The 72,089-nt window shown below is 41.9% G+C and overlaps 1 long non-coding RNA gene across 1 annotated transcript; it reads left to right on the forward strand.

Moving 5' to 3' along the window:
• The first annotated feature begins 5,680 nt into the window (after window positions 1-5,680).
• LOC121358271 lies at window positions 5,681-54,008 on the forward strand. The gene is made up of 3 exons (XR_005955849.1): window positions 5,681-5,878; window positions 14,395-14,480; window positions 53,801-54,008. It is a non-coding gene; the product is annotated as an uncharacterized LOC121358271 (long non-coding RNA).
• The last annotated feature ends 18,081 nt before the right edge of the window (window positions 54,009-72,089 follow it).

The raw sequence follows: 72,089 nt of genomic DNA on the forward strand, positions 1-72,089 counted from the left end.
TGAGACCCACTTTGTCTGACCTGAGTGTACTCCCAAGAGTTCTATCTGGACCAGTATATTTCTCACTGCAAGTGCTACATCAGCAGCTTAGCACATTGGAGAGCTTCTTTCTAAATTCAAAATTGCCCTTGTACTTGGAGGCGTATAGAATGTACTTGAGAGCATCACAGGCACATCGGTTTTCTCTCCATGTATCCAAGGATGACGTTGCAGGGTACCATCTAAATCATCCCACTTGCAATGTAAATAGTCCAGCACTGCTTGCTTTCTATGCACATTGAGGACATCCCTAAGACATGCAGTCACTGCAAACCTTTCTGCTGGTGAAGATGAAATGCTGACCCTACAGCTATATGGGATCATGCCCAGTCAAAACCTGGTATTTCTGCAGCACAAATACACCTTGTGTGCTTATACCATGCTTGGAGCATTTTGATATAGTTCTGCATCATTTTGCAAAGTTGTAAAGTCCTCCAGGACCGCATAAAGCCTCTGGAGAAATGAGGGGAAAAGGCAGGAATGGGAGGTTAAAAAATTAAGAAATTACTAGCAGTAGTCTGTGTACTTCATGAACCTAATACAGAAACCCCAGATGCAAAATGCAGTATAGAGCTAAATTCCAGCACCCATTACTCACCCTACTTTTGAAACATGAGTAAGTCATGTGTGGAATAAGATACTGCTCTGCATGAGACATCCGTGGTTCAGTATAACCTGGACCACACTGCATGAGGGATTTTCTGTCCCAAAAGCAAAGAAGCAAATTGAGTGAAAAAGAAAGTAAAAAATATGGCAGTGTGAAAGTTCCAGGTAAATAATATGAGAAGGACAAAATATGAGTTGCAGTTACATATATATACCCTAAACTCTGATTTCTGAGTAGATACACATACCATGTTGTTGTCAGGCATTTGCCATGGGGTAGATGATTTTGTTGGACCTTCTGGAGGGAGGAGGGAGAAAGAATGGTCAGATATTTTTTATCATCTTTAAAATTACTGGAATTTACTTCCAACTTTGTTCCAGCTGCAGCTTATTTTTTCTTCCAAGATTCTAAGCATACCCTACCCGATGTGTGGGCTAGGCAGGCTTTAGAAATGCAAAAGAAACAAATTAGGGAATTGTCTCTTGCTTTTTCATTCTGTCTTTACTTTCTCAATCTTTCACCATTTCACACAGATTCCAAGCTGTATCCCCACTGAGAAATGCAGGGCATGTTAAATAAGGAGTAGTTTGATCAAATAACAAACTCTGAACACAGCTGTCTCCACAGTCAGTGGTCCGGTCTCCTCCTCTCCCATCCCATCATCAGTCCTTCCAATGCAAGCCTCACATTTCCCATCTTCCTTCTGTGCCCTCCAAACTCCCTCTTCTTTCCCTTTTCCTCTTTCACTTGCTTCTGTGCCTCCTGTATACATGAGGACCCACCTCCACACTATCATACTCAGTCTCTCAATTAAAAAGGTGGCATTTTGTATCAAAAATAAAAAGCTAAGCAATTGTGAGCAATGACAAAGGAGGTAAGACTTCAAGAACAATTCACCAAGGAAGCAAAAAATGTCTCTATTGCGCTAGTGTAATCTCTCTGTCATGGCCTAATGAAAAAAAAAAAAAAAAAAACCAAACTGAAAATACTGTTTGGAACCTAACCTGTTAAGTTCTCAAAAGTGCCATCAGTTAGTGGTTTGGGAATTTCCTGTGTGGCAGCTGGCACCCAAACTACCATGCTTCATATCCATACATAAATTTCCTCAATTAATTTTTCAATGCCTTCTCATTTTGTATTTGAGAGAAACAGTAATTAATTGTCACATGAATCTTTTCACAGAACTAATTCACAATGCTTCCATTAGTACCCTGTATGACTGCTGACATACCACATCCAACCCAATCCATATAGCCATAAAGTTTTGTTTCACATCCAGTCAGTAGTCACAAGCTGACATTATCTTCCACAATAAAGCCAAAATAACTATCATTATATCACGTCTCTCTTCTAGCTTCAAGCAAGTGTACACGGGCAGCTTTGAAAAATATTCTCAAAATACCTTTTCCAATTGGTATTTCCTTGGCACTCTGTAGTGCCAAGGGTCACGTAGTGCAAATTAACTTGTATGTTTTTGGATTTAAGCCTGACAGTGAATATCAACCACAGCCCAGACTATACACATTCACAAATCACTGCAATGCATATAATAATGCTTTGTTGAATTCAAGTTTTAAAAGAGGGTTAATGTTGCCTTAAGTAGATCAGATGAACAAGGTAGTGACTGTAGCAGTTTTAGCCTACTTTTTAAGTTACTGGACAACATGTGATGTATCTATATGCAGAACACCACTTGTATTTGGAAACGTGACTTTCAAGACTTTTCAAGTTTTGTTTTTCAAGAATTTGTGTTGTTTCTGCAGCTGCATATCATAGGGTTTTCAAAATGGGTTGACTCAGACACACCCAAGTATTCTTGTAGGGCTCTGTTATTTACAAGCCACTCTGTTCAAATGGCAGTTATGATTTGGCTATACTCATTACTCTGTTTTCATTGTCTTCACATACAGTCATATGTCTTTGTCTTGATACTACTAGGCTTCCTAGCAACACGGAGAAACTTAAGATTTGCTCCTTCAGACAATTCATGGCCCCAACCCAAAGAGTCCCACTGACCACAGTGAATTTTGGTTAAGGTTAAACAGGTAGAACACCGTCAAGAGCAACAGCAAAATCTAAACCTGAATTAGGGGTATAATATGGTCTATCCTTGCAATTTTCTGCAACAACAAAACCTTCACAGTGGCTGAAATTCTGACCTCACTAACAACACTGACTAACCCTCTCTGGAAGATATGGTTCCACTGGTACATGCACCTTACAAGTTAATTCACTTCTGCTTTTATTTGTAATTTGACAGCCAGATGCCTATAAAATTATCAGAATGTTTACTCCTTAAAAACAAGTATTAAAGACAGATATGAGGGATGGAGAATCCTGACTATATAAACTCAAAAGCTTAAGCAGTCAATTCCAATTTTTCATATATCTGACACAATTTTCTTAATTGTTCCATCACAATTTACTAACAAGGAATTTGTCTTCTTCATTTATTTTCTTTCCCTTTTTTTCCTTTAAATTCACAGCCGCAAATCAATGCAAACTCATTCAGCGATTACCCAGGAGAAAAATTCTATTTTGTAAAGTGAACACTGTGCTTTCAGGACCTCTCACTTTTAACAATGTTACACCCTTAGGCCTTTCTGTCTTCCAATTCCTAGCTTGAAAGCTTGCATTCTCACTAGCTGTCCCTTTTTAAGTATGCTTTTGTAAAACTGCACTGAAGTGAAAAATGTTCATGAAGAACTTTGGTTTATTATTTTAAATAGGAAAGGTAGCTCTCCTGCCTCAATCCTGGCATCTTATTGATTTTTCTTACATTTTGGCCAAAAATATCAATAAAATATAGTAATTCCCAGTTTCCTATGTAACAGCCAACAAACTGATTACATTATTACTGGATAACATCACCTCTCTGGAATTAGGCTGCTAGCTGAGGTTTTATTATAGTAGTGAATTCACACTGCCATGGTTAGCAATGTCAGCATTTCAATTAAAATAGTCTCTTCCTCCTCCTCCTCCTCTTCCACTGCCTATCTTTTCTCAAAGGGCTGAAATTTGGACTTAAAAATGAACTTTAGGTAGAAGGACTGACAGCATAATCCATGCCACTAAATCCATGGCTTATCATTTTAGCACATTTCTGACAAGTAGCTTTAGAGTATTTTTAAGTACAGGCCTGATTTCATGCCTTCATCCTCTATCCAAAACTTGAGCGTGTATGCAGAGTATGTAACACTCATTACCATTACCTTTGTGGTTTGAGCTTCTTAATAAATAAGCTTTTAATAATCTCCTCATTTCAGGGAGCCACTGCTTTTAAAACTGTGCATCCAGCAGAAAGCTTGGACTGAAAGATGTGTGTTGCTACAGCTTCACTTCAAAACTCTGTTTCAAAACAGGGATGTCATGCACGAAGCATGTTTCTCAAAAGCACTGCGGTGCTGAGCCACGCAGTGTAAAGGATCTGAAAACACTCCACCTGGGAGCTCTGAGAAAAAGTGGGAGACCCGCTGCAGGCTCGCCGTGAAGACATCCGCCATACGTTTTTGCTGGGACGTGCCAGGAGGGCTCCATGGAAACCGCAGGCAGCTAAAACTCTGCTGCGTGTTTGCCGAACGGAGCAGAGCACAACGGTGATGACACCGCTGCCCGTCACTCGGACTCCGAATCCCCGTCCCTGGCTGTGCCCCCGTCCCCTCCCCGCCCCGCGTTAAGGTTCTGTGTTTGCCTTTGTCCGTGGGCGGCTGTCCCCTGGGCACACGCCGGGCGCACCTCGGGGACAGCGCGGGGCACACGGCCGGGGCTGCGCTCGGGGCACACGGCCGGGGCTCGGCCCGGCCCCGGCCCGCCCGCCCGCTCAAGCCCTGGCGCCGGAGCGCGGCCCCTTCGGGCACGGGGCGCGAGGGACGGCCACCCCCTCCCGGCCCCGACGGTCACTTACGTTGGGGGCGGGTGCCGCCGGGAGCGCTGCCGGCCGCGGGGACGGACCCCGGCCCGCCTCCGACAGGGGTGCCGGCCGGGAGGGGGGCGGCCTCCCGTTCGGTGTCGGAAGGGTGAATATTTGCCGGAAACCCGGGCGTTTATTCCACTTGGCAGAAGCGCAGGGGGTCGGGGAGGGGGCATGGGTGCTACGGATGGCACGCGGTGCCCGGGGAAGGGGGCGAAGAGCGGGGCCCGATGTGCCCGCTCGCCGCTCGACTGTCGGATCCGCTACCCGGCGGCTGCCGCCGTGAGTCACCCCCGGCCGCGGCAGCGTCAGCCTCGCCGCGGCGTTGGCAGCCAGACGAGCCGCGGCGCGGAGCCGCCGCTGTCCTCGCATGAACCCGGCGGGGCTGCCAGCGCCAGCCGAGTGCGCGCAAGGCGAGAGCCGAGGCTGTGCCGGCGCGGCGGCGTGCGACACCCCTGCGGCGGGGATGGCGGAGCCGGGGCGGGGGGCGGGAGCGGGGGGGGAGCCCCTCGGCGGCCGGGCCGGAAAGGTAAGCCTGGGACAGGGAAGGTGCGGCGGGGGCACGGTCACGCAAAGGGCACGGTGCGTGGGGAGGCGCTGCCCCCAGGGCCCCGCGTCCCCGAGGACGTGGCTGTGGCGGCCCAGGGCGAGGGGAGGAGGCGGAGGGGGGCGTGGGGGGCGAAAGCCCCTCCGCTCCAGGCACGGGTCATGTGGTTTCCGACAGCGGGGATGCTCGTCGGTGCGAATGGCAAACCTCACCCGGGCCCTGTCCTGTTAAAAAAAGAAAAAGACAGCATCCTCTGCCCCGCGGCGCAAAGATCCGGCTTCTCTTGGGCGAAAGGTGCCCCGTTGTCCGACAGCCTTATCTCCCTTCTCCTGGCCGCGAGGAGCGGCAGGAAATCGGGGCAGCTGCCGGCAGCTGCTGGCGATGTCTCGAAAGCCGCAAGCAGGGTCACGGCCGCTGCCGCGCTCCCACCGCCGTGTCCCGAGGTGGCGTAACCCGGGGAGGGGGGTTCATGGGCTTATCCACAGCCTCTTCCTTTGCTCCCACTTGTCATCTCTAGTTTTTCTTCATTTCTTTGCTGTCCGCCCACCCCATCCCCTACAGCTGGAGCGACCGAGTCCCTAAGGACAAGGCAGGTTGCCCACGCGAAAACACGTAGAGTGTGAACCCCGGGAGGACATCTTCTGCCCTCTGCCCCTGATCCGGGCGTTCCCAGCGCCGCGCTTTCCGCGGGGCTTTCGACGAGCACCGGGCACCGGACTGGGCTCCGCCGGGGGCGGTGGGGCACCGCGCTCCCCGCAAGGAGCCGCGCTGGGAGGTAGGATGCGCCGGGGAAGAGCTCGAAATCAGCGAGACGAGAGCCGGGAAAAGGGCTTTTAAGGAAATTCTCCCTCGGTGATGTGAGGTCGAGTGGGAGGGACGGAGCCCCTCTTTGCTCCGGGAGGGAGAGACCTATCCGCACACGCAGATCAGGTCATCGCAGTGCAGCAGGTGCCTCCGAGCCCCTTCCCTTCTTCCCCGCTCCATCTATGAGAACAGTGCCCGAGGGAGCCCACAGACACCACCTTAATAGCCGTAATAATTAAAAACAACAACAACAACAACAACAAAAACCCCCTTCTGCCTGGCCTTAATGAACCTTTACACACATTCCCCAGCCTCTCCCTCCCCCGTCCCCCCAGTGAAGGGCACTGATTATTCGCACTCCTCTGTTTGCCGAGAGCGCAGCCTGATGAAAGGACTTTATCCTCGAGTGACTCCATCGCTTGCTCCTCCTCCTCTCTCCAGCCTCGCTTCGCTCTCAGCCCTAATTGGGCTCTTGCTAATATGATTAAAGCCCAGTTAAATGTTTCTTGATAAATCTTGTCAAGAGAGGATCCCCCTCCGTCCCCTCCCCTCTCTGTCGGTTGTCAGAAGCCCGGTTATAGACAGGACATGCCCGGCTCCTGCTGTTCATACGCTGGTGGGAAGTTGGCATTTCACAATTGTTCCTTTAACAGGGTTGTTTTGGAGCCGGTCCTGGGGATTGTTCCTCTTTAGGCCGGGCTTGCTGATAAGAACCGCCCGTGGCTTTTATGTAACACGTTAGGATTTGGTCCTGGTCCCACAATCGTACTGTTTCTTTAGCCTTTTATTTCATACCCACCCTCCCCCTCCTGCTCTCGCTGCTCTTAGTAGCCTGTTCCCGGAAAGGCTCTTGCTCGATGTGAGCCGGCCAGGCGCGATCGCCCGTGTAAAAGCCTTGCAGGTCCCCGCGGAGCTGCGCGGGGGCGGAAGGTGCGCACCGGGGGCTGGTCCCGCACAGCCAGCCGCTCCCGTCCCGCTTCCAGGGAAAAGCCCGCTTTCTTCGGCTCCTCTCTCCGCGCTCGGAGCCTTCTCTCCCTTTACTGCCCGTCGTTGTGTGGGGCGCCCCGATCCCCCTCAAGTTTTGCGGCAGCAACGCGGCAGCGAGCGCGCTCTGCCCTTCACCTGCGCCTGTTTCCTTGCGGTTTCACTGCAATTGTACTCGGGGTTTAAACCCCATCCCGCCCCCGTTATCCCTGGGGGAATGTGGTTGAATTCGTAGGAATTAGGAACCAGCAGTCGGCGTTGGAGGGTGAGGGTGGTCCCCCGGGCGCCGGGCCCCCTGCGGCTAGCCACGGGCTGGCAGCGCTGCGGTTGTGCTGGCGGTGCCGACCGGCTCCCCCACAATTCGGGGGGGCTCGTTGGTGCTCCTGTTGGCTCGTTTCCACTTTGGTGTTCGGTTTTCTTTGGGTTTTCAGAGGTCCGGCAGGCTCTTTTCGAGGGTGTTTGGTGGCTGCTGCTTCAGCCTTACTGGGTTTGGATGGAGGCTGCGGGGGCTGTGGTTGTCGAAGGGGGGATGGGGACGGGCTGTTTGCTCCCCTGTCGAGCCGTGCAGCCATGGCCTGGAAGCTCTTCGATCCGCGGCTGGAGGTGGTATTTCCCGATGGCACACCTGGCCCTGGCTCCAGCCCGTGCCCCGCGTGCCGGCAGAGCTGCTGTCGCACCGCATTTCCACGGGGGCACACACTGCCTTCACCATGGGAAGCAGGGACAGGGGTGGCCGAGGGACAAGGACCGCTGCCTCTGTCCCACACCCCGGCGAAGTGCTCCCGATCCCTCCCGCTCGCCGCCGTTTCAGCCCCACAGGCTGCTCCTCTCCGTGCCCGAGGCTCTCCCAGGGACAGGCGGCGGCGCGCTGCCCCGTCCGCCCTCGGGGCCGCCGCTGCGGGGACGGGCCTGCGGGAGGCAGCGGAGGAGAAAGGTCAAAACCACAAAACGAAAAACCACCCGCAGCCCTGGGGAGCGCAGCTCCAACAAAGGCGCTTGTTCCCTGGGCAGGGGAAAACCCGAGACAAAGGGCAAAACAGCGATCTCCCGCCCCGGCGAGCCCCGCTGCCTCCTCCGGGCGGCGGAGCCCGGGGCCCGGGGCCGAGCCCGGCGGGGCGGGCGGGGGGCGCGGGGCCGAGCCCGGGCGGGGACCTGAGTCCCGCGGAGGCTTCTCCTCCTTCGTTCGACCCAGCGGAGCGTCGGCCCTCCTCAGGCGAAGTTTCAGCCGCGGTTTGAGGATGGTTGCCTCTCCCTACTCGTTCCTTCCCTTCTCCTCTGTGTGTTCCCCACCGAGGGGGGTCTGGGCTAGTGCGAGACCACAAGAGCTGCGGCCCCTCTGGCCCGGGACTGTGGATTTACCCGAGAAGAGTCCTAAATAAGCAGCTGTTTGTGCTCTAGCTGGAACGCTGGAGACTTTCTAAGAATGGCGCTTTTCTTACACGAGGGTTGGGGGATTTTTTAATTTAATTTTATTTTTATTGGTACATCGAACCAGCCTACAGCATTGCTGGCATCTTTCCACCAGGTGTCTGGGGCTAGAGAAAAATTCAAATGAATCTGAAAATTGTGAGACAGTTTCCCTCCACTTCTCCCAAATAAAATATGGGAAAGAATTGGTACAAACTGTCCAGGAAGGGATTCAAGATGGAAAAAGAAAAGCACCTTCACTCTACCAGAGCGGTGAGGACCCAAAAAGGCCTTCCGCAGTCAGGAAGGAATCAAAGCACCTGAAAGATGGAATTTGACTGGTTTGAGAACCAGCTTCTGAGATGTGGTTACCACCCACAGCAAGGAACTTGACCCCATGATCCAAAATATCCCTTCTAATACCCTCCCAAAAAAAAAAAAATTTTTCTTTTTTAAAAAAAAAAAAAAAAAAAAAAAAAAAAAAAAAAAAAAAAAAATTCAAGTACATTGCACACATAAAACTACTCTGCTTCACAGCACTCTTGTAGGTATGAGTCCCTATTCCCCTTCTACAGAGGAGTGAACTGGTTTGCTCCAGGGGTCACACTTGGAGCTGGGGGCACTTGCTCTGTCCTGAGACCCAGAGCTCCCAGCAGCAACCAGCACTGCTCTGCTCACTGAAGTGCTCCCTGACACTGATGCTGTTAGGAATTGAGAGAAAGCTGTCTGCAAATACAAGGGGCTGCTTTGCAAGATCCAGGAAACACCAATTCTGGATGTTGTTTTAAACCAAGTATACGGCATGAGGAAACAGACATGCAACTTGGGGGGGGGGGGCAGGGGGGGGGCTAGGTTTTAAACTCAGTGTTTGACTGTTATAATTATTTATTTAAATACCACTTAGTCTTAATAAGTAGTCCTTGTTACTTTTAGAAGAACCCAGCTGAATGACTGAAAGATTTTCTACTCACCTGACTTACAAAACAATCGCTTTCTGTCTGAATAAATAGAGAGGACTGACTGATGCTCCTGCTTTCGATGTAGACAGCAAAAGCTAGACTCAAATCTACTTGCTTTTCTTATGCAAATTTTCTCACAGGATTAGAAGGGAAAGTAAACAGCAGTCCAACCTTAGGATCTTTTTTCTTTTTAGAGGCAGCCTGTTGTATAAATCTGAAATAGAAACTGTTTTCATTTGAAGATCAAATAGAAGTTATCTAGTGAAGCTGACAAACAGGGCAGTATAATCTGTTTGCATTTTTGGGAAAGGGATAGCTCTGGTTTTGTTTCAAGGCAAGGAACTTTTAAATAATATTTAACGAAATAATTGACCTTGATGTTTAAACTACAACTTCCTTCATGTCATTAAGCTCACTGTTTTTTAAAAAAAATGTTTAGTATCTGAACTCTGGCGTTCATTCTGCTAATCTCATAATAACATTTGTTTCTTGTGGAATTTTGTTTGGTGAACTCATGGTGAAAGAGGAGAGAATGAGTTCAGAACAACACGAGCTTTACAGCTCATTTATACTTTTTCTCCCTGAAAAAAATAGCAAAAACACCCTTATGCAGAGTGACTTTTCAGGAACAATTTTTCAGATGGATGGATCAAGAAGAAACTTTCTTCAGCTGAACCATAAGCCTTGGGACAAACTGTTCTTTTAACATGTATTCTGACTTTTAAAAAATATTGCAGTCCTTGAGTACAAAAAAATGATTTTGTGGAGTTTGTCTTCATGATAACCAGGCTCTGCGTCTGCTTTTGAAATGTGAGAGAAATGGAACTAACTCCATAAAGTGTGTCTATCACATAAAGGTTTTAGGACAGCCTAATTCACACTATATCCTGCTCTTTGTTCAACTGACAGATTTCCAACTGCAGAAAGAGGCACATATCTGGGGACTGCTATTATCTAAGTTAAATATGTACATTTTGGATCAGTTCTATTTTATTTGAATACTCACAGTTTCTGTTTGGGGATCTTAAGCATGAAAGGATTGCAGTGATGTGAATTTTATTAAGTATCCATCATTCTTTGTACATGCACAAAGGTGCATAAACATACACGTTTACTAGTCTCTCTGCTCCGCAAGAGTTCAGAAAATTGCATGCAAAATTATTTCAAATAAAAGCAAACAAGGAACCAAACAACATCACATCACCATACAAGAAAATAGGAAACAAACAAGGTGGGGAGAAATTAAAGCAATAAATGAACAGAGTTTAACTTAATTTTTTTATTTGTTTGTAAATGAAAAATACCATGGTAGAAGTGGATTTTTTTTTTCCAGTCATGTGATACTTGAATTGCAAAACACTGGTATCTACCAAAACACTGTTTTGTACCCTGCACTTTGTGTACTCATAGATGAAAGCTCTTCCTTTTTCCCTGCTGGCACACATTTTTTCTCTCCAATGAGTTCCTACTTTCAGAAGAAGTATGAGAAATCAGGTTGTTTTACTCCCAACAAAGGACACGTAGTTAACATTTCCACTGATAAACAATATTTGAATTCCCACCACAGGGTAAAAACAGTCAGCTCAATAATGTTTAAAGACCTGGGATCTAGAGAGCATGGTGGTGTTACACAACTGGAGATGTGACGTTGTCTGGCAATCTGAGCAGGGTCACGCTGGCCACGGGACAATACAAATTCTGTGTCAGTCATCGCATTGATGCAGGTTTTCTCAACTTCACACAAGTGTTATGCAGTAAATAACAAGTAAGCATAACAAGTAAGTAAATTGTCAGAGTCATCTCCCATCTCATCACTGTCCTCTATCTCTGCCTCCCCTATGGCATAATCAGCATAGGACATCCCTCAGAGCATGACACTGCAGTCCCTCAGGTTCCTGTCCCCAGGTGACTAACTGGTGACCAGCTGTGCGTGACACAGGGCAGACCCGCGTCACACCAATGACGTGCTTGCAGGAGGTACAGCCAAGGGGCACTTTCTGTTACCCCCTAAATACAATCCCCCACTGTGACTCAACACCAGCAAGTGAAGGGAGGAGGTATCCCCCATCCTGTGGGGTTACCATGCAGTTCCCCTCCACAGGTTGCCTCCGTGCCTGCCAAGTTATATTTCTGCCACTGATGCAGTTGCTGCGCTTCACTTTTACATGGAATGAGAATGTGGCATCTGGGCATGGCAGTTCTTGACCTGATAGATGCTGCAACAGATGACCTACAGATGCTCAGATACTGCAACAGAGTAGTAGTTGTTGTTCAGCTGTAGTTACTTGCAGAAGCTACTGTCTCTAATTTTTATTTTTTTTTATTTTAATACTATGAACTTCAAGGAAAATAATACAGTAGCTCTTCCCAGTGAATTGGGTGCTGTGCCTGCTACAAGTCACATCAGACCTACAGCCTCTGTGTTTTGGGATATGCCGTCGGCATATAGGCTGATACATCTTTTCCCAACAACCAAACATAGCTTGCAACACACAGGCAGAGACAGAAGATGGCATTTCTGTCATACAGGGCTTACATGCTCATTCCTTCTTCTGTTCCTCTGATGGTGATTTGTGAGGAACCAACCTGGCATGTTGCCCAGATCAGGGAGTAAACTTCATCTCCTCAGCACAGGTGTTAAGCAGGCAGCTGTGCAAAACAAAACTTCTCTGTGAGACTGAATGCACTGGTCTTCCATATTCTCCTGAGAATTATTTACCTTGGGATTCTGTTAGACCATGGGAATTCTCTCAGCCCAATATTTATATTAACAACCCCCACTCTTGATTAGGGAACCAGAAACAGTGACTGTGTCCTAAATTTCATCAGTCTCTGGTTATCTTGCTTTAGAGCCTTCTATCCTAAAAATGTCTTCTTATCAGGCATGGTTATTCTTTGTATCCTCTGCTGAACTGGTACAGCACATTTCTGCACACTGCAAAACAAGCAATGAATATTTCCCCCTGTGCTAAATTCAGTGGTTCTTATGGAAATCATGTCAGTCAACTTGCAAAGAGCTTCAGGGTCTGTAGATAACATGACCTTAAACAATACCTGCCTGGATGCATCTCCTTACCTTTTCCTCCAAATATACCTGTGGGTCTGTCAGAAAACCCTGGGGAAGCTGTAACCACAGTGAAGGTGAAAAGGGTGTGAATCCAGAGAGGATTAAGGCTGCTAGCCACTGCAGCATGTCCCTGCTGCCTGTGCCTTACTAAAGCACAAAAGTCTTGTGACTGGCATGTCCTCCACTTCGCTGGGTTACATGACACATGCCAGAAAATGTGTCAACCCACTCCCCATCTCTTCAGCATTATTAGCCTGGGGAAGGAAACACAGCCAAAGAACACGCACACAACTTTGACAGGTTCTGCCTAATCCACCCACATAATGACATTTCTTATGCTAAGTGCCAGAGCGGTGTAGGGAGGCCACTGTCTGCACCAGCTGCTGGCAAGTCAAAGTTAGTTTCATGGTTATGTTTAAGATATAGCCTGATGTTACGTTAAGAAGTCTTTGTCTCCTGTGGTGCAGCACTCAGAGAATGACATCAAAAGCCTTCCTAATTCACCCCTCAGGTCATCTGATTATAGGCATGGCACAGAGCCATGCTGCCCCAGGAGACCGTGAGTCAGGATGACATCCATGACTATCCTCTTAGTCCGTGGAAGGAAGTAATGTGCCCTGAGCATGAAACAACCAGGAGTAGATTACATCCTTCCTCGTGTCAGCTTAGCCCTGCTGGCTGTTGGGGCAGGCACTGGGGAGGCAAGAGCAGCCTCTGATTTCTCAGCCTTGCTCCTCCCCACCCTTACCTCAGGGAAGCTGTTTCTCCCCATGCTGGGACATGCCGTGCGGGCAAACCACACGAGAGGGTTTTGCTCAGCCAGGCAAGGAAGAGGACACTCTGGCTCTCTTCTCCAGTGTGGTGCAGGGTTACATCACATAGTGAAACATCCATCCTCCAACAGGCCAGGCATATCTGATCATGAGGGTGCTGTGTGTTCTCCATCCCTTGGCATTCATCCTTGTAATTAGTCTATCTGTTTCTGATTTATTTATTTTCAGGCAGTCTTCTGCACCCTTGCTCCCTCATTTGGGCACATGGGGCAAACCACAGACTTGCCCTTAAACTACACAGAAAAATAAAATCAGAAACAGACTAACCACAAGAATCAATAGCAAGGGGCAGAAAACACATGATTGGATAGTGGAGCTTCTTTCAGAGATCCATCTGCCTCAAAATGTGATGTAACTAGGCTCACATACCACATCTGCAAAAGGGGGTAACAGATTCGTCTTCGTAACCTGACTGGCAGGGTGAAACTATGCTGGCTCAGAGAAGCCAAGGCATGTTTAAAAATCACTTCTAAGGAAGAAAAAGAAGTCCATTTTGTGTTCACAGAGCTAAAGCAATCACTTTCAAGTCTGACGTGATTCCTGTTAGTGTTATTGTTGCTTCCTAGAATTTAGGCTTGAATTTGGCAGAAGTCAAGAAGCCAAGGCATACACAGAACCATTTGTGAGAATCAGTGTGTCTGTGTGCATGGGCCAATTCTTTTCTGAATAAACACCCATCCCTGGGCTGCTGGGTAAAGTGTCGATATAAGATGGCAGTCAGACGTGTAGGCTCATACCCATGAGGTAAGGCTATTTAGGGATGCAAGTCACCTTTTTTCCCTACAAATAAACACAAATAGATAATGAACCACACCTTTCAATGCTATTAAAATATTTCTGTTACTTTCCATACTGTTCCTTGTTTGTCTCCCAAAAGTAGCATCATTGCCTGGGAGAGAGTATCAAGACATTAATCAAAAATAGATGAGCAGTACAAGAAATGAAGGACAAGCAGACGAGTATAAATGTCTTCCTGCATATCCAGAATACAGAAGCTGTCTGAAAACCTTGTGATTAGAATCAATACACTCAATCCAGCCACACAGACAGTGTGCACTGCTGGCATTCCTATACTGAACATCTCATTGGATATCCTGTGATTCTGCAGCCCTCCATCAGGTGAATGATGTGAAGTCGTTGTTCATGAGATAGATCAGACAGTACAGAAACCCTCCAGACAGAAACCTCTGCTTGTTTCTGGCTAGGAAGAATAAATCTTTTCTTTTGGGATCCGCAGAAATACAGATGCAAAAGCAGGACGTGGGTAAATGAGAGAAGATAAGGTATTGCTCCTGCAAGCAGAACATCCTGTCTTCAAAATGGGTGAGTACTTCCAAACTTTCCAAATATTTCATTGCCCTCCAAGTAGATCATAGATCTGACCCTTTTTCCTTTCCAGATACTTTCTAGCATTCTAAGACATAATAGGGGCAGGCAGAAAGCAGAATTTTGAAAAAAGAGATTAAAAAAAATAAATGGGAAAAAAAAATTGAGGATGTCCTGATTTCCATAGTCAACCTCCTGGACACTGCCACAGAATTTTGTACATCTCCATGAAGATGTGGTCGATTCTGGTTGATCACTAGCAGAAATTGAGGCAGCTGTATAAACAGCAGATTTCTACACCTACAGGTCTTCATTCATTTCCTCCGGTGAGGATTTTAATTTGACTGGCAGCTAGCCTATCTGTGCAGCTGATAAGAGAAGAAAAAATCACCCTCCAGTCCTTGCATCGCCACTGCCTTTCCTCTAGCTCTCATCACAGAAGTGCACAAAGAATTAAAGAGCTCTCAATACATTTGTAGCTAAATATTTACCCTAAGTGAGGTAGATTGTATTTGCTTATTGTACCCATTGCCATGCTGGCACATGTTCAAGACTGTCTAATTCCTTGGAGTGCTATGGAATAGTTTAAAAAAACCCTTTGTTTATAATAAACTGTTTGGCAATGAGTGCACATTCAGTGTTGTCCAGGGCACAATAGCTCCAGAGCTCACACACCTGGTGTTTGGGCACTTGGCATTGTCTCACTTCACAAACAGAGCACTGGGGACAGTTCTGGGGTGCAGCCAATTTACCTTAGTCTCTTGCAGGGTTATTAAGAGTGTTCTGAAATTCTCTCGGGCATTTCATGAAGAGAAAAGATAATTAAACCATGTTTAGAGGAAATGTTCATCAAGGAAATACAACTTCATCGTAATCAGCTTGCTTTTTTGAGAGCATACTCATTTTGACAACATTTTTAATGGAGACAAATTAAAATATTATTTACAGTAAATTATATTTAAATTATTGTTTTCCATAAAGTGAAAACATATAAGTAGTTCCTTGTTTTGTTTAATCTTGTTTTGAACTTTATATAGCTTTCATATATTTAGCATTTCTCCTACTAAATTGAATATTTTAATGTCATTATAACTTTCGGGTTTTCTGGTGTGAGAATGATTTGACACTTACGGAACACTTCCACCATGCCAAATATATTCTCTTGGAATTCTCAGTCCCTGAAAACTTCACCACCTTCTCTTTTTCCCCAAGTGTTGGAATTTCCCATAGGATGGAAATTCTGTTTACTGACCAGCTCTGCTAAAATTTCTTTCTCTATCAAAAAAAAGGGGGGGAGGGTGTCACAAATACACAACCGTAAACTTGTCAGGATGCATTTCTTATTGTTGGCTCATATGTTGCCCTCTTTTGGTAGCTTTTGTATTGTACTACACATAAAATATTTAACAACTGCTGCAGCAACTCAATATCCAAAGGGGACTGAGTGCTGAATGTTAAAACTAAGCAAATGCATGAAGAGAGCAGCAGGTTGTGAGTTTGGCACATAAAGATCTTATAGAGACATCCTGTTGGGAGAGGCAAAGCACTAAGGTATTAATAAAGCAGTACAACATAAAACTGGACTGTAAAGGTTAGTGAGAAAGAAGAAAAAGGAGAAAGATTTGTAGATACTCATTCATGTGAATAATTTAACCCTATATCCTGACTTCAATCCTCTGATGAGAAACCTGATTTTGAAAAATTTGTTCAATCAAGACTTGTAGAGGGAAGCTCTGCCCTAATCATCACTCATTTGGTCTTTCCCTGTTACTTATTTCATAATCTATGCAAGGGTTTTATTAAATTCTTGTGGGTATTGACTAGTAAAGCCCAGAAAAGTGCCTGCTAATTTTCCAGGACTAAATCCCTACCAAAGTCAACACTTTCTTCCTTAATTTATTTCTAAATTATGAAAGTAAATCTGCAGTGATTTGCTAATACTAGCTATAAAATCATGTGATAGTTACAGTATTATAAGCCTAGAATCATTATTTAAGCAAAACACTGAAGTGTTAATTTTTTCCAGAAGAGTTTTTTCCCCTACTATTTCTGACTAAAATTTTATAAAAAGCCCCTTCTCAGTCTGTGCCAATGATTAGGAGTCTAAGGAGATGAGTATTCACCTCCTCTTGACTTTCCAAAAGAACTGAGTGCTAACTCCCCCAAAATACCATTCTTAGAGAACAAACTGCTCTCTATTTCAGATAATTCTCAGTTATAAGCACAATAAATGGTTACACAGGAGAGATATTCCCACCATATCTGTGATTCCAGTTCAGCATTCCACAGCCCTATTCTTTAAAGATTAATTTTCTTTCGTTTGAAAACCAGCACCAGGAATTTAGCCTCACAGTAACTGTTTTATGAACAGTCACAGAGATTATTTCAGAGCTCAGAAGGGAACTGTTCCTCCCACCTTGAATTGTGAAGGTTCTGTGGTAACTGTAGGAATTCTTGGGATAGGGAAGAACACTGAGCCTTCCAATGTAAAGACGTACATTCTCTAGTGCTTTACCCAAACCTATCCTAAACCCCCAGCAATATGAACTCCTCTTGAAAGACCATCTGACAGCCTTCCAATTTTCACCTTAAAAGAAAATAGACACGAAAGGTATGATTTCAGTGCCATCCTCTCTCCCTGTTATATAATGTTGGCTGGTTTAAGACTTCACAGACCTTTGTTCCATGCCTTATGGTAATCAACGGCTGCCTGGTGATTTTGATGCAGCCAGCATGCACCTTTTGGTGGCCAAGGGCTCACAGATTTTGATCGTGTTTCCTCTCAGATCTAACCAAACCCTTTCCTGCTCCAGGCTGATGAAGTGCTTTAACATGTGCACTGTTTAACTTTAACCTGATATGTAGTTCCTTTGTTAAAGCCACCTAGCAGGGCTGTAAAGGGAGTTGTAAATCTGCAGCACAGCTCATACACTTTAAGTTAAGTTTATGCTTAATGAGATGTTTGGTTTGAGCCTGAGTCTCCCCCAAGTGTTTTTTCCAGCCTTTGAATCGTTGTGGGATTTCTTCCAATGCCTTCCAGTCAGTCAGTGGCTGGCAATATTGAACACAGAGTTGAATGTTATAGCACAGATCTTTTACACAGGCATTCTTACCTCCCTGCTTCATGGTACAGATCTTTTGCACAGGCATTCTTACCTCCCTGCTTCATAGTACATATCTATACGTGCACAGCTTTCATAACTGTGCAAATTCATACCTCTCTCCCATCTGGTCTTCTTTTCACTGCACCTTGAAACTCTATCAGAAATAGAAATACTGATGGCCAGGATATGTACATTCCAATAAATCCTGGTGTTTGTTTTCGTTTTTTTTTTTTTTTAATTGTGAATTGTTTGAGCGATTCTGTGCTTAGCTTTCTAGTATCTCCCATTCCTTTGATATCATTATCTGCTTTCTTCTGTTTACATTCTTTCCTGGTTTAGTATCATCACCACATTTCACTATTTTGCTGTTTACCTCTACTTTGAGATTATCATACAGATACTAAATAGAACAATGTCTGACAAAAGTCCCTGACATGACCTGTAAGACATTTCCACAAGCTACAACAATTGATCATTGCTCTTTGTTTACATTCTTTCTCCCATTTTAGTCTACACAGCAGTGTTCTCCGCCAAAACAATTGAAGTTCTTTCTCTCAACACGAATACCTGAAACCGTGTCAAATGACACATTCAGTGCTCCACACAGCACTCACCCACATTCCCATCATGCTGTGTATCTCTCAGTTCACTCCCTGAGCGTCCTGCCTTGCTTGCTGAGTGCCAGCTTGGAGCATCCTGGCCACAGCCTACAGCCTTGGTCCCCAAATCTGTGATATATAGAATTTATATTTTGCTTATTAACAAGAACGGCATATTTAATATGTTTTACTTTTTACAAGACCATACTACTTGCCGTTCCTGATACTATTTGCCTCAGTGTTTCCTTGGGATTAGTTGGATGACTTAGCTGTAAGAAACAAACAGAACTTGGCCTAAAATATTAAAGTTATTAAATAATTAAAATATTAAAGACATTGTCCTTGATTTATGACCTTGCAGGTCAGAAATGTCCGTTAACTGTCCTGTCTAACATTTTCTGTTGCAGACATTGCCTGATTCCCTATATACAGAGCCCAAAATTTCTGCTTGGCTGACATGTGTTTTCCAGAAAGGGATTCAATTTTGATATGTACACAATTGCTTTCTTGGGCAGTTTTTTTCAGCAGTTCATCACACTTACTGCTACAAATCCAAGCCTCGATGCTTGCTTAAATTTACTTGGCTTATATTTCCACCCACTGATTCTTGTAATATATTCATCTGATGCAAGACACTTTTTTTTCTTGTTGTGAAGGTAATTATACACAGTAATCCAGTCATCACATTTTGGTAAGGGAAACAAAACGTACTTTCGAATCTGCAAGCAGTTCTTGTACTTTTTCTCCCACCCTTTTTCAGATTTCTAGCACCCACTGTGCTGCAACACACCCCAGCCACATAAGTCAACTCACATATCCCTGCCAACTTGTTCAAAGAGAATGTTATTCCTCTTCCACACCATCAGATCAAGTCCTGTGTCCAATTGCTTCCCTGCAGTGATACTATGGACTCTTCAAGCACCACCCTTGGGATATGATTTCTATTGCATCAATACAGACACTATTTGTGCACGATTTAAGATTCTTTTCTGCAGAGGTCCTGCTTACGGAATTTGGCTGCTCCATCTTCACAATTTATTTATCATCCCACCAATTTTTTAATTTCCTCCCTAATTTGCTAAGCATTGTTTAACTAGGGATGTACTTGTCTCTCAATCATTAAGGGCAGTCCTGGGGCCTGCCAAGCGTAACACCCATTTCTGCAAACTGAGTCCCGAGCTTTCCTTCAGAGCTGACAGCTGCTTTTTGACACCTATCAGTTAGTCAGTTCTTAATCCACTCAGCAGTCACTCAATACCTGTTGTACAGTACTCATTTGTATTAAATGCTTAGGCAGAGAAGGCAAACAAGTGTATTTGAATGCTGAAAAAAATGGGCTTAGAACTTAAATTCTGGAAAGTGTTAAAAAGCCTAATCCCGACTGGTGCCTAAACACTTACAAGCACACAGACTTACGTGACTCATTGTAGGTCCACAGTTATGAAACCTCATGCTTTGTATATTTTTCTGTTGATATTAATTTCTCTTATCTGTGAAAGAAAAACTTAGACTGGAGAGACCACACATTGCCTTTTGTAGTCACACACACAAAGCTTTCCTTTTGTTTCTCTGCATCTCCACAGGTAAATATTCTTTTTCAAAAATAATTGGCAATGCCAGTGTAAATTTTTCAGATAGTATTTGTAATATTATTGAGTTCAGATCATGCAGATTTGGTGACTTTCATCCATATATTCAAGTATTCCCTCATCTGTTTCTATCAATAGGATTTATTTATTTGTGTCACAGTGTTTCTTTCTTGTTAATTGCTTCAAGTTATTTTATGTAATTAAAGACAGATGGTAAAGCAAAGTTCAATATCTCCTCCATTTGTTAATCGGTGGCTTATGCAGCTCTATAAATGTAGCAGGGATGTTATGATTTTGGTGTTTTGTGTGCTGTGCTTTAAATTAAATACTGGGACCAATTCCGAGTTACACTGAAGCCAATGACAAAAGCTGCCATTGACCAGGATCTCACAGTGGGAGACCATGGATGAGGAAAGCTGTGAGCCAGCTCAGTGTGGTGTTTACACTTTACAGAGGCACACAGCTCACTCACTCCTACACCCAGGTCTCACCACGGACCTTTGCATCAACAGCTTCCACAATGTGCCAGGGGCAAAGGAGCAGCCAGGTCAGGGCATTGATGAAGAGGTTTGTGGAAATCCATCACTGGTTTCAGCATTCTTTCTATTTATTCTATTTTGGGGAATTTTTTTTTTTTTTTTTTTTTTAATAATGCAAGGGAGCAAAACATCTGTTTTCATTAAGGACATCTTGTTCTTCAGATTAGAGGAAATAACCAGAAAAGGAATAACAAACAAAAGTCTCCAGAGGGAAAAGAAGCCTGCCACGTGCTCCCTTGGGCAGCCATCTTGAACTGATCCAGAGCGCTGGCAGCCTGGGAGCAGCCCAGTCAGATCCCAGATCCCAGATCCCAGCACAGATCCCTCACTCCCACACAGTCCATGCACCACTCACTGCACACCCAACCTGTTCATGGGCTTATTTTACCCCAGCTATCTCTTACCTGCAGATCAATCTGGAGAGTACTCTCCTCGCCCTGCAGGCTCCAGCCTACTGTGTTATTTTGATGCCCTTATCCTTCCTCTTTCATAAAGAAAAGGTTCATGGCATTCTTGCTGGCTGGCCTGTCTGTCCCCCCTGCTCCCACACTAGGCAAGTACCCTCTGTACAATGGCTTTCTAACCAACTTACTTGCTCCCATCTTTCAGTCCAACAAGCAATTTGGCTTTATCTGTTTTGACTCAGTACCAGCCTGCTCCTATTGTTTCCCACATTCTTGTATTTCCACCACAGTATGTGACTGACAGAAAAGCAATTCCTCAATTAGACTACAAGGGGTGTGCTGGGAATCACAAGTCAGCCTAAGGATTTATGTGCTAGACCAAATTATCGTAACTGACACAACACTTCCAGCAAGTGAGTTTGGAAATACCAGAATCTCCCCCATCCCCTCACCACCACCACCCACTCCCCCTTTCTTCCTTGGGAAAGGCAAATTAGAGAGAATAAGGATTCCTCATCGCTACTGTGAGTCATGCTCACATTGAGCACATGGCTGGTGAGGTCAGCGACAAGGGTTATTGGGCTTCAACTACAGAAAAAATGGATTTTTCTAAAAGGCATCACAGTCAGAGCAACATGAAAGAAGAGGAATGCAGAAGCCACCAAGGCCCCTAAACCACAGGTGAAAGGGAAGGACTCACGTTTCTCAAAATAATGAACAGAGACAGGTGGCATGGGATACTGTGCCCTTTTATTCACCTAATCTTTCAGCCCTTAACATACACTTTTATTTCCTCACCATGGATGTTCACCAAAGCAACAAATTAACCTATTTTACTCAGCCTAAAATGGGATTTTTAAAAATGTTAACACCACTTATTCTGGGGAACAAGCAGTGAGGCATATTTGAAAATAACTGAGTAATTTCTGCCAAGCAGGTGTCATGCCTAAACCCTATTTAAAATTCAGACATGGAACTTTAAGCACATGCTTAAGTCCTGATAAGAGACAATGCAATTTAAGCAAAGTGTAAATCAGTGTGTGTGCTTGGCTGAGTGCTTGAATCAGGTCACAACCAATGAAGGATTACTGGCACCAGCAGTCCAGCCATGGATTGTAGGGTGGCACTTAAACTGCTGAATCTGCTATAGCAAGTGGGGTTTTTTTTCCTTTTACTCATTTTTACTTCTTCTTTTTTTGTGTGTGTTCCTGTAAAACAGGTTTCACCCTTCAGGAAACCATCTGTATTTGGCACCTATTTGGCAGATTTTTGCCTATTGTAAAAGAATGAGAGTTGAAAATCCCAAACTGCTTTAACTGTAGAGAAAAAAATCTTCTAATGTTGATGCTGAAACAGAACTTAAAGCATTGTAGGTTGATAGTTCTTTTTTTCTTTATTTCTTTTTTTATTGTTAAATGCTAAAGCATCAAGCAAATACACTTTACAGTCTATTGCATCGGGCTCTTTTTCAGTAGGTTGGCTCCTGCCAACAGCAGGTTCAGAACTGCCAGTTCTAATTAAAAACTTTATTTTAAAGATACATTTCACAGTTTATTCATGGCATCCTGAGAAATTTAAATTGCTGGATTGAGCAAATGGATACAGTTTCTTTTCTATTGATTCCCAAGTAATGACTTTGATTAATAATTTCAACAATTCACAATTGATGTACTGTGGCTGTTGAAATCAATTTCTTCTTTTAGACCAGTCATCTAGAGAGGATTCCCCTAGTTGTGCCTATTTCTTTGCACAGGGTTTATCTACGTTTTATTTTCTTTTTTAAATTTTGCATTGCATCAGTCTAAAAAATGGCCAAAGATTATTCTGACCTCAAGAATTTCAGTGGCAAATCCTTTTAGTAGTCCCAGTTGTAACAAACAGACAATTGCCATCATAAACTCTGTATAAGTAGCATTGTGAAATCTCTGATTTATAAGCATATTGCATAGCAAAAACTATTTTGATAACCCATGCTTTTCCCTGCTATGTCCAGCTCTCTGGTTGCAGAAAAATATGAGTGAAACAGTTTTCTGCCTTCTAGATTTGGTGCGAAAATAGCGCCTTCAAGAGCTGAATACCAGATCTAGAAATACCACACCTATGGGTGGCTAGATTTTACTGAGGCTTATTTCTCTGCCTTAGGTGGCAGAGAAATAACTTGAATAACATAGGATGGAGTTACAAAGGAGAAAAATATAGCCTAGGTTTTTGATTCATCATGTTTTTATAATTGTTAATAAAATTCACAGTATATATTCTACTTCAATGACTGCCACTTTTAATCTTGTATCCTTTGCAAACTTTTCAGATTAAATGTATAGATTACAATGTTCTATTAGGTGATTAAATAATATTTCATACCTTTATTTTATTATTTGGTGATCATTAGCTGCTGTAGAGTGTATCACCAGCAGCAAGTTCTCCAAATAACTTGTACTGACAGTATCACATCAGAAAAAATCATTACAATTCATGAGCACCCTGTCTGCATTCTCACAATGATATAAATACACCTCAGTTGCCTAGTGAAGCCAGATGTTTGCATTTACCAACAGGTTTTAAGCAGGACATAGGCCAGAGATTTCTTAAGAGTTTCAGACTACCGGCAGCATCTTCCTAAGTTTTGTCATTAAGACTCACCCCTGCTTTCTGATCACACAGAAACCTTCTGGTTTTGGTGGCTGAATAACAGCCCTGAGGCAAGCACAACTGTTAACATTTGAAAGTGCTAGCTAGGAAATATTTAATGCGTTTTTAGCTACTTTTAGCACCATTAAACTGTTGGGGAAAAAAAATCAAAAACAAACAAACAAAAAAAACCAGTCAGTCCTATCTGATGAGCCAGCTCTTCTACAGACACTTCCCAGATCTTTGGTGGTCTGCAGACCACAGCTTCAAATCCACTGCAGAATTTGAAATCTCACTCTTAGAGAAGCTGAAAGCTCTTAGCACCTGTATAGTTGTTTTTTTTACAGCAGCAGCTGGATATGGTTTCAAATGCAGGCTAAAGAAAGACATATAATTTTGACTTAAGAGACATTTAACTAAACCACCAATATATTCTCTTAATTCAAAGCAGGAATAGGATGAACATCTCCAAATCCAAAGAATGTATTATATCATCAACCCCTTATTTTTAAGTGGTTCCAAATCATCGAAAAGATTGTGTAAGAGCAGCTGATTCCCAATATAGATATCCTTTTCTTGGGCACCAAGTCATGCCAAGACCCTGGCTGAAATTTTACAAGCGTCTCAAATTGAACTTTAAATAATAGTTATTAGTCATAAGGATTGGCTACCTTTCTTTTCTTTGAAAAGAAGCTATAAATGTATCATAATTTATTCATTTCTGAAATCATCATATTGTTCTCCAAAAGAGTTGGGTTAAATTTACAAAATTTAGAAACATATGTTGTGGGACATGTTTAGGATGTTTCTACTCCTAAACCCAAGTTTAAAACTATCCCAGTTGTGAATTCTATGAAAAGTATGTTCAGTCAGAAGTACAAACATTTCTGCAAATTTCTGAAGGTGGGATTTCCTCCTTATTTACGTAAAACATTTTCTTCTTGAATAAAAATAATCTGATAATTACTTTTATTCTTGCATTGGTGTACCAGTTCCAAGACCCAGTCATTAACTAGGACTCCAAGTTAATAAGTGCTGTATGAACAGGGAGAAAGCAAATTTTCCCTGCCCCAAAGGGTTTGTAATGTAAACTCCTAATTTAAAATTCATTAATTTTACACATCACCTTACATAACAATCACAATGCCGTAAAGGAGTGAACACATGCTTGTAATTAAAGCCATGGCAGTCTCATCCCATTGTATGAAAAATAGCTCTATCATAATGGTCCTGAGTTTGTGCCAGAATAGCAGCTAATCATGGGAGAAAGATGATCTAACACTTACAGAACATGAAAATAGAAATGAAACGTTCTGGTTCCAGCCTATTTTCTCTAGACTTTCTGGGTGATCTTGTGCGTGCTACTTAAGCTTTCCGCCCCTCAATTTACCCATGTGCAGAACAGCAATAACAGTATTTATCTGACTCAGAAATGTTTTGTAAGAATAAATTCATAAATCATTAAGTCTCTTACGCACTCTCAACACAGCTTTCTACACAGCCCCCATTATAGACACTCGAGAAGCACACATGAACTACTGGTTTTAGCCCCATAATGCCTCTAAAAAGTAGAGTTCAGGGAATGTGTGGCAGGAGCAAATAGATCTATCATGGTCAAAAACTTTCTATTCCTGTGCAATTTGCATTTCACCTGTAATATGCAATAAGGATAAAGTTAATAAAATTCATTTTGTCACTTCTTGATTTACAACATGTTAGCAAATATATGTTCAGAAACGCAGACCAAGATTTTCTACATAAAACTTCTGGAGAAACTCCTTTGATTCTTAATCTGTATACTGTTTTCATAGGAGATATCAAACTCTTTAGAAATAGAAAAGGTCACAGTAATACCTTACAAGGAGAGAAGTTCTGGTAAATGCTACTTTAGTTGACTTTTCATCTTAAAAGAATGCAGGGATATTGCTCAGTAGTCATAGCATCACTGTGCTTGTACCTAGCAGGAAATGTGAATGCTAGATCATCAAGGTCAGTAGTCCCATTCATTGACAAAACCATTCATGATATGAGAATGAATGAAGTGTCTTGAAAGTTAGCAGTCTCTGATTCTCTGTGCAAATTTCACAGTTCAGGACAGAGCCAGTCTATCAGTGGCATACTTTCAGCATGTAATCTTCTGTAAAGTCACGTCCCAAGAGAGATAATGAGGTCCCATTCATTATTTGCCAAAGAAGTGCAGCAATTTAAGCCTGACTCTCTTCTGCTGGAAAATTAAGTGTTTGAAATTTGGACCTGATCCTACCTTCACTGAAGTCAATGATAAGGCACCACCTGATTTCAAGGGAGCAGCAGCAGATTTTTTATAATGCAGAGAACACATTAAATTCACTTACCCTTCTCTCACACAGTGAAAAGCAGGTCATGGGTCTGGTGTTTGCAGCAATAATGAGGAGGCTTCAGAAACTAAATGGGATGTAGCTGATTATTTTAGCACAAATTGAACTGAAGTACTAATGACTTACCAAGCATTATTCTGCTTGGTATTGTGCACAATCAGCACATGATGATGTCCAGAAATAGTGTAACATCATACTTTGTTCAGCAAAAGGCTCAAGGGCTGATACTCTGCTCGCTCTACGACATAAATTGGGAGGCAACCTCACTAAAGTAATTTAATTACATAAGACTAAAATTAGTGAGAGGAGAGTTAGACCTGAGAAGGACCTCTCCAAGCAGTGCAAGGGAAGGTGTCACCTGTCCCCAGCACTGTCCATCTGAGCCAAGGACCACCCCAGCCTGCTGTGCTTGTGGAGGGCTGACCCCCAGGAGGGACTGCAGCAGCCCTTCTGTCACAGTCTGTGGAACCTTTGGGGAAAAAAAGGGGTTGAGACCCAGAGAAAAAGTGACTTGATGGGGCCACTCCAAAGGAAGCCATAGCAAAGATCAGATACTTGGATTTTACTATGACACCAATTTGTCTCAGTCAGACTCATGCCAAAGAACAGGGCTGCTCTGAGCCAGTTTGCCTGGCCAAAGAGCTGGCACACAGATTGCAGTGAATGTTCTGGAGATATGCTCTCTTTTTGACACTTGTCCTATCTCCCTGACAAACACAGCTGCCCCCAGCGGACAGGCATTAGCTGCTTCTGACATTGGCTCCTAATTTCCATATTCAGTGCAAGATAATAATTTTTCTCCATTTTTAATGCAATTTACTCACATATGTTATTCAACCCTCAGTGAAAATGCAAATTTCTTGGTCCAAGTATTCAGCTCCACTCCTTCTTAGCCATGTCACATTCTCCACTACAACACAGTGATGAGCTCTGAGCCCTGCCCTGCCGTGTGCCCTTTACTGCTCACCAAGATCCTGCCCCCAGTTGCAGGGTGCTACCACAAGTCCCCAGGTTCTCCAGTGGAGATCACAGCCCCTCATAACATCCTGTTGTGAATAGCAGCAGGACACACAGTAAGGCTACAGGTGGCCATACAAGATCCCATTTACCAGTAAGTCAGAGAGCATTATTCTAACACCAAGAACCAAAAACCAACCTTTGAGCAGGACTCTGAGGCCGACAGAGCCATGCCGTTCCCTATTGGATGAGTGTTTCTACATTCTGAAGTCAGAGGGACACTGAGAGTATCACCAAGCAGCCCCTTAGATCTTTTTACAAAAACCCAGCATCATGTTCTAGCAAGACAGACACAGTATTTCCAAAGCAGTAGCATGTTCATCAGGAGACCCTTAACTCATTCCTCCCCTTATGCACAGCAAACACTTGTACTTCTGTAGCTGTGAGCATCCTCTTTTATGTACAAAAAGCTAAAATTAAGATTAATAGTTCCTGTGCAGAAAATCAGCATTCATTGAAATGAACAACTCTGGCTTGTAAAGTTAAGGGGTTTTTTATATAATGAATAAACTGTTCACCAGCATTATATCTTTAAGCAGTATTTTAGCTATTGTAGAACTATTTGCAAGTCAGCATCTTACATGGCTCAGAGAAATTAACTAAATTGAAGACTTAAACTAAATCAATGCTCAGCAGAACTGTAGCCTTATTTTTGGATGCCAAGCCACACTACAGAAAACTTTGTTAGAAAGCAAAGAGAATGTTATTTTTCAACAGAACATGTGTGTGTGTGTGTGTGTGTATGTAAAGGAAAACATTATTCACAGCAAAAGTTACCCATGAAATACAAATGCAGATTAGGAAATCTGAACATCTTTTGTGTACTTTAGGAACAAAAACTTTGCATCTTTCTATAATGCCTTACACTTGAGAAGTTTTAATTAGATCACAATAATTAAGTCTGTCTGATAACATCACTGTGATATACGTCTTCATTTACAAATGGGTAAACTGAGACTGAAAGTGGTCCTTTGTGCCAATTTGTGCCTTACCCAATCAATCAAAGAACAAAACAGCACAGAACTTCTGATGTCCTGGCTTCCACTTCCCTGGTCAAATTTTTACCAGATCACATCTCATGCCAACAGGAACTCATGCTAACAACCTCTTTGTATTTGAGAGAGGGACCAGAGTTTTCAACACTATTATTGCTGTAACACTTCATCACTTGTATTACTGTCTATTAGTTTAGCATATACAATTGTTTTTACAGCCAAACAAAACAAGTTTACGAATTCACATATTTTTATTTTAATTATTAATTATATTGTTTTCCAAGAACCTCATTTAAAATACCATTGAAAGTATTTTTCTCATTTGTCAAAATCCCCAGTAAATTTATTCCCCTTTTATGTGGTACTGGATTATTTACTCTTCATTTTCTACATGAAACAAGCCCTGACTAGTTACTAGATGGCAGACATGTCATGTCCAAATCCCAGAAACCTGCTTATTTTAATTCATAGGTCTTTTGAGGGTTTGGCTGTTTTCCTGATCTTGCGCATGTGAGCTCCATCTTTCTGAGACTGCATCAGCCAGCCTGCCTGAGCTAGTCACAGGCAGGATCTGTAAAACCAGGCATCTGCAGATGTTAGGCTACCAAAAATGAATACCAGTGTTGTATTCTAGGGGCTTTCATTTGGTGCAGGACTGTGGGCCTTGGCAGGGTGGAGCTGGGAGACTCCTGCACGACAGCTTATCTGCACGAAAAGGAGTGTCAGGGTTTGTAGGATTTAGCAGCAGCATGGCTAACGAGGACAGAGCAGCCTGACCCGTGGAAGTGTTGAGCAACCACAACTCCCATTTACTTCAGCACTTTTGTGGATCAGATCCTCAAGGTTATTTGCTTTTTGGAATAAGCCACTTGTGGTCTGCATCAGCCTTTTCTCTTGACAATGGTGGCCCAGGCCATTCATTGTTGGCTTTGGCCAGCCGTGACCAGCATGGCTTCTGGTCACAGACCATCTGACACAGTTATTTTTAGCACTCCAAATTTGCAGAGAGACTAAATGCCCAGTTTTTGCAAAGTTGTTGAAATGCCTGTTTCGTCTTGTTCAAAGCATTTCTGATTCCAGGTCCAGCAAACTGCTGCTTTTGACAAACTGCAAGTCACCATCTTGCTACTGAGCAGACTGTGCCTGGAAGAAAAGAATCAATTAGATAATAAAAGTGTTAGAGGATTTGCTTATTTTATCACTTCGTTTATCCTTTCAGTGTTATTGTTCTGTCAAGAAACCAAAACATGAAGAACTACATCACAATTACTCTTTGCTTTGACTCACACAAACCAAGAAAGATGGGTCAGTGAGGGCTGTCACAAGCTGCACCCATTACCACTGCTGCCCTTTGGAAGGAGCCTTTGTTCATTTTTCCTCACTCCTGGCTACTCATCAGCAAGGGCCAATAAGGAGAAAATCTTTGGTGAGCTTCTGCATTGTCGTCTCTTCTGTATTAGTAAGAAAAAAAAGAAACTAAGAAACACAATATAGAATTCTGACTTACAGAATGCTAAGTGGTTTTTTCCCCCAGACTTTACTACCTCCCTACATCATTGCCATTGATTTATCTGTTTCACTGTGTGAAAAGCTCATCCTCTACTAGGCTGAATAGCTGAGGTATCATGTACTTCACAATTCATAACCTTTCCCAAAGAGCTTATTTGCAGGGTTTTCATGAGGAGGGAAAATAACCTGACTAGCACAGCTGTAAAAGAATTGATTAAAAAAAAAAAAAAAAAAAAAAAAAAAAGAGTTTTCTAAAAAATTTCCTGAAACTAATTGCAATGAGTTTAAGCTTTTCTACAACAAATGAGACACAAAGGGGTCTACCCAACCAAATTCAATTGTATTGCAAATTATCTATCTACCTGAGTACAGATCCCTTCTTTGTCTGATTGAGAATATAGATATAGGCATGGGACTGCCATATGACTACTTTATTGCAGAGTTCATCTGCCTCTTTCCATCCTCCTTTCCCCATTTTCTGCCAATCTGTACTTCCTCCCTACTGTCAAATGCTTCCCTGGTCTACCTCTAAAAATGTAGCCCTTAAAATATCCTGACAAGCTCTACGGACCTGTACAGCAACAAGGAAAATTTGGCTATCAGAGGACTATTTGTCACACACGCTGAACTTAGCTCAGAGCCTCATTAGAGCCACATATGGAGCTTCAAGGGTATTTGTTTGGGATGGGCTGTGAACTTAACCAAAGGTAACTCCCATTCACTGGCAGATGGAGGAGGTGGTGCCAGTAACATTACTGGGTTCAGAAATACAACACAGCTTGTCATAACATGTTGCTCTGGCAACATCTGTTAACAGCCCACAGAGCTATGTAGCACTTAAGCCAGATATAGCCATAATGTAGTCTTTTGCACTGAGCTGCAGCTATTTGTACCTTTCCCAGACAGCAACATGTATTATTTGCTCCTGGCCTCAGAAAACCCCACCATCTCTTTCAGGGTTTATTTTCATTTTTCTGGGATTAGGCTACAATGCCATGGCAAGTACATCTCAGTAGCAGCCTTTTTGGAGATGTCAAACTCAGAATTACACCAAATTCCTTCAGGCATTCCTGACAACATCCAGATAAAAGCAGAGTTTGGTCCAGACAGCATTGCTTGTCAATCAATGGAGCTAATTTCTTACAGGAAGTCCTCCCAGCTTCACCAGCATCACTCCAGATCCTTAATGACATAACATCTAGTTTCATGTACTCTATTCAGCAATGGGGAAGCTAGTCTGGCACCACCAGGAAAGAGTATAGAAACAAACATTTTTGCTTTTGAGTTTATATTTGTGACCATTTTTATGCATTACAGCTGCAAATGGATCAACGTAGTCTCCTACAAGCTGTGAGGTCACATCATCACAAATTCTCTATGACAAATGTTGTCTTTTAAGAGGGGTAGGTGATAGGGAAGGAAACAAGTACTTCTGCTTTCTTGTGCACCATCAGGATTTTATCACAAATCACAATTTTTTTGTACTTTTAGAATTTTATATGTTCAATGCATGAAAGGGGTGACAATTTCCAGAGTGAAAATTACTTGAGAATATTTCTGTTGTGATAAGGGAGCCCTTCAGGGTGTCTATAGAGACAAAAGTCAAAAGAGGTTAATGCATGCCACAGCTGTGCCATACCCTTCCTCTGGGTCTAGTAAGCCTGGTGGGTTTTTCCACTGAAACAGCAAGGGATTTTCCTATCAGAAGGCAGCTGGTATCAGCAGATCTCCCAGCTTATCTAGATGTTGCATCTCTTCCAATTTAAATGCTACATCAGTGGTTATTAAGCCTACATTGCAAAGAAATAAAACTAAGGAAAACATTCTGGAGGGTGCTCTGGATTCCATTAAAGGATTGAATTTCTCACTATGTCACACTTTTTCCATATGGCTGAAACATGGAGCTGAATACATTCGTATACTGCTAGTGGTATAATCCCAGATGGTGACAAATGACCTCATTTCAACAGCAACGTATAGATCTTTATGACACCAATGCTCAGCCATGCTCTTGGGATATTCTCTCCAAACAATGAATGACTGGCAGATAGCATAATGTTTAACTGCCTTCACTTTTGTACACACTTTATGGCTAACGCTGCAGAGCTACTCGTTTGTTAAGTACTCAGCCTTGTAACAGCATTCAGATGACACGAGATATTCCCTGAGCTGCCAGCCAAGGACCTCCTTTGGCCCATGAAGATCAACAGTGGTGCAGGCAGTGTGTCACTATGTGTGTGTAAAGATATGCTCTGGCAGGGTAGAAGTGAGCTGATAACGTCTTACCCCTGCTTGGGCCCTTCAGCTGCCTCTTGGGGAAGCGTGAAAAGCTGCCAAGCTCAAGATGTGCTGCATCCTGCAATTTGGCTTTCCAGAGAAGAACAACCCCTCCCCCCAAACTCACCCACGCAGTTCTTTACCCCAAGAAGAGGTCATCACACAAAAAGTAGATAGGAGAGAAAAAGACTGCACACTTGACTGTAACTGCAAAAGAGAGAAGTTTGGAGTCCTCTTGAGATGTTGTGTAAATGGAAAGCAATCTGGGCTGTCTCCATTTTTTACAGAAAGACCTCTGTGCTTTTGTGGACTTCATGGCCTGCCAGATGGAGACGGCTCCAAGTAACACTGAGATCTTATTGCTGCAGAAAACCAAGGAGAGCTATAACCCCAAGTACTGCAGGTGTAGGAGGGAGTACTTGCTCGGATGATGATTCATGTCAGCATCTGAATAAATAAGGTCAGACAGCCAGAGATTATTCCAGTGAAGGGGAGTAGATTTGTTTGGGGGGCAGAAATGAGGGGCTGTTTGTTTCGTATCATTATACTGTAACCCTGGCCTACTCTGACTTGTTTTTGGGTTTTTTTCCCAAGATTTAGTACTCATTTATTTTAATTAAGACCTCCATTCAGCAGAGCGTATAACTGGGTGTAGCCTACCTGAACTGGAATAGCTGTATCAAAAGCATAAATCCTAGTGTTAGCGTCCACTGTGTAGTCAGCATAATGTAGCCTTTGTAAACTTATCTGCAATCTGTTTTAAGGAAGATGTCTCCACTACAGACCATTAAAAATAAAAAAATCACTTGCCTCATAGGGGTGAAAAAGGATTAATTAGTTAGTGCTCGTGTAGCACTGTGGAAATACAAATCATGGGACTGTGTTATTGGTAAGCAAAAGATGCCAACAGGAAGCAGCATTGTTAAAGGCACGAGGACTAACAATGGTTTTGTTCTCGCATTTGTAAATGGTTCGTCTGCTATTGAAAGGTGTTGGCCTTTCAGCCTAGGAGACTGAAATCCTCTTCCTTCAACCAAAAGACCCTTCATGGGCTGTGCATAGTTTCTCACACTCCCTCACTAGTGTTCCTCACTCTTAGCTTATAGATGCTAGACAGTAGTTCATTCTCCATAGTCCTTTTATTGCTTGGCCTCTGCCTCAGCTGCCAAGAGGGGTGCCATTTAGACTCATTGTTATGGTAGCTTTTATGATCTAGACATGGTGTCTAGGATCAGAGACTTCCTAGCAATTTTGCATATGCTGCTGCACTGCCGTCAGAAGAGAAGAACTCCTAGTAGCCAAAAATGTGGGCAGAATTCAAAGCAATGACCTACAGATGAAAGGCATCCCATCTGGGCCAGTTAAGCCATCCAGCCCCTGAGTGCCAGCTCTTCACTGAATGAAACCGTATTGTGATGTGATGCTCAGAAGGGAAAAAAAAAAGAAAAAAGAAGCAGTTTTAAAATATCTGTGGATAACGGCTGTCTGGAGCTAGGGCTACAGACATTCAAACCTTGCTTACATAATATTTCTATCACGCACCATCCTCCCACCCAACTCTCCACATCATGCCAAGGTGCTGGAGGGAGGTCTTGTTCTTATTTATGCGGCATGAATACAAAATCAGAAAGGGTGGCAGAAACTTTCCACAGAAAGGTATGGTGCCTTGGCATGCTGAGGAAAATAGTAGAGCAAGAACAGCTTGTAAATGAGGGGGGAGGAGAAGGATTAAAGAAATTGAAATAACAGTATTCAAGTATTTCCTCAAAAAAACAGGATGACTGCAGTCTCTTAAACTCAAAAACTCGGGGAGAAAAATACAGTGCAAAACATCTTTTCTCCCTATGTTTATTATACTGCTCACTTAGACAAGGAAAATCTTTTTTTACCCCCTTGTCCTCAGCTTCTTTTTCACCCCGTTGTCCTCAGCTCCTGACACACATATGACCTCTGTCCTTCCTTGCAAACATAGGCCAGATGAGGAAGGTGGTTTTGTCACCTGGAGTTAATTTATTCCAGTCTCCACTGTGCTGTGCTGCTGTGCTGGGGTGGAACCTTTTCAGATGTCGGGATGACAGGAGAAAGAAAAACTAAGCAGCAGAGTATGTGTGGCGGGTGGCCGAGTCATCCTATCACCACGTATTTGTGTAGTTTCTTTTAGTGCCATCCAATCTTTCCTTCTGTCCCTAAATGGCCTGTGTTGAAAATGTCCCTGCTTACAGTTGCTCAACTGGAATGAGGACAAATTGTTTGCAGTGGCCCCCTTCCAAATGCTTGTGCTGTAACTTTTGTCTTGACTAGTCTCTGGAGATATCTCTAGAGTGAGTTTCCTATGACTCGTTTGTGCTACCCCTAAGTCATGTCAGATTTTCTTCCTCCAGTCTTTCAACTTTGCAGCAGAAATCTTATTTAAAACACCCCCTTCACAGAAAAAGCCAGAGCAGGCAGAGGCTTAATGCTGTTATGTCACAAGTTCCCCAGTGAATTAAAAGCGAGGGGGTTGGGTCTCAAGGGTGCCCAAGGTTACAGAAGGGTAAGAGCAGGCAAGGAGACCCACAAGCACAAAGGGGATGGCCACACCAAGCAGCTCTGAGTTATTAAATCCCAGTGGTGTTAGGCCTGCATTTCCTTCCACACTAAGATACCAGCCACTTTTGTAGGTAGGAATGCCTGGCCCCTTGGCCCTCCAGGCCACTTCAGGTCAGCACTGAAGGGGTGGTGAAGGTACTCTTCCCCCTCACACTCACATGTGAATTAGTCCAGGATGACACAGCATCAAAAAAAAAAAAAAAAAAGTGGGTTAGCAAAGCCTGAAGAACTAAGCCAAGAAAGGAAGGGTTTATAGTTCCAAAAGCCATTTGATGGAGTTTTGCACGTAGACTCATTAATAGATGTTACAGAAGAAAAGGTTCATTCCTCCCCTGTTAGATGCATGACCTGTTAGACATGTATGTGTATATATCTGTAATATTTTCCAAGGATAACACAGTTCAAAGGCCATTGTCTGCTTAAATATTAGTTTTTCATTGAGTGTACAATCTGCTTTTAGAAAATAAATACCGAGTTAATGGTATGAAACGGTCTCCTTCAACACTTTTAGGGCAGAAAACCAGGCCTGCATAAAGCATCTTCCCTGTCCCTTTAGACACTTTGCAGAAAATGATATGAGCATCCTCAGACTGAGGGAGAGTGAAGCCAGGAGATGAGACTGCCATGGTTCCTCACAGAGGCCCTGGGCATACAAAGGCCATGATGGAGAGCAAATTGCAGGACCATCAACCCTTCCTGCCTCTTGGCTGGAAGCAACCAGCCATCACACAGACCTGTGGCTGGTTCCCCAGGGGAGCTTTTGCCTGCTTAGATTTCCCAGGGTTCCCAAGTCACCAGGCAGCCCCCTCAAAGCACCTCAGCACCTTTTGCTTTGTGTCACAGGAAATGGGAGTGTGGGGAAAAAAAAGAACAATGGAGTTTAATGAAGGCATCCCATGGTTCCAGTCACGGGATTGTTCACTTTACACATTGGGTGGTGCATCACATTGCAATGGCATCTCCTGCTCTTTGACCATTTTCTGGTCTCCTGACTCAGCAGAGAGGTTATCTCCACTGCAGACATATCCCTGTATCTCTGAGATAACGTTACCAGCTACAAGTGGACAGAGCACAGCCAGCCAAGGCATTCCAGACACTAGAGGTTGCTCAGTATTATGAGGCTTAGCAAACAAGGATTTTATACAACTTTGCCATTATTCTTGAGATTTAAAATCTTTGTCACTGGCTATCTTTTATTCATTATTTTTTTCTTTTTCTTTCCTTTTTTTTTTCTTTTTTTTTTTTAACACAACCGATGTCATACTGTGCCTCTGCCTCCCAGTTAGCCAGCAAAATGATTGCTTGCATTGCACCAGGATCTCACAAAACACTATGCCTACTTTGTTTTTCATTAGCACTAGAGGGGAAAAATAAACAAGCTGGGCTCATGGTTTATAATTGCATATGTAATTACCATTTTAAGACCACTCTTTGCAATACAAATTAGCTCACTGCCCTTTGTATCATCTCTGCAGTGCCTCTCAGAGCAAATGTAAGCCATCTCTTTTTTTGTCCATCATGCAGCCAGATTCTAGTCTCAGATGTGCTGAAAACAGCGTGATGTACCTCTAAAAATGATCTGCTCTGCTTGCAAACACAGTGACCGGTATTTGGAGCCATGCCTTGACATTCGCTATGTAGTTGGAAGAAGAACCTGTCCAGGCCAATCTTTGGGTCCAATCCAGCTGGCAAACATTTTATAGCACAGCAAATTTTTGTAGAGTTACTCCTGGTTTGCTTGGTTTTCAGCATCTCAACAGATCCATGGGAAGAGATCTGCTGATTCCACAAAGACAGAGTGCTGGGCTTGACTGGTTTCACCATATAAGTAGTAGGGAAGATGAGGAGCATATTGTCAATAAAACACAGACATTATTTACAATTCAACTTCTAAAAGCTGCCATAAAGTAGTGAATAGCAATGAATAAGTCCAAAGCCATTCTACTCTGTTTTGGTTACTACTTTATGCTCCCAGAGCTCATATGTTCAAAGGGACAAAGCAGAGACGCCCAGAGGAGAGGAAGTCTCATTCTAAAAAGCCATAAAAAGAAATGCATGGCCACAGATCAGGGGATAATTTTATTTCTCCCATGTTTTCTGACCCTATGAAGAGCAACTTTAAATTGTTGCTCTCCTTCTTGATTTTAGAAGAGTCTAAAGTAGACACCACAGTTTACAAAATAGCAGGTGGGCATGAATCCTGAGAAAGTAGATCCATAACAAAATCTTGGTCACTGAGGCCAGAAGGACCCTATCCTTCTGTCTGTGGCAGGATTGATCTAATTATTCTATAACTGTTCCTGCAGATGGGTGTCTGGCCTTGAATAACTCCAACGACAGTGATTGTCCAACGGCTCTTGGCAGCTTGTCCAACTGCCAAACAGTTCTTCTACAGTTTTGCCTAATATTTAACCTAAAACTTCCCTTCTGCTTCAGCCAATTATTATTTGTCCCATCTTTGTTGACTAATGAGAATAATTGATCCTTGTCCTCTTTATAACATTCCTTTATGTCTCCCATTATTATGTTCCCCACACTCTACTTTTGCCTTTGGGCTAAAGGTGCCAAGTTATCTTAACCTTTCCTCTTAGATCTGAATGCCAGACTTCTTACCACCTTTCTCCCACTCTAAATTCTTCAATTTGTCTACATTTTTTCATACAGAATTCAATGCAGTTACTCCAGTTATGCTTTAACCAGTGCCAAGCAGAGCGCAATAATTACTTCAGTAACCTTACTGACCCCATCTAATAACAAAGGCAAAATGCAGCATGTAATTAAAATCTAAAAAAATAACTATTTTTAAAAGCTAATTGCCTTGACAATCAGAACATTCTACAGCTCAGAGAACACACACTAAAGAATTTAAAGGTTATTGTTCATTCAAAAAATATCTTTTTCAATCATATTCCCAATATTATATTTTGAACTACGTTCAGTTTTACTCCTATTAGGAATGGTCTGCACTGCATCTCCCACACTTCCTCACCGTCTTCTTATTTCCTGCAGATTTGACTCCTAGAAACTCCGTGGGGTCCTGTCTCTAGTAAGGATGTTCACTAAGAATTTCCCATTGTTTTGAGACCTTCTCCAGCTCCACCACTATGGCACAGCAAAAAACTCCCACTCATGCTTTTGATCCTTTAGGCTATTACTATGTCTTCCAGCTTCACTAATGTCAGTGGAGCAGAGCCAACAGTGAGGCATTTTTAGAAAGCTTCCTTTACAAGGACAAAATATTCATCTCCTTTGCCAAGTCCGTGGTGCCCTACCTTGAATCCCCTTCTCTCTGTGGTCTGGCTGGTTTTCTTTTAAAGGCCCTTCTGTCCTCTTCACATCACCAGCATCATACATGTCCATCTCAGTCTGTAAATGCATGTACTCCTGCCTTTCAGTGGGTACCTCTTCAGGAATAGAAATCCTTGTTACAACCAACACAAATGATTCAACATTACTATCAGTCTGCTGACAACAGTCATTCTTGGAAAATGGTTACATGAATTTCTAGAATCCCTGAAAATAAACAAATTTGGCTCCATTAATAGGAATGGCAAATTCAGACTGCAAACTCACTTGACTGAGCCAATGCATTTAATTAAATTTGTTTGCTATTATGCTGATAAGCAGAGATATGAGTGTTGTTAGTAGACGTAATAGTTTCTATTCTTGTTGCTTCATACCACCTTAATTAAATTACAATTGTTCTGTTGGAAAACATGTCTGTGAACACCTCCAGATAGACAACACAGGAAAATATTCCTAACAATATAAAAATCAGAAGTGCGATACTGCATGGTAGATAGGACCAAAAAGGCTAAGATTGCAGTTGGGAAGATTCAGATTTGACTTAAGAAAAACCCAACTGTGAATCATTGGAATATATCATCTGGGCATTGGAATAGATCATCTTGATTTTCCTGTCCTTTGTCATCTTCTAGCACAAGTTAAATGAGCAGCTGACAGGAATGACCCAGGCATAATTGGTCCTACTTTGTTATGCACAGATGTCTGAGGTTCTTTTGAGGATCTTTTTGCCTCTGTTTTTCTATGGTTGTATTTCACTTTAAATTTCTAAAAAATGAAGTAAACTCCTGATCTCATTTACACACCTCTGAGCCTCTCATATTCTATCTGTACATTTACAAATGAGGTCAGAATTTGGCTTCCAGTAATAACACACTGTAATATGCCAGCAATTCCTCCATAACATGGAAAATAGCAAAGTACCTTGTTGTATAGGTCCCTTAACCAGTATATACAAGGCAAAATAATCACTGCTTTTTATAGCTAGACCTCATCCAAGCACTAGTGTAAGACCCTCTCATACAGCTACGTAAAGTAACACATCCACACATTTCCACCTGGAGAAGAGATAGCTTTGGAGGTCTGAATAAAATCAAACAGAAATACCACCTGCAAATATATAGTGTACAACCAGGCACTGGTTGGAGTACAGGCAAACAAGAACTTAAAAGACTTACGTTTGCAAACTTATGTTTGCATGGTTCTTTGGTATTTAGGTATTTTCTTCCTTCTTTGTTTATTACAGTGTTCTGGATAGAGATTAAATTTAACAGCTCAGTATTTGGTCTTTTTCCACTTACCTTGAAATAAGATTTGCACACATTTTTGTAGCACAATTTAAAACTGCCAAGTGGTCTTTTAAACAATCCTCAGTGCTTTCAAAGGAGTTCTTCATGGCCGCTTACACACAAGTGCATCCCTGGACCCACATTAGGAACTGATCCCATCCCATACAAATAAAGCTTTACCCTCTTTGTGCAGCAGAAAAAGCACTCCTTCTTAAAACATGCCAGGACACAAAATCCCCATTGTATTCCACTAGCAAATTCTGCAATAAGACTCCATTTAAAGCCTATTTAAGTTGGTTAAAGGCTTGCCATCAACTCATTGAGGTTTGGGACAGGCCCTTAACATAGGGGTCTTAAGGACAGGAAAGCCTCCCTATACACTATAGCTCTTAGGGAAATCACTGAGGTCAGCAAAGGCTGATGGACTTCAGCAGATCACTGAGGTCAGCAGATGCTCAGTGGGAAAAGAATTTTGTTAGCTGATCCAAAGCTACCAGAGAAATAAGAAGGTGGAAAGACTGAAGAGAGTCCTTCCCACATGTCATTCACCTGCAGGCTGCTAGGTCTGCAGCGGCTGGAAAAGCCAACCAGAAATGTTCTTTGGAAGTGATTAAAGAACTCAGCACTCCCACATTGTGTAGAAATGACTGCATGATGTGTTTTTTTTAATTTTTAAAATAAATTTAAGATTCCATTCCCTAATTCACACAAAAGCTAACAAAATAAGGTGGTTTTTTAATTATGTACAAATCAATATTATAAAAAATACGTAAATATTTTCCTTGGCAAGAAAATATCAAATACCTCATCCTTGTAACATGCTAGTTTTGTATTTACACAGTGTAAAGTGTCCCACATTACCATAATATCTTAGTAGCATGAAAATTTTTATCTGCCATATTTTAAACAAAGCTTGAGTTACTGTCTGCAGTGCCCTTAAGCTAAATGTCATAGTCTTCATAAGATTGAAACAAAACACAGAGAGCAGTGAGCACTAACCACATTAAGGTTTAATGCTTATAAACACAGAAGCTTTAACACTTGGCAAGCCAAAATTCCCCTATGACCTGAAGACATGCAGATCATGACCTGAGAATTAAGTGCTGCATTAAGCAGTCAAGCTGTCTCCCTAAAGACAAGACAAAAATAGCCAAAGACTAGCTGAGCCATTGGGTTGGCATATGTCAGGTGAGACCAGGCCCAAATCAGAGTTGACCTGTAGCCATGTGGGCCAAGCCTGACCTAGCCCAGCCTTTCTAGGCAGGGCTTCCTAAGAAGGATTTTCAGAGGTGCTCAACACTCAGAGGTGCTGACCCCCAGGGAAGAGGAGCACTTAAACTCAACAAAAAGCTTCTGGTATTAGCTGGAGGGAGGGATCCAAAGCGAAATTACTTTCCCCTGTATTTTCCTAACCATGAAGGTGCTCCCTTGCTTGCCCTGTCTCCCTTCAAGGGCTTCTCCTAAAAGCAAGTACCACAGTCTTAGAAAGCTTGGAGATAGAGAGGGAGAGAGAAGGAAGCAGGGAAAGTAAAATGTGAAACAAAGGTTTTGAACTAAATGCTTAAAGATACATAGGTCAACCTTTGTTTAAAAAAAGAAAGAAAGAAAGAAAGGTCTGCAAGGCAGAGAAGTTGATTTAGAAAGATGAAGGTCAACAGAGCAACAACATCAGAGATGAAGAGGAGGAACACAGCAACAAGAGGGGAGTGTTAAACAGCTGCCAGGGGGAGCTTAAAAGGGACGTTCAGCATGCTCAAAACACTGTAATTTTGCCATAGTAGATCTGATTGTGCCAAATTCCCACACAGAAAAATTTCAGGGACATAAGACTGACCTTGGTATCATGGTTTTACTTCTCTTACTTTTTTCACTGTGAGCTGTGTTCAGCTTGTAAATACATGAGTGTTCTATTCTCCAGTATTTATTGCATTCCTTACAAGATATTTTTGAGGGTTGATCAATATGAAGCTTATCCATGAAGTTACTATACAATTCCTCCAGGATTAAAATTGGACATTTCTCTGCTTGTTAGTAAATTGCCAAACACTGTTACAAGTAACACTCAATTGTAATAAACTTTTATTTAGGGTCCTAAGGTGCTCATTACAGAGAGATGCATATATACATATGTGTGTGTGTGTGTGTGTGCATGTTAAATTAGGCAATAAAATAATCCCATGCTGCATAAGACCTAATCAAAAGGCAGAATTTCCAATCTGAAGGGAATCTTGCTATTTTGACTTCCATTTCCATCCCAAAACATGTCAAGAAATCAAAATATCAATTAAATTAATTGGTGGAGCACAGATAGCAGAATAAGTTAGGTTTGAAAATGTTTATAAACAAAATGCTGTTTCTTCCATTTGAAAATATAATTGTCCCAGGCTGAAAAGTTCTGGAATATGATCCTCTTCTCACATGGCTGGAAATCAAGACTATTCTGCTAGAAATCCATGAAGTTACGTTGGCGGAAACCTTCACATGGGTAATAAAAAATACACAGAATTACAAGCATTTGATAAAGCCAAGTGCTTTGGAAAGCTTTTCGCTTTCAAGCTTCAGGGCATAAAGTAACCTAGGAATCAGGAGGAAATTTCATGGCTTATCCCCATGGCTGTGATAGTGGAGGCCAGGCAGTCACACTGCCTCACCAGGACTGCGGGGAGCACGTCCGCTCAGCAGAAATACAGGGACATCCATATTCTCTTATTTAGCAAATTCTGGGATTGTGGCACACACTGGACACGGGCTAGTGAATAGGACTCGTGAATGGCAGAGTGCAAACTGTCTGCTGGGCTTCACAGGCAGCTGAGAGACAACAGGAGGCGGCAGCAGCTGGCCCTGCAGTGGGAAATACTGGCTGTCAGAAGCAGCCAGGCAAGATCTGGCAACACACTCCCAAAGAAAGTGGAGACAAGCTGTCTGCCCGGCTCTCTGAATGCAGAAGTTTTGGACCCGTGAGCAAAGCAACTCTCTTCAGATATTTGACTCCTCTCCAGAGTTCAGGAAATTAGAATTTAGATATATTCATTGTGGGGGATACAAGGTGTCACGTCATTCTGCTACCAAGTGCTCCTTTTACTAAAGACAGCTCAAAACTACTCTTCCTGTTTGGGCCTTTCCTGTTGGTTTTTTTTTTTTTTTTTAACAAGATTCTTTCAAAAAGCCATAGCCCTCAGGTCACAAGGTAATCTTTAGCCATCTGCTTAATTTTTCTGAGAAACCTGGTTGAAAAGTGTCACTTTGGGGGGAAAAAAGTACATGGATATTCCCACACAAAGTTCATTCTGCAGGGGACCAGAGGACAGTTCAAGCTCTGGACAAGGCAGATGTCTTATCTGTATCACCACAGAGTCAATACCAGCAAAATTGCCAGCTGACTTCTGATGTAAAAAGCAGAAATTGAAGAAGAGTGCTACTGCCATGTCTTCTAAGAGTGAGGACCAGTGTGTAGCATTTGCACCACCAGCTCTGAAGGTGGTCCCCGTGTCTGGAGCAGCAAAATTACAGTGATGGAAAACTGTGGTTTCAAGTCTAGCATACAATAAATATTTTAAATGCCATAAAGTTCAGAGCTGAGCATTCAAATTCAGGATGTTCATTTGTCCCAAATCTAGTCACTTGAACCTCTGAACATAACTACAGCTGCTGCTTGTAGAGGATTGTTAGGAAGAGAGAGAAGAGCCTTTGGAGTACCTCATCTGCAGGCACTCATTGATTGTTCATCATTTTTTAAAAGTTGAAATCACCAGCTGGTTGTGTGTAATGTGGTAGTGTTCTAAGGATTATACCACAGGGTAAAAGAAAAGACTTGAGGAAATTAATGTCCCAGTTTTAAATTTGAGACTTTTAGAGGTATTCAAAGGAGTTAAAACCCAATTGCAAAAGAAGAAAAAATGGCTTTTCCAGTGAAACTATTATCACAGTCCAAAAAAGAATGCAGAATACACTGAACTAAGTGTTTTATACATAACTTCAGAACTAAGCTGAAAAACAGGTTGATTTGTCCCCAACCATTTATATTTAGCTGGGGGTAAATAATTTCAAAGACAAATTCAGTTACCACCTGAATGAGAGAATGCAAATGAAGGGTCAGTCAAAAATCTTTCTGTAGAGAGACCTGAATGGTTCATTCCTGACTCCAACCCAACTCCATTCTACAGTCTTGTCTGGCCTCCACAGTGATTTCGTAAAGTCAAGCACAATGGAAGTGCAACAAAACCAAACTTCAAACCATTGAACCCTCACACAAAATATGGACAGATTTTTCCACATAATTCTACCAAAATTTTTCAAGTCTCAGGCTAGGGTGTTGGCCATCAGACCATTTATGCTGCCCAGAATAGGAAACAGCATCCATTTCAGAATTATTGAAAATGCTGGAAAATCCAAAATTAATGAAATAACTTGTGATCAGGGCAAAAAAATGTCTAACTTCAGAAATCAGCTGGATGGATCCAAAATTCAAGGCAAAATTCAAGACAACTGTATTTACTGGAGAAAAAAAGGAAAGCTTGATCTAATCTCTCACCCAAAATTCAACCACAGTGTCTGGACTCAACAGGGTCAGGTTATTTTCCCATAGTATCAAAACCACAACTAGAAATAGTCGAAAGAAGCAACTGTCAAAAGAAGCCATTCATTTCATTAAGTTTCCAGTACAGCTCTGATCAAAGTGACAGTTACACTTCAACAAAGTCTTTTGATCTTGTTGATGCTCAGCTGAATGGAATCATCACGTCTTCAGAGCCGTGCCCAATGAGAACATAAATTCTGATTGCTCATTGCTGAAAAGATTGCTTGCTATTTTTACCCTGGTTGTTTTTTACTTTAAGAAAAAAGTTGAATTCTCTCTGTCAAAATCAACAGAAGAGTTATTTAAAGGTATGGCAAGATACACATTCACTTAATGGAATACATACAAGAGTCTTTACAATAACTTATGAATTCCAGAAGTGTACTCAATACTACACAGCAAAGTCAATCATGCTGGTAGATATATTTAGCTAAAAATGCAGAACTGATTCAGAGGAAGATTTCAAGAAATAAAAAAATCTCACCAAAAACACAAGGGAAGAGGTGTGCATGGAGCACATGAAGATAGCATTAGAAAAAGAATGCAACACAAACCAGCTAATGGGTTAGGAAAAATCACAATTAGTCTTGCAGTTTTGCTTGCTGAAGTCTCTCAGCCTGCAGTTCCTGAGCCATGATGTACAAACCACCACTGGCCAGCACATCTTTGGTGGCAGCCTGCTGTCAACTGGCTGAGCATTACCTTTCTTGTCCCAGATGTTATATCACACTGAAGATGCTGTTAATATACGTCAGACTGAACCAAGCCTGTGCTATCATTGGTACAGAGGCTTTTACAGAACTGCACATGAGAAACTAATCAGATCAAAGGGCAGAGAGTAAAAATTTATCTCCCCCCTCTCTCTGTATGGAGATGCAGAGTATTCCATGCTAAAAACTAAAAAGATTCTTGTGTCTGTTCAAAAATTTGTTTTTGAACAAAACCAGAATGTTTGAGAGATCAGCTGTAGACCAAACCATGGCTGATACATCAGTCAATACAGCATTTAAAAAGAGTTCACAAAGGAAAAAAGTAATTTTGATTCCTGACTTAGAGAAATTCCTGGCAAAGGAATTAACTATGCTCAACCCCCAAATAACCAAACACCCATCCACTGCATGTGGAAATTATTCTGCCATCATTTTACTACTCCAGCAGAGGTGGTGCATGGCCTTTCGAAGTTTTGGCTCTTTTCAAAGGCTGTTATTTTAAACATTTTAGTACTGGGAACTGCATGGAGATGGCAATTATGGAATTAGAGTGCAGTGTGGAGAATGTCACTTTGAAATCATTAAGCTCAGTTAATTTCCTTTTCAAGTGCAATAGAAAGCAGATGGAGCAGGGAGGGCCAACATGCCACAGAACTCCCCAGGCCTTGGCCAGCACTCTCTTCCTCAGGTCTTACAGAGGGGTCACCAAATCCTCATGGAGTTGTTATTCTTTAGGAGCACCACATGCTAGAACTCTGCCAGGATCCTGGTCTTTGGAGCAAGTTGACTCAATCCTAGGTTTGTGTTCAGCTTCAAATATTAGACCTAAATTGCTAACAAGGTCAACAGAGACACAAGGCTCACACCAGAAGAGCAGTGCAGGGGAGCCAGAGAGAGGCCAGGGGAGCACAGCAGGAAGATTAAGTGCTATGGAAAAGAGAGGCCTTGACAGAGGGAAAGAGGCCTCCAAAGAGTTGTCCAATATGAAGGAAAGGCTGTTACCAAAAGAAAGCATTACCATATGCAGCAAGAGCTGGACAAGAAATTTTATTCTTGACTTGCAGCAAAGATACAGTGAGGTCAGGAGAGCAATAATAAATGAAGTGCAAGGTGCAAGGGGAGTGAAGCTTTGCAGCCTCAGTGTGTAGTTGATGCTGCATCACTGGAGGTGGCAGGGAGGAGTTAGAAGAATTTCCCTCAGGGACCATCTAGCTAAGGGTGATCTTTCCTCGGAGCAAGGGGATGACTTCCAGGGATACTGTCCTGCACAACATCTCTTGGATAACTTAATAAAGTCTGTTATGTCTTATTCTTTGTGTTTCTTATGCAGAGAAAGAGGGATTCCCCAGAGGAGAATAATGTACAATAAGAGAAACAGATTCAAGCACTGGAGTTGCAGTAGAGCCTAACAGAGACTTAGGAAGTCCAAATCCATTCACAGTTAATGTAACAGGACAGATATTCCTCTCTCAGAGTCAGTAATGCAGAGAGCTCAAGCCTCACTGGCTTCCACCAAGGGTTACTTCCACCAAGCAGAAACCAGAGTGAGCTCCAGCCTCTGAACCACCTCATGCCCAGCTCCAGTTTGACCCACTGGAGCAGCACACTCATCCTTTGTGTTCCACAGCACAGCAAGCACATTAAAGGTGGGCTGTGCTCCAAGATTTCTGGTATCCATTGTCCTCCATGCAGACAGCAGCAGCATCACCACTGCTTCCCCTTGCTTCACCTCTACCAAACAATGTGCTTGTGCTCATCCATACAGCCCTTGCTACTATTTCCCACCTATCACAAGAGCTGCCTTCTTAAGAACAGTCCATTGTGTCAGATGGACAGCCTTGTTTAGGTGGACCTCCAAAGCACAGACAAGATTGATGCCAAAGATAAGGGCAGCTACCCCAGACTGATGGCAGGCATGGAACACAGTGATGTCCTCTCTTCATGCTCCAAGGAGGTGCCCATTCTCCCTGGAAGGGTTTGTGCGGTGCATCTAGGATTACCCTTGATGAAGGCAACACTTCAATATTCATCAGACCAACTTCCTGTAGTTCCCCTTCTAGAAACCCGTAGTGAAAGAGAAAACTTCTGCAGTTGCTTTAGAGTTTTGTCATTCTAAGTTCTCACCAATATTATGAGTCATGGGTGCAGTTGTGGTAGAGATCTGTGAGATTAGCTCATTGGTCTGCTCGTGCAACTTTTCCACTGAAAATACTAGAAGGCTAGTACAGGTTCTTACCATATGTGCACTCTCCAGATACCCAAACAAACTAATAAAACTCCTTAGTATCCTCCAGAAATACCTCAGCAAAGATATTTCCTCTCTTCCCCTTTCTGAGCCCTAAACAGAAGGCTCAGAGATAACTGGCAACTTCACCAGACACCTGCAAAAGAGCAGCTATTTGAAACACTGCTCTGTGCCATGGGAGCTAAGGTTTTCATCCTACCTCAGATATTGGCAACAGAACACTTTTCAGCACCTAGGCAAACTCTACTGGCAATCTCCTACAGAGATTCAGGCACTGCATCAATACAAGTGTGGGTCTGGCTGCCTGCAAGCTCCCAGCAGAGCATGTGATCAGCTACTTGACCTCAACATGACAAATCTGGGGCGACAGGCTGGACAGGTCAGTGCAGCCTCTTGCATAACCCATTCCAGGCCACCAGTAAGGCACCCATAAGCCAGGTCACCAAAAAATCATTCTGGCAGTGTCATTCTTTCACTCCTCTGCCTTTCCTCCCCACACACCCTTCAGAGGGAGTGTCCCTTCCCAACCTGTCACACAGTATGTATAGAGGTTTCTTCCCACTTCTGTTCCAGCCTCCAGGAGCTTCAGTCTCTGACCAGACCAGAGAGGTAGCCCTAAGGCTACCAAATACTCATATATCTCCAGATTCCTAAGCCAAAACCATGTCTATTGTTCCCTCATTTCTTTCCTGCCTATTCTCTCCTTCTTTGAAGTGTGTCTCCATGTTCTCCCTCTCTTTTTTTAACTGTCACTATAAAGAGACCTAATGACCCACCACTCTGCAGGGAGGTCCAACTCACAACTGTGGCTGTGGGTGTCTCTCCAGTGTGAAGCTGTTGCACACCAGCTACAGCAACAAACCATAGAATCATAGCACTACTTAGGCTGGAAAAGAACTTTTAGATCATCGAGTCCCACCATTGATGCAGCACTGCCAAGTCCATGGTTAAACCATGTCCCTGAGTGCTACATCTACATGTCTTCTACATACCTCCAAGTGTGGTGACTCAACCACACCCCTGGGCACCCCCTCCCAATGTCAAAAATGTTTTTGTTGAACAAATGCTTCTTATTATCCAATCTAAACCTCCCCTGGCATAACTTGAGGCCATTCCCTCTCATCCTGTTCCTTACTTAAGAAGAAGAGACTGACCCCCATCTCACCACAATCTCCTTTCAGGCAGTTAGCTGTAAAGAGCAATAAGGTCTCCCCAAGCTTCCTTTTCTCCAAGCTAAACACCCCCAGCTCCCTCAGCTGTCCTCACAGGACTTGTGTTCCAGACCCTTCATCAGGTCCCTTGCCCTCCTCTGGAGATGCTCCAGCCCCTCAATGTCCTTCTTGAAGTGAGGGGCCCGCACTGGGCACAGGACACAAGGTGTGGTCTCACCAGGGTTGAGTACAGGGGGATCACTCACCTGGTGCTGCTGGCCACACTATTCCTGATACAAGCCAGGATGCTACTGACCTTCTTGGCCACCTGGGCACACACTGGCTCATGTTCAGCTGTTGTCAACCAGCACCATCAGGTCCTTTATCACTGGGCAGCTTGCTGCCTGCAGTGGTGGGGACGCTGGTAACCGCATGGCAGTATCACCATGGTGTCAGTGAGAGCCTTCCTTCTAGGGACACACTTCCAGGGCTGTGTCTTCTTTCTCAACTGGTATTAAGAGGTCTCCACCTGAATGTCTCCTTGCCTCAGGCCCACATCTTTACTGGCCTCAGGTATTTTCCCTGGAGGCAAAAATCCTGGTGAGAAACCTCCTTACTTTTGGGCACACACCTGTTGGCTTTAGGTCTGTCATTGCTAAAGGTTTCGGTGTGGCCAGGGCAGCAACCCTTCCATGGAGGGAAACTGCCACTTCATTCCTCTGGGACTGCAGCAGTGCTAACCACAGCCCCAAGATCCCAGATGTGCTCCATGCAATGCCAGAGCATAAAACTCTGCAGAAACCCTGACCTTGGAGTAAGGAGTCTGCCAGGGTGTGACTGGATTGCAGAGGGAGAGAGGGGAAGGTGTCTCCCAGCAATCTGGGGCTGCAAGGGTGTGAGCTGAGGGACAAGGCTGCTGGATGGGGAGTAGATGCATTGGGCTAAAGTCATCTCAGTCAAATAAGCTCCCTCTCTGCCTGTGATGGTAGCTTATTCTCATCTCTCCTGCCTCTCCAAGGGCTGGAGCACATGGGAGAACATGTACTGTCTCACACATCATTTTGAGCATCAATTGGGAATAATCTGCATTGGGTGCAAAAAGAGAAACTAGGTATTTCCTTCCTCACTGTGCTTCTGAAGAGGTTTCAAGAGACAATGCTCCTTATGCATTTTGTTTTAAGGGAATCAGTTCTTCCAACAGGGAGACCAAAAGTAATTTAACTAAAGAACATATGGCATAAGCTGTCAGTATAGTTTCACCCTCCCTCTACTGCCTCATCAAAATTAACATAACCTTCTTGATGAGGAAGAATGGCTAAATCTTTAAAAAGAGGCAGGAAGGTGTTTGAACTCAAAGGGAAAAATTTAAAATCTTTATTCAAACACATTGATATGTATTAAGAGGCAGGGACAATAATTACATGGTGTTTACACCGAGTTATTTAAACATGAACAGAGTGCTTGGCACATTAACATATAGAACAATGCTGCTCTGGTAGTTCAAATGATAATAAGACCTAATAGGATTTCCCTATCCCTGATTCTGCTGAATCCAAGTAAGACTGATTTAAAAGTCGTAAATGTGCAGGAGGTGGCTTCCAAGACAACAAAAGGCATTTGTGTGCTCTGAAAAACAAGCTTTGAGGATGTGACAACACATGAAAAATTCCTTCAGCTGTACCTCTGCTCAGCACGCCTCGGGTGAGCTGAGGCTGCCCTAGCGGCAGGTTTGTCATATATCTTGCTTCATTTCCATATGCATTGTGTTCCTGTGGCTTTCTTGGCGGCTTCCTCTCGGCTGGTGCCGTAGCACACCCAGAGCGAGTTCCTGGTGGACTCGAGAGAAGGGGCAGCGCTGCCGGGAGGCGCCGGGAGAAGCGTCCCTGCCCGGGGCGGCTCACGGGCTGCGCCGCAGCGGGCGTGCCTCCGAGAGGAACGGCGAGTGAAAAGGAGGGAAGAAGTAAGGAAATAACTCAGTCAGCACAGACACAGCTAAGTCTCCTGAAAGTTCCTCAGAAAATTAGGAAAGCGGCAAGATAAGCACATAGGCTGGCAGGGATGTGCATGTGTGAAGGGCACGCACGCACAGATGCACCCGTGGGGAGGGCTCAGGTGTGTGAGCAGCAACAACCTCCTGGTTCCATTTTACTGCCACATCAAAAATAAAAGGGGTGCTGGAATATACGGGTCTGGGACCAGCATAGCAGAATGAATCTGCACAGGCAGCAGCAACTCTGTGTTTGAAGACGGAGAGGGATGAAAGTTTAGAAACAGGACAGACAGCAGCACTGAACAGTTTTCAGTGAAATTCATGCTCATATAAAATTCCAGCATCTTGGATTAAACACCTATGCGAGAAGTGATTGAATCCCTAACAGCTGCAGCAAAATGCCTTCATTTGCAAGTGTTACTGGTGGATAAGCGAAATTATCTTGTTATTATTGCTATTTTTAGCAGCACCCATAACACTAGCTGCTTTCCAAACAGATTTCTCTCCAGTGAGCTTGCTACGACTGTTGTGTGCACGTGGATGTTAAATTATTTTCTTCTGTAGTACAAGTGGCTCACTGTAGGTTTCAAAGTTCAAAAAGCACCATGGTGGGTAAAATTGGAGTTAAACAACCCAAAGACTATAATTTCATGAGGGATATAAGAGCAATTCTCTCCCTGCAAGCACCATTTATCCTCTGGACAATAAGATTTTTAATGTTGAAAAGCATGTTTGATTTTAAATTCATACTTAAATTTGTAAAAAAACACTGTGGTACTCTGTGTTTGAACCAAAGATTTTATTTTCTTTTATCACTGCTATAATTTTTGTGGACAATATAATAATGAAATACTTCTATGAATAAAAAGTAATAAGTGAAAGCTTAGAGATTTAGAGAATAATATTTCAGGAATTTTGCCTCAAATAACCAGGTCTTTTTTTTTTTTTTTTTTTTTTAATGCACAAGTATGCATGAGGAAAAACAGTGGTGTTCTGTCAAATAAAAAAAAACCATCTTTCTCATTAGGACTGTGTTTATCACGCTTTCAAATATTCTGCAAACCAATGCCCTTATTTGTCACTGTAATTCAATATAATAAATGCTGTCAAAACTGCTCACTTTGCTCGCTAGAGACAAATTTGCTGAAGTTTTGCAGCATGAGCCAAATAACACAGCACCAGATCCTCCAGCTTTTATTTCACTTTGCTCTAGACACTATTCATACTGGTTTCTGTGCAATTTTTGCTCAAGTAAGGGCTGAAAGTTTCAGGTTTTGAACATGAGACTTTTTTAGAAATAAACAGTACAGAAATCCCATTTACAAAGAACATCGGGTGACTGGAATGGTGCTGCTTGTGAGCTTTATCTCTGAAATGTCAAGCTTATTTCCTTCAGATTATTGCAAAATACAAACTACATCCTTGATGAAATTCTCTCAAGGTCCATGAGGTCACTCTCAGGATTAAACACTGCCTGACCTTTTTTATACAGAGTCCAGAAACACTGTATTTTGGTGCCTACTACCCTTTCAGAGATGTTAGTCTGTTCCACTAAAAACAAAGATTATAGATCTCTTCCCTCGTGGGAAGAGGTTTGATGAAGCAACTCTCAGTTATTACCTTGTCCAGAGACTCAAGGAACCACACTGTGTCCTTCTGGCAATAGACAAAACAGACAAAGTTATCACTCAAGGACAGCCTTGAGTAATGGCTACATTTTCCATGGTTATAAAAAACATGTTTTGATGCATTAAATAAAGAAAATACATTAAGAGCTATGTATTGGGAATAGGTAGATTGGGAGGTCATGAGAAAAGCAGCTGGGAGAGTGGTTAGGGCAGAAGATTAGAGTCAGCTGCTCTTTTTAGTCCTCACCACACTACTGACTTGTCCTGAGATTTGGAGAAGACTTTTATGGTAAAATCTCTAAACTAGAGTCCTTCGTCTCACTCTTTTGAACTGCCTTTCTGCATCTGTGCAGACCACAGCAGTTTAACATGTGAACATTTCACAGGCTCAGATAAAAACTGCGAAATATTAACAGCTGTACTGGCCAGCCAGTGCGTTTTTATCTCTTTTTGAACATGTGCCCAAAGACCATTTGATGAAGATATGTTCTACACCTGTAAAGAAATAGATTTCTACATAGACACAGGGGGGAGAGCAGAGAACATGAAAAACAAGATGAAATCCACTGATGACTACAGCTCCTCTGACTGAATCCTTTATTGCAGCTGCATGGACAGACCCCTCCCTGAGTTTTTACTCCAGCCATTATTCCTAATTTGGTATCCAGAAGTCAGCCTTGGCTTCCAACCTGAAAAAAAAAGGGAGACAGGCTAACACACACTAGCCTCCGTTAAGCATTCAGGGTATTGTGCACGTGATAAAGGATTGGATAAAACAGTGGCAAAAGTCTGCTATCTTCCAAGGCTCAGGAAAATAAACCACAAAGACAATTCAACAAAGTCCTCTTTGTTCCTGAATAGAACCAACAAAATGAAAGGAATCTGGTGGAAGAGAGAAGGCAAGAAAGAGGTCTGCTGCAGGGAGCAAGTAGAGACAGAATCGCTCTTTGCCGGTTCCTCTGACAGAGCAAGTGCATGATTATCACATGAGCCTCACAAAGACTGGAATTAAAGGGGCTGACTCGGCTGTCACATCGCTTAAGCTGCACTGAGGTCAAAGGAGTTCGGACTAACCGAGGTCAGCAACACACAGCCTGTGAAGTAGGGGTCTCTTTTTCAAAGCAACAATTGCTTAGGTTGATAAAAATAGATACCTAGAGCCCACAATGGCTTACAAAGCCATCCCTTTATGCCAGGTTCCCACAAAGTGCTGTATATAATCAATAGTGCTCTGAAAAGAACAGAATCACAATGAAGGCAGTCAGGTGGTCACTAGAAACAAGTGTAAAGGGCAAAACACACAAGAGAAGTCACCATCTGTGCTAACCCCTTAAAGACCAAGGGAAAAAATAAGTCTGAACTACCGGCACACAAGTATGATAGAATCCAAATGCAAACAGGTGTCAATGGCACGACAGTAGGGGAGTCTGCTATTTGCAGGTCACCACATGTCTTCTGTATATTATTTCATGAATCATGTCCCCAACAGAGACTTTGCTGATTTCCAGTGATGCCAGGGCTACTGATAAATGTCTCTGTGCTAAAAATAGTACCTATTCTCTCCCATGCCCTCTGTCCCCTTTCAGCCTCCACTTCATATGAATCAGCTCCAAGAGAGGGGCACTGACCTCATCTCACCAGGAATATCAAACATCTCCACAGCTTTGATGAACCTTTTGATGAGAGTGGAAAAAGGAGAAATGTACACATCAGCTGTGTAATCATGTGCTGGATGGGTCTGGATGCATCCTAAGGTTTATGTTTAAAAGCAAAAACCGATACACATCTTCCTTGGTATGCAAGCACAGAAAAGCACCCTTTGTTTTTGTGTGGTTTGGGGCGGGGGGGTGGGGGAGGGTGGTTTCTGGAGGATTCAATAGTATTTGGATGGGGTCCACAGAAAAAACTGCTAATTTTGTCATAGGCATGGAATATATCATCTTTGCCATTATCATCACTTTCCAGATAAAATCAAGATCAGGATATCAGTGGGCTTATTGCTCCACAACGTGGATTAAATAATTGCTTCTGCCCAATAAACTCATACTGACCTTTGAATCCTGATTTTTGAATTAGGATTTTCTATCTTGACGTTATTTGTGGCACCATACCGGATTTTTATTATCATTTTTACAAATACAATCTGTGTCCCCCTCATTCCTCAAGCCATAGCATTGGGGCATCCTAAAAAAATAGATCTGCTGTGACACTGATAGAGTGAACAGAGACAGGTTTTCAAGCATCATTCTGCCACAGCTCTTTGTGGACAGGGAACTTGCTAAAAAAAAAAAAAAAAAAAAAAAAAAAAAACCTGAGAGCAAGACAAAGCAAAGAGGGCAACCTGCATGACCTCTGGGGGATCTTCACAGATGTGGTCAAGCTGATTGTGCAGATGAACCTGAGAAACCAAGTCCTTGGGTAAGCTCAGTTATCCTTTACAACCTGACTGTTAATGGCTATGTGTTTACCTGTCCTTGAGGAAAGAGCCTCTGTTGTGGCTTATCAAACAGAGGAATTCCCAGTGTCCTCAGGAAAGTCTGGGACAAAAGTTAAGCTGATAATTCCAAATACACTATTTGTGCTTAATCATTTGACTGAGTTTAAACTGGAAATGCTGTTCTATGTCCAGTGCTGTAACAGCAGAAAAGTGCAGGTCTTTTTCATTTCTGTTCTTTTAATCCAATTGTACTGCACATTTTCTGTTCTGTTGCAAAGCTTTAGGCACTGCTGGTGCTGTGCCCCCTAGGTCAGAATCACCTTGCAGAAGGAGATGCCAATGCCTGTTGTTAAGGGGTTTGTGTGTGTGTGTTGAGGCCAGGTGAAGGACAACTGTCTCCACTGATGCTTCCTTAGAGGATCCTGGACAAAGCAACACAGAGAGATTCTACAGAGGGAAAGCCAGCACCTACAATGCTTGTGAAGGGAGTGGGTAAAACCACAGACCGTGGAATTTGGGCTTTCTGATGCAGATGGAATCCAGATTGATGAGAAGATGAGAAGCAGGCACTCCAATCATGTACAGCCTGGGCAAGGTGAGGGGCTTGTTCTTTGAGACCTGGAGGTGTTTACTCCTGATCTGCTGGACACTGAGAAGGCTGCAATCCACCAAACAGTAGCACTCTCTGTTGAGCATTCTCCACTGAAAATGTTTTGGTTTTCTCTGTAAGCAAGCTTATTCTTGTATCTCCAAAGTGATGGGAAGTAATGCCAATTTCTCTGTGTGTTGTCACCAGCTCCTCAACTCAGCATGTCTTGCTGGTAACTTATCCTTCCATTGCAATAAAGCAGCCTTGCTCTTTCACACCACGTTAAAGAAAATAACCAGCAGAGTACTTAAACCAGGCTTGGCTTGACTGCAGCTTTCAATTGAGCTCAACAGTAAAAGGAAAGCCTATTAGTACTACTTCCCCACAGCTAGCTTTGCTCAATGCCTAGTGTTAAGATAAATTATGTTCTTCAGTGTGTAGGATGAAATAAGAGTTGCTATCACAGCAGGATGAGTTTTTCAAATATTACTTATATTAGGCAACAATCTTTTGTTCCCACAGAAGGAAAAATTTTGACAACAGATAACCAAGCTTATCTTGGAGATCTATCACCTGGGGCCATAATCCATGATCTATGTAGCCTCACTTAGTGCAAAGTATATCATTTTGTCTAACAGCCTTTAACAGGGACTTTGACAGAGCTATTATTTTGTTCTGAATGATATACAAACAAATTCAGTTCTACAGCTTCATCTCCAGTCATCTCTCTTCATTGTTCTTTTATTGCAAGTATTCCTTGGCATGGTTTAAGAACTACTGAAGTATTTAATAGCTGTTTAAAAGTAACAGCTATTGCTACTTAGACTAGAGGACATAATAAGAGGAGAACTAAACAGGTCATTACCTTTGCAAGTAAGGTGTGTATGGAGAAGGATTTAAGAGAAGTGAAATTATAAATCGTTACTCCATTATTCTCTCTGTTTTAAGTGAGAAAGCAGAATGGGTTTGTAACATTAAGTACAGGGTAAGACTATTCTGAGTCTAATACAAATATGAAGGTACTGTTAGAGAGAATTTGCCAGTTGCTTAGCCCTTGGAGAGCTACTTCTGGGACTGCTTAGGTAGGGATTCTTGGCTCCACATCTCAAATGTGATCAACATTTTGCTTGTAATTCTTGGTCACTAAAGGGTATGCCAGTTGTGAACAAGAATGTATTTTCCATTCAGATGGAGAAAGTAGAGGGAAAGGTATAAGATGGAGTGTCTCATTTTTCTTGAGATCGATCCAAGACCTTAAAAAAACAATGGAAATCTTTCTGTTGAGTTCACCATGCTCTGGATCATATCCTTACAAAACTCATTTTATTGTCAAGTCCATTCCTTCTTCCCCATTCTGTTGCTCAATTTGGTCTCTGCTGTTGGGCACTTTTTTGCAAATATTAATAAATCTGTATAATCTTTGGCCTTTAGCTGAGTCTCAATTCCATGGCACACTGTTGCACTGTGTGCGTGACTGCATGGTTGAGGGTTGCTCTGGAAATTACTCATAAAAATTAATTGTCTGGTAATACCACAATTGTCAATATGTGTAGGTTGCAGCATTCCCCCTGTGGGCTGTTGTAGCAGATCATAAAACTTCATTTCCAGGAAAGTTTCAAAACTTTTATTTTCTAGGGAACATTAATTATGAGAGTCCAGATGACCTGTCCCATTTCTCCGCTAACTTCGTCTCTTTTTTCTCTCATCAGACATGGTAATTTGAAGGCAACTGGCAACAGATCACATGTCAGGCTCCTGGTTTTATATCAGTGTCAGCTGAAGTGTTTAAAAGCAGCCAGACTCATAAGCCTAATCCCCAAACGAATGTTTATATGTGACTATTTCCCCATTGTTAAACTTTTGTGCCAACAGCTGATTTACAAGTCTGACACTTATGCAGACATATGCTTTGGCATTCTGCAGGCTTCCTGAGACTCATGCCCTCCAGCACTGCTAGTTGATCTCCCCTTCAAGCTCAGGACATTGATGGATCATCACAATGGACAAACCACTGTGGGCCTACATGGTCGTAAGAACTCTAGTCATGTCCCCATTGGAGTTTACAGCGATAAATTCTTCACTGAGAAATAATATTCCCTCAAGACCAAACCTTTTGCAGGTATTTACCAGTTCTTATGAAATTCTTATCTGGGGAAGATTCTCATGCCTAGGATGAAACACGTCAAAGAGCAAGAAAACTCCCACCCCTCCTGATAATCATCCTATGATCAAGACACTGACACAGGAGTCCAGATTTCAAGTTTCTGTTCTGCAAGATGTCAGAATCCAGGCAATTCCAGGCAAGCTTTCGGGCCACCAAAATATCAGCTCTTCTTGTATTCTGTCTCTCCTGTTGGTCCTGTTTCACTTTGTATAAATAAATAGCCATTAATTGAACAAGGGTTTGAACTCCAGCTGCCCATTGAACTATTGCATTGGTCTTTCCCCAGGTCAGTGAACAGGTAACTGCTTGTATGAAGTTAGAAAGTTGCAGAGCAACAGAGGTAGCTGAGGGGTCCCAAAAATTCAAGGAAATAAAAGAAAACCACTTGGTAAAGTCATCTAGTAGAGTATGAATCACCTGTTTTTCAGTCCTTGATCTGAATGAGGAAGAAGGACTTATAGCTGTTCTAGGAGAGGCTTTGTCCAAACCTCTGAAAGGTCATAATCCCACCACATTTTGAAAAGAACTGATATTTAAAAGTCATACTCTGTTCCTTTCTGAAGTAAAAAAAAAACCCTTTAGCTAAATGATCCCCTAACAAGCCCCTTGTATTAGAGTGAAGGTGCATCACAATATCTTGAGTCTTAAAGTTGCTGGAAACTCTTCTCCAGACATGAAAAAGGACCTCACTGTTCCAGTTCCAAGTGATTTCTTCACCTAACACTCTCCCCAGTTTTGCTGGCATTTTTCAAATGAAGGTTTAAGTCTATTACTTACACACTACTTTCATATGACAAATATGAGTTTTAGTTGTATTTAGTCATGCAGAAAGATAACTGAAAGCAATAGGGAGAATTCAGTGATTTAGTGTAACATTGCCATAAAAGATCATATAAAAGGTAAGACAAGGACTGGAGAGGTTCGGTCCCAATCTTCTTACCTTGCTGCTAGATAATATATTGCAATAACTTTAATATTTACATTTGATGGTCAAAAATATTTATTTTCAAGCATCTCTTTGATAAGGAACTTGGATTAAGTTCTTTGATTAGGAATGCAAATCCATGTTTTATTCAGATTCACCTCTCTATAACCATGTCAACAAATTGGTATTTCTGTAGACGTAAGTCTGGTTTTTCTTTAATGTCATATAATCTTTCTCATAAGCACTTGCATAAAATTAGTTAAGAGTTAACCAACTAAAATATACAAATATGCGGGAGGTTTTATGAAGAGCTACAACTTCAAAAGGAGTCGGTTTAGGGGTCATGACCCCATTTTTTGCAATAACTTATGCATCACAAACTTACGTAATTGGCAGCAGATAACATATCACACTCTCAGTTTTATGTCCTTGGTTTGACAACAGTGTCAATTGCAGTATTTGCTAACTGCAGAACAAATGGAACCTCATAGATGAAAATGTTTTCATTCCAAAACTGATGTTTGTAGCAAAACATTCCCCCTTTATTGTTCTTTTTTAACATTACAAAATTCAGTATCAGAAATGGGTAGGGATATACACATAATTTTGGACACCAAAAAATATTTCTGAATACTATTTATCCTAGCAAAATGGAAATACCTGAGAAAGGAAAGTATATGTTTTTCTAAATAAAATATCATCAGCACAAAAGAACACAAGAAGTGGCCTTGGATCTCTAAATCTTTGTTATCTTTAGAGCATGAATCAGCTTTAAGATAAATTATTGGGAAATTAGTGACCTGGATTTTAAAACATTTTAGTAGGGTAGATTTAAGTTACATTTTCCTTTCCCCAGAGATTGTATTAAACAGCAGCCAAGAGGCAAGTCTAGACTGCTTCTCTTTGTCAAAACTGGACCCCTGTACCATCCACTTACTGGTCCATCCTCTTGGGACACTGGAATCTTCACAAGCCACAGCAGAAAGTGCATAAAGCAAAAAATTATTATACAGAAGGGAGGCATTTAAAAGGAACTTTAGTGACTTAAGGTCTTAATACCTATTTAAATTCAATGGTAGAGAGGCCAAAATTTATTGAGTCTCTTTTTGAGTGATCTGAGGCTTAGGAGTAGGATTTGTTTGGGGTTTGGCTCTGACATGTGTATTTTGTGGGTTGCAGTTCTATTTCAATACACTTCTTTCTCAACAGTGAGCATATTGATACACACAATATTGACCATAATTCCCAAAATTGTGCAATAGAGAGGAAGAGAATGGTGGATATTTTATTAATGTGAAGTTTTCAAGTGGACCAAATTACAAATTAACATTGGGAAACAATTATATGCCATCAGTTTAGTAAAGCATTTGTGATTATTTCTCATCTGAACCTAAATTTAAACTGACCGAAAGAAAACATGTGTTTTGAAATCTGGCTCACAGTAGATTAGCACCTATGATGTATATTATTTGCTGGACAAGATTTTTGAGTCAACTTTGTTAAAAACTTTTGGTATCTGGGAGAGCAGATTTTCTTCAATGAGACTCCATGACGTAGCTAAACTAGCACAAGTTATAAGCAACAGACAAGGAAAAGAAAAAAATTATAATGAATAGCAGGAGGAAGGACATAGAATTTTAAAAATGGAAAAAAATTAAACTGATACGCATAAGAAAAAGGGACACCCATTATAGAATCATATACTGGTTTATGTTGGAAAAGGCCTTAAAACTCATTGGGCCTATCACTAAACCAAGTCCCCAAGTGCCAAATCTACACACCTTTTAAAACACTCCTAGGAAAGGTGATTTCATCACTTCCCTGGACAGTCTCTTCCAATGCTTGCCAACCCTTTTCATGAAAAAAATTACCTAATACCCAATCTAAACTTTGCCTAGCACAAACTGAGGCCCCTTTATTTTGTTCTACTGCTTGTTACTTGGGAGAAGAGCCTGACTCCCACCTTGCTACAGCTTCCTTTTGGGTAGTTGTAGTGAACAATAAAGACCCCTCCACAAGCCTCCTTTTCTGCACGGGAAATTTGGCCTGAAGGGATGCCATAAACTGACCAAAATCCATTTCTGTTTCTCTATGTAGGAACAACTGTGTCTTCTTAGCAAATTCCTTTTTACTTATCCTTTTCCTAGAAACATTTCAGCATGGATTTTATTCAACCTCCACAGTGCTTCATTGCCCTTATCATTACAAACATTTTCCTGAGGTCTGACTCAAATATCTCTTGTTGGTATATAAGGTTGCATTCAGCTCTGAACAACACACACTCAAAAATATCTGGATTGTATCTGCCATCAGATCATCCTTACATATTATGCTTAGATTCACATAACAAAACAAACTCATACAGACTTTCAGAAAAAACTAAATCAGAAAATGTATTCCAGAACTCCATATAATAATCTCCAACCAGTACATACAAGCAGTTTGAGGGACCAGCCCAGAACTATACCAAAACCTTAAAGTATGCATGACTATGGATGTTAAGCCATCAGCACCAACCATTTTATTCTATAGGTCCTGTTTCACTTTCACCCCACACTCTTACAAGGCCACACTACTTACTAAAGTAGTAAAGTGGCAAACACTCACAGAAGAACAGCAAAAGCTGTGATGGGATGGAAAAGCTGTTAAGAAAGAGGAGGCCAGATACAAAAAGGCAGCGAAAGGCATTTTATAGCCATCATTTGCTCTGGTCCTTGTAACATAGAGTAATTATGGTCATGCAGCTGTACAGCTCTTTGCCTTGGGGTGATCAGCATCCTGGGTTTGAGGATGCAAAGGTAGATTGTAAGAGCCAAGAACTATATTACCTTTAATAATGTCAGATTTTAATTTGGTATCTCAGAACGTAACCAAGGATAAGATGTAACTAAGATAAGAAAAAAAACAAATACTTAATTTCAGAAAACAATGAACTGGCATGAGGTTTCTTAAACAATGGAACAGTCTCCCAGACTCTTCCCAGTAATGGAGCCTATTTGTTTGGTGCTTTTATAGCCAGATTGGCAAATGCTAGACAACAGCCTGCAGGATATAATCTTTCTTTGGCAAGAGATTGGGCTGGATGATCATTTCCATCTAAGTTTCCTCCCAGTTCAGGCTCAAGTTCTGGAAGCAGAATCTTACTGTCTTACTTTGTATTTACCATTTGAAACCATATTTCAGCTGGAGCTCCTAGATATGACACTTAGCCTCAATAAATTCTGGTTAGAGCTCTTGGGATATGATACAAACCTCCTTAGAGATGACTGGACTGCTTTCACTGCTGCGGGGACCCTCAGAACAAGTCTTTGATACTCACAGAAATGGATGCATGTCTGTGAATGTGTGAGAAGTCAGTCACTCATCCCTTTAGGCTGGCAAGAATCAACCCAGCATTAGCAGAAACGTTGTGCAGCACTATGAACAGCTGACTTTGCCTGAGCTACTATTTCCTGCAAAACAGTGGAACACTGACACAGTGACACAGCTTCTGGATTCAAGCTGACTTGCACCTTGTCAGCCTGCAACGTGCTCAGAGGAAGCTTTCACCTGTTCTCATAGAAATGTCTTCAATTAATTGTTAATAAACAAAAATAAAATCCCAAAATCCCAAAACAGCTTCTCCCTTTTGACTCATAACATGGTGCCTTATCTTTAATGCCTGCCATCAGAATGTCAGGACACTGAGGCATGATGCAGTATTATTTAATGTCTAATAAGAATCAAGCAATCAAGCATCTTGACCAACCAAAGCAACAGAAACCAAGGGAGCTGCACTGCACTCACAGACAGCAGTGAAAGTGTTACTGGTTCATTGGGGCCAGCTTGTCCTGTCAAATTTTCTGTAGTGTTGAACATTCTTCTCTAAAAACTTATTTCTTAAAAATATCCCAGTTTAGCCAGCTATAAATGGGTCATCTAAGCCTTACAAGTAAATTTGAAAAACTACAGCCACATTCTTGAATGGAGAGGCCACATTTTTATTTCAGTAATATAGATATAAATTAGAACCCTTCCTTCTCTCTTTCTCAAAATAAAGAACAGTGCTATTTACTGGGCTATATATTGTAGCCCTTCAACACAAATACATGCACACTAACACCAAGACCACCAGTACTAAATACAGATTTATTGCCATGTGAAAGATAAGTACACACAACACAGCAAACAGAGAAAAAAAATTGAAAACAAGTTTTAAAATTAAGATTACAGAGTAGAAATAACAGGAGAAGAACTTAAACACATTTCTGCCCCAAGAGGATATGAATTTCAATGGAAAATAACTACCAAATGTTTCCAAAGCTAACCACAAAAAATCAAATAGGATTCAACTTAAATGCAATTTATTCTGAAGATTTTGTTGTTATAGAGTCACACATGCATGTAGAATTCATGGTTATTTCTCAAAAATTAAACTCTTCTGGGCTCAGATTTGTGTAACACCAAAAAAGGGTTTTAAAAAGAGAAATCCCTCTATTCTGTGAAACAATTTCTGGGAACCTTCCTGGAAATCCCAGCAAGACCAGCCAAAGAAAATTATCTATGGGGAATTGTGATTGTTGCAGCAAATGTGAGCTTATACTCTGATTCATTTAATTAAGTTCTTTGAGGGAATAATGGGATACAAAACAAGGGATATACTGAAGAAGAGTAATCAAGCTATAATAGGATCTCTCCAGTTATTAACTGTAAATTACACAAATGTAAATCTAGATCAGCAAAAAAGCCCTACCACACTCACATATTATGATTTTTTTAATAGAAGATTTAAAGCAGCATTTGTCAATGGTGTTAATTTTAAATTATATGGCTAGTGACAACACTGTATACCACCCAAGATTTCAGCATGCTGGGAAAATCACATTCCTCTTTTGAAGTTATATTTCAAAAAAACCCAATTATTTTTGAATTATATTAATGGGTACAGAGTGAGAGAAGAAAACACACACAGTGAATAAACTAAAAGGAAAAATAGATGCATAAGAGACATATTAAACGTCCATATTCCAAAGTCTGAGTGACTTTTCATTTCTATTTCAATTGAAATGAATAGTAATGTGCAATAATTGTGGTAGGAAAATAGAAACTGTTCTCTCATAAGCAATACTGCTGCTTCCAAACAACAACAGCACTGTTAACACATTCATTTGTATTGTACTGTATTAGTAATAGTCAAAAATTGTTATGAACTTGTGGTTATTGAGTGAAGTGCACTGATAGGTCCATGAATTCCTCTTGGACAAGCACATAAGACACTCAGCAACTACGGATGTGTGGCTATTATTAGCATTGTCTTTGAGTAGGTTGGCAGCTACATTTGGGTGAAGACTGGTCTCCAGTGGTCCACAAGTAGATGAACATCTACCCATGCTTATTGTGGGAGAGCTTGGAGAGGAGCCATTTTGGAGAAATGACATTCCATCCTGGGAAGAAAGTGTAACAGGAAGAAATGCAGTACTCAGAGATGGAGACTGACATGCTGTAAGCTAGAACTTATGTTGATAACCTTTTAATGAAGCATAGCAACAGAGATGAAAAGGGACACAATGCTTTATATTCATCCCTGCAGTTTCTGATGTACCATTCAAAACACCACCATAACTAAGGTATGCCAGCTTGGACCAGGACTTCCAACTGTTTTTTTTCAAAGTATGTCATGCCTCAGTATGGCCTTGAAAATTTGACTTAGTCACACCTTGTGTTTCAGATTACTCACAGGTTCCTTTGACATTTTTATGTTCAAGCTGGGAAAGATCAAACGGGCCAGCTGAAAAAACTTAATGCGCCTCATTTTTCCTACTGAAGAAATTTTTAAAAAATTTTTTAAAAAGTAAAAAGGCAAACCAAAACTTCAGGAAACAAAAGAAAAACTTATCAGACATATTTTGAACAGAAGGGTTGTATTTGGGGCATTTATAACACTATCCAGTTACAAATATACCAGATTCTGGGGCGATTTTATATAGCTCAATTACAGTAGAAAAGGAAGTGAAAATTTACACCACACACTTCAAATGTGTATGGGGAGAGGAATTCTGCACTTGAACAGCTGTCTTATGTGAAAAGGAGTGACTTCATCCCAACACACAAGATATCTGAACTGTCAGAAAGCTGCTAACAACCTCTTTAGTACTGCCATCGTCATGTACCTCAGGATCCAAAGACCTGGGCTGAACTCCAAAATTACATTGTTCAGCAGCTGAATGACGAAAATCCATCTAGAATTTAAAAATTATACATCAAATTAACATGCAGTAAATAAAGAATTTTGTGGTCCTTACTTAGTAAAACAATTTCCTCACATCACCTTTCCCGGAAAGTGAAGCCTGAAACATTACAGTGCTAAATTAAATCTCATACAAACGTTACTCACATGTACAGAAGTACCTTGCTTCAAGTGCTTACTCATTGAATGCCATTCAAACAAATGGCAAGTTATTGGGGGTCAGGGGCAAGCATGAGGACGTGAGTACTTTTCAGCTATTCAAAGCTGTGAATCTAAGGTGATGCATTGTTAAATTAAATATCTATACAAAAGGGCTGTGGTTACAGAGTTTGATGGCAGTGAGCACTGTACTGAATTTAAATGTCACCTTATTTATCATCCTCTATTATTTTTAGAATGTTTAGTGCTAGAAAATATACTTATGCAACTTTAATTCTATACTAAAAAGCTCTCTATAAGAGAAAAAGGTTGATGCCAGAACTTTTTAGAAAAAATATTTTCTGTTTCTACAGTTCCCATAGCTGTGAAAATAAGCATCACTTCCACTATAGTCTATAACTATATTCACCATATCAGGTAATTTTGGTAAACTTCCATGCAGGTGTTTAAGAGATTATGGCTTGATGCCCTAATGGAAAAAAGAATGCATCAAACACCAAATAAAGTAAATCATTTTCACACACAGAATAGAAAATAAATGTTTTATAAAATCCTTCTCTGATTGATTAGAACCTAGAAATGAGAAAAAGTTCCAAACACCTTTAAAAGTGATTTATTAAATGCTGGAGGCAGCATCACTGCCTCCTATTGCCACATGCTCAAATTTAATTGTCTTCTGTCAGACCAACTGGCCAAAGTGATGGTGGCACTCACTAGCTAAGCAACTTCTGTCCTGGTTACCCAGATGAGTAACCTGGTTACCCTGGTTACTCTCAAAAAACAGGGCTGCTCAGCACAGGACTCCTTCCTGTTTGCCCTGTACACACAATTTTCCAGCTTTGATCCCCCTAAAAAGGGTTCATATTCATGGAGACTGCTAGGACTAAATTTGGGTGGTTGTTAGCAATAGACAGATATTAGAACCAAAATATTCCCATTAAGTCAGCCAGATCTAGGATCCTCCCTTTCTTGCTTCTTAATTGTCACCATGACAATGTCAACACTTCAATCATCAGTGCTGAACATATGTGAGATGTGGCCCAGCTTGTCTCTTGGAGTCATTACCTAGACTGCTTTCAGATGTACTACTGCATTCAGTTTATATTTCTTCAGTTTTCTTCACAGTCAGAAAGCTGGAGAAAGGGGATGGGAACTAGACAGCCCTCGAGGCATAGAGAAAATAGCAACATAATGCCCAGTTCTTAGGTTAACAGAAAAAAACTGCTTTAAGTCCAACTTCAACACCGCTGTTGGAAGGGACTGGTGGCAGGACTGACAGCAGGACTGATTGTTGCAATATCTCTTTGGCATCTGATTCAAAAAGAGGTGTGTGCCTTGTCACAATATCTGGGGTCATTGTAAGTCGTATGAGGAGCAGCTGAGGGAGCTGGGTTGTTTAGCCTGGAGAAATAGAGGCTCAGGGGAAACCTTATTGCTCCCTACAACTACCTGAAAGGAGGTTGTAGCCAGCTGAGAATCAGCCTTTTCTTATAGCAACCAGTGACAAGAAGAGAAATGGCCTCAAGCTGCACCAGGGGACATTCAGGTTGGACATCAGGAAGAATTTCTTCTCTGAAGGGGTTGTCAAACATTGAATAAAAGGGTTGTCAAGCATTGAAATAGACTTCACAGAGAAGTGGTGGAGTCATCATCCGTGGAGATATTCAAGAAACAACTGGACATGGCACTTAGTGCTGTAGTTTATTTGACAAGGGGGTAGTCAGTCAAAGGTTGGACTCCATGATCTTGCAGTTCTTTTCCAACCTAGATGATTCTGTATATAGGAAAAAGTTGAGGGCAAATAATCCCCATAATGGAAATCTAAACCTTTAATATTGTAGTACCTTTAATATTATGTTACATCCTTAGTGTTAATTTGGTATAAGAGTGTTTCATAAGCACAGTTTTATTTTTAAGCAAAGCCTTTGGAATTCTTTTAAAAGATGTTTACAGCAGTTAAAGAAAGATCACATTTTAAAGGTACATTTCTAATTACATTCTGGCAGAACCTTAGCTGGCAACACTACCAGCACTATTTTGATAGCAAAAGCTGTGACAGTTACATCAGCTAAGGTTATCTGCTGTCTGCTTATTATCATCTTCAAATTAAAATACAAGAGTATGGTCAGCAGACCATATATATGACATCGAACACTGGAGTGCAAAGATTGAGAGCAACCTTAGGAAATCTGTAAGTGTGCAGAACAGGACTGGAGTATGTCACTGGAAGAACTAAACAGCTTCAAGGACTGAAGCAGTATGAACAGGATGAAATCCAGAACTGCCTAACTCAAATTCATAAAGCTGGCAGCAAAAAATATCACAATAAACTGGGCACTTGCCAGCTGCACGTGGAGGAGAAAACTCTAGATGGTTCAATCAAAGTCAGGGTTAGTATAAGCCCCTAAAGAGAGGCAGCAATGGTAAACAAGTACAATTCAAAAACACATGGGGCATCCAGCAGTGAGGGATGTGCTGGTCATACGTCACTGAAATACTGTGTAAAATTTAGGTCACTCCTTTCAAGGACAGGCACAGCTGTGCTCCATATGGGGAAGTTCCACAGCCACAGCCCTGCCACACGGCCCCCGAGCATGTGCCTGGGCTCCCATGTTTGAGCCTGGGAAATCCCATGCCATGCACCACATGAGCAGGAAATGCAGCCTGTGGAAACGTGAACACAGATGGCCAGCGAGGGCACAATCCTCCCCAGCCTCTTCGCTCACACCAGGCTCACCAAGATGGGTTGACTCTGTGGTGTGTTGGCTGATACAACAAGAGAGGCTTCAGGACAAAATGTACTCAAACTATTCATTTGTCCTCTGAGTTTCCAGTAGGTCCAAGCCATATTGCAAAGCAGTGCTCAAATAACACAGCACATGTAGGGTGCACCCAGCATGTCCCCGACATGCCATGCTCCTTGCCCAGGTATTCAGCTGTGTTTGTCTGTGACTTCCAGATGCCAACCTGACTGATGAGAGTGATTGTGCTGAACCAGTGACCATATGCTCTGCCAAGCAGTGAAAGGAAAAGGAGGTGAGGGTAGAGCCAACTTTTGTTCTTCAATTAATTCCTTCCTATATGATGCAGCAAAATAGACTTGTCATGAAACAGGTGCAGAAAATTGCTTCTAGAAGGATCAGAGAAATGGAAAATCCATCTCATGAGAATACACTGGGCACACATCTGAACAAACAGGTGCATCAATGTGAGCCTCAGTTGGCCTCATACTGTCCCAAAATCCGTATGGCCTGAATTAAATCAGTGCTAATGAAGTCTCCAGCAGAACTCACAAGCTCAGGCTTAGTATTCCACTGCCATAGCCCTACAGGCAGCAGGAGAGGCTCAATTCATATCCCAGCTCACTGAGATTGTTAGCAGAGAGCCTGGATCTGCCTGTCTCCACCAGTGCCAACGCACCCCACAAGAGTTTGGCTTGACAGTCCCAGTGGAGTGGTGCCCAGGGGGTAGGACTGCCCTCAAGGATTTTAAAGATATTTTCCAATCTAATGATTCTACAATTCTTTAGTTCACAGAGAAATGGGGGACAGGATAACTGCCTCAGCAAAGAGACAATGTTGGCACACCAACAAATATGCCATAGATAGAGTTAAGCTGAAAATATGAATAATTCTACCCATTATAGCAGCAAGATCCTGGAAGAGCTCTCACAAGTAATAGAGAAAAAACATAACAAATTTTAAGGTGATGCTTGATTTTTTCTGAACACATATCTGTGCCACAGAGGTGTCTGAAACACCCACAGATGCCCCATAAGACCCCATCCTGAAAATCTCTGTTAGTTGTGAACTGCAAACCAAAATCCAATTGAAATCAGAAATTTAATTAAAAGCAGCACTTCTGAGCCAGCTGCTGGCAGGCATTATGCTGGCAAAAAGTGACAGCTGCTTCATTGGCAGTGCAATGTCAACAACTGTAGAAGAGGCCAAGGAAGAAGCATGGGCCACAACTGCTCAAGGATCACCCCACTTTGAAGAAGGTACTTGTAAAAAGGCTTCAGAGGCTTTTGTCTATGATTTCATCAGCTAAGATACTTTACTCCTAGTTAATATTTATATTTTGCTGCTGTCTTCCTTGTTTGTGTGGGGGTTTTTGGCTCAGTGGGATCACAATGCCAATTAAAATTAGTTAACAGAGAAAATGTCAGGTTTTCCAAGTACAACATAATTGTTCTTAAAAAAATATTCCCTCATTACCTAACAAATCCAGGGTTTGTTTGCAATAAGTGTGCACTTCAGAGATCTTTCCCATTTATACAGGTGGACTTAGATCCCTATGATCCATTTTATTTGCATATGTGAGTATATGATTCCCATTTTTTAAAAGGAGTTATTAATACTTTTCTAAAAAGGTAGCATTTTCTTAAGAAATACAAACTTGGTTTCAAGTAAGATAGAGTAGCAAGGGATTGGTACTGTGGCCACTAAATTAACGGTCCACAGGGAAGGGTGGACCATTCCAGGTGTGCAGAATAATTCACACATTAAAGACAGTGAATTGGAACCCAAAGTTTCATATCTAAGTTTAGAAGTAACCATTTAGTATTTGGTTGGGTTTTTTTTCCTACTAGAGCTTCAGGTAGATGTAATGTGCCCTCAGAAATGATGAGCTGTATCACATAAATCAGCTTGTCACAGTTTTTCCCTGTGAAGAGTATACTGCTTAGTCTAAGAATAACTTTAAAATTCACAGAAAGTGGGAACTGTTGAGCAGTTAAAAATAAAAAGTCATAGGAGGACACACTGTTAGGCATAAACATTAAGACCCTTCAAATCAACTTGAGCTGTTGAGCTAACCTAAACATTTCAGGTCAGATTCTGATCCCAGTGAATTCAAAATGATTGGCAGTGATAACTAATGTTTCTCCTTTTATTTCTGTTTTCCTGCTAATGAGTATCAGATATAACATTGCAAGACTACACTGTAAACAAAGTGCAAACTTAATCATTTTCAAAGGAACACTTTATTCACAGTAGGCTGTGTAGGGAAGGAATTAAGCATGAGTAAATAAACCATGAAGGTAGATGAGAATACAGAGAGAAATCAAAAAATAAGAAGATGCAAGTTAAAAAATTAGTGGGTATATGATGAAAGCAAAATATACTGCTTACGAGGAAAATTCCACAACTGAGTAAAATGCTGAGCAATTTCATTTGTGCATTAAATTATTTGTAATTTCCTGCATAAAAGTAAAAAATAGAACAGAAATTCAGGATTGTTATGCCAAAGATCTTTTCTTCATCCAAGAGCAGAGGAGCTAGAAGGTTTACACAATTTTATGTCAATTAAAATATTCCATATAAACAATGCATACTTGTCCAAACTAACTGACTTCCACTTCCAATTCTTTCTGGGCAAAGTCTGAGAAGAAATACTGCGTCACAATATAAAATAAGAAAATTTCATCTATTTTGGAACAAGTGAAGAATTACATGTAGTTCAGATACATCAAAATCTTTCTATCTGGCTGCAGAGGCCTATTATTAGGATGTATTAAACCTATCCAGTAACTTCTTTCTACTACTGATAAACAATCCACGCATTAAATTAGGAGATTAAGACATGTATTCCTTCCAGTCCTTATGTATGTTTGTCATTAATCCAAAACAACATTGCCAAACCTCGACCACAGAAATAGTAAAAATAAATATCAAAGGTCTGGGAAGAGAAATCCTGAGGTCACAAAGAGAAGGTAACTTCAAGGGAGTATCCTGGAAATTAAGTCCTATAAATCATCATGGGCTGAAAGAAACAAATTCAGCAATTGCATAATGCCATTTTACATGGCTAAAAATAATAAGAGTCGTGGGGTGAATGCCAGGAAAAAAATCACTGGAAAACTTCACAAACATTTATGTTCAAATAAAAGGCTTGAAGCAAGAAAGTGGTTTGATGAGAGCCTCAGTGCAGAGCACTGGTGCCTTCCAGCCTCCTGCTTGGAATGTCACTTGCTTCGAACGAGTCAGTCATGCTTACAGCAATCATTTACACAAAACCAGACCCCATTATGTTCATAATATACATTTTAGTGATGGTGGGGATAAAAGGTCAGCAGAATAATCATCTCCATTCTATATTCAAAGTAGGCTGATACTCCTGTCTTTCTGGGTAAACTCTTCCATTCTCGCTAAAATGTTTGTTCCTCTGCTCTACAGCTTATCCAAAACCATTAAACCACTGCTGGGTAAAACCATTATATTGTAGAAAATGAGGGTCACCCTGAAGAAGATTATCCTATACATGATCCCTAAAGATTTTCCTTGACTAAATGTTTTTTTAAATTCTATTTTTTTCTGCCTTCCCGTCTGAGTCTGTTAGAGATTGAAAATTCAAACGTGTATCATTTCAGGCAGGACACATGCAATCACCTTAAAACCTGAGAATTATTAAACTATATTATATTGAAATTCTTTATATTCTACTGCACTTGCTAAGGAAAGTGAGATGATGAATACTGGACCCTGAGTTTTCAGACCCCCTTTTTTCTGTTATCATACCACATGGCTTGGGCATAATCAACAATCACAAGGAAAGCACCAGGAGTTTTGCTGCTGATCACTCACAGCTTCCATCACACAAACCCTGGGGCTCTGAGGACCAGCCTGTGGCAAAGACTTCCAGACAGCAGTGAGAGCCCGCCTTGGCAAAGGATCTCAAAGGAATGGTGTTCCCTTTACCCTGACAGACTCAGCCTTTCAACTCCAAACTATCCCAGTAACGTTTTGAGAAAATACTCTTGCTAGGCTGCCTTTTAAAAAATGAAAAACTAATCTGAGTTATCAGCGTCCTGTACCCATCACTCCAAACAGTGTTAGTATATTGAATTTTTATGTCATGCACTGAAACATATTCTGTAGTAAAACTCTGCACATGGTGAATTTTGTTACAATCTTCTTAGAAGAGATTTAGATTCAAGCAAATTGTATCTCCTTATTCTCACCTACAGCACACCTAAAACAAAGACATTGGCAGAAGTATTTTCTGGTTTCTGACAAGGACTTCATCTGTATTCACTGTGTATAAAGTCGCTGCTTAAGTATAACTCCACGGGGTTCCACTTCTGGACTAGGCTGTTGTCTTTGCTGCAGAGCAAACCATTCAGATGGTTGTAATTGTACTGTATTACCAGGGGGTCCAGCCTGAGCTCTTGAGCCACAGAAGCTTTTGAGCAGTTTGCTTGATGAGTAGCAGGGATGTGCTTGGCACAGGGGGTTCTGGATAATCTGATTTCCCACCGATGGAGGTGTGTTTGCAGCTGCTGTTGAAGTTGACATTGCTGGCTCCCCCCAGAAGCCATCTGTGCACCCTACTCAGCTACATTGCTCAGCAGGACCTTGTGACAGCCACTGTCACCTCCTGTACATTTCCTATGCTCTTCCACTACACAAAAGGGAGACTATCCGCATCTGCAGTGAAACTCGTTTCTGCTCTTAACACGTTCTCCCTGTGCAATTCCATCCAGGGGTGGATGGATAATATTGCTTAAGTCAGTCTGATGGGATGGTCCTGTTAGCCCTGCTTTGGCCACAAGCTGTGGCCATTCCGCTTGTGCTTCCTCCGTACCACAGATGATCATTTCCTTTCATCATAAACAAGTTTAGGGAACTAAACTGTCAGGAAATAATTATTTTTTTCTAAAGCCAAGCTCTTCTGCCTCCTTAGTCCCCAAAGCATGACACTGCAGATCATTTCAGGATCACACAAGACACAGTGCAAGCAGAAGTGAGAAAGGATTAATGGGATGGAAAGTTGCACTTTTGTCGTTCAAGTTGCACTGAAAGTTATGCCATTAGATACTATTTTAGGCATTCTAAAGTGAATCCACTCACCAAAACCATCTGGGTTTAACACCAGAATTCTTTAATCCAGGACCTGTTATCTAGTTTCTATCCCAGCCTGACAGGCTGCTGGCACAACAGGGGCACTAGGGAGCAGCCATGGAGAGGCAGGTGCAGAAACCCACTAACACATCAGGAGAACTGTACACTTGGTCACATGGCAAAGCATTGGTAGGTGGCTTACAGGCTCAAGAAAATGTTGGTTTCCACTTACTCAGGGTGAACATTGCACTTACAGACCTTTGGCTGTAGAATTAGTTCTCCCAAGCTAAACAACACTTTCCCAGTTCAACCCAGAGTCAGCAAAAAGTGAGGGGAAAAAATTTTGAAAGTTTCAATGCAGGGAACCTCTTTGTCATATATGACACGCTTGGCATGTATTTGAAGGTAAGAGTGACAGGGTGGGTAGGAGATTCAAGGCCATGGCTCTGCTAGTGATTTTATAGACAAATCTGCAGCACAGCACTTTTTTTCTTTCCATGCTCAAACCTACTGGAGGCATTGCCTAGGTGCTTGGATTTGTGTGGTTTTTTTCTGAGTCATATAAATTTTATTTAAAAAAAAAATAAGACAGAAGGGAGGAAAATAAGAACAGGTGTCATCTAAAAGTGGTGAAAGATTAGGTGAGAAGCAGTTCCAGAGACAGCCAGACCCATGCACAGTCTCCAGCGTATGGTAACTTTTCCAGAGGTGTTGCTACAAGCAAACAACTGCAAATGGAGATTATCCACCACCAATTTCAGCAATA

Source organism: Pyrgilauda ruficollis, unplaced genomic scaffold (genome assembly GCF_017590135.1).
Source record: "Pyrgilauda ruficollis isolate IOZ18807 unplaced genomic scaffold, ASM1759013v1 scaffold38, whole genome shotgun sequence".
In the NCBI taxonomy this organism is placed as follows: Eukaryota; Metazoa; Chordata; class Aves; order Passeriformes; family Passeridae; genus Pyrgilauda; species Pyrgilauda ruficollis.